Raw genomic sequence first — 59,494 nt, 5'->3', positions numbered from 1 at the left:
AGCAGACACATCGATGGCTCTGAACGAACTTTATTTAACTCTCTGCAAACTGGAAACAATTTATCCGGAGGCTGCATTCATTGTAGCTGGGGATTTTAACAAGGCTAATCTGAAAACAAGACTCCCCAAATTTTATCAGCATATCGATTGCGCAACCAGGGGAGGAAAGACCTTGGACCATTGTTACTCTAACTTCCGCGACGCATATAAGGCCCTGCCCCGCCCCCCTTTCGGAAAAGCTGACCACGACTCCATTTTGTTGATCCCTGCCTACAGACAGAAACTAAAACAAGAGGCTCCCACGCTGAGGTCTGTCCAACGCTGGTCCGACCAAGCTGACTCCACACTCCAAGACTGCTTCCATCACGTGGACTGGGAGATGTTTCGTATTGCGTCAGATAACAACATTGACGAATACGCTGATTCGGTGTGCGAGTTCATTAGAACGTGCGTTGAAGATGTCGTTCCCATAGCAACGATTAAAACATTCCCTAACCAGAAACCGTGGATTGATGGCAGCATTCGTGTGAAACTGAAAGCGCGAACCACTGCTTTTAATCAGGGCAAGGTGTCTGGTAACATGACCGAATACAAACAGTGCAGCTATTCCCTCCGCAAGGCTATCAAACAAGCTAAGCGCCAGTACAGAGACAAAGTAGAATCTCAATTCAACGGCTCAGACACAAGAGGCATGTGGCAGGGTCTACAGTCAATCACGGACTACAGGAAGAAACCCAGCCCAGTCACGGACCAGGATGTCTTGCTCCCAGGCAGACTAAATAACTTTTTTGCCCGCTTTGAGGACAATACAGTGCCACTGACACGGCCTGCAACGAAAACATGCGGTCTCTCCTTCACTGCAGCCGAGGTGAGTAAGACATTTAAACGTGTTAACCCTCGCAAGGCTGCAGGCCCAGATGGCATCCCCAGCCGCGCCCTCAGAGCATGCGCAGACCAGCTGGCCGGTGTGTTTACGGACATATTCAATCAATCCCTATACCAGTCTGCTGTTCCCACATGCTTCAAGAGGGCCACCATTGTTCCTGTTCCCAAGAAAGCTAAGGTAACTGAGCTAAATGACTACCGCCCCGTAGCACTCACATCCGTCATCATGAAGTGCTTTGAGAGACTAGTCAAGGACCATATCACCTCCACCCTACCTGACACCCTAGACCCACTCCAATTTGCTTACCGCCCAAATAGGTCCACAGACGATGCAATCTCAACCACACTGCACACTGCCCTAACCCATCTGGACAAGAGGAATACCTATGTGAGAATGCTGTTCATCGACTACAGCTCGGCATTCAACACCATAGTACCCTCCAAGCTCGTCATCAAGCTCGAGACCCTGGGTCTCGACCCCGCCCTGTGCAACTGGGTACTGGACTTCCTGACGGGCCGCCCCCAGGTGGTGAGGGTAGGCAACAACATCTCCTCCCCGCTGATCCTCAACACTGGGGCCCCACAAGGTTGCGTTCTGAGCCCTCTCCTGTACTCCCTGTTCACCCACGACTGCGTGGCCACGCACGCCTCCAACTCAATCATCAAGTTTGCGGACGACACAACAGTGGTAGGCTTGATTACCAACAACGATGAGACGGCCTACAGGGAGGAGGTGAGGGCCCTCGGAGTGTGGTGTCAGGAAAATAACCTCACACTCAACGTCAACAAAACTAAGGAGATGATTGTGGACTTCAGGAAACAGCAGAGGGAACACCCCCCTATCCACATCGATGGAACAGTAGTGGAGAGGGTAGCAAGTTTTAAGTTCCTCGGCATACACATCACAGACAAACTGAATTGGTCCACTCACACAGACAGCATCGTGAAGAAGGCGCAGCAGCGCCTCTTCAACCTCAGGAGGCTGAAGAAATTCGGCTTGTCACCAAAAGCACTCACAAACTTCTACAGATGCACAATCGAGAGCATCCTGGCGGGCTGTATCACCGCCTGGTATGGCAACTGCACCGCCCTCAACCGTAAGGCTCTCCAGAGGGTAGTGAGGTCTGCACAACGCATCACCGGGGGCAAACTACCTGCCCTCCAGGACACCTACACCACCCGATGCCACAGGAAGGCCATAAAGATCATCAAGGACATCAACCACCCGAGCCACTGCCTGTTCACCCCGCTATCATCCAGAAGGCGAGGTCAGTACAGGTGCATCAAAGCTGGGACCGAGAGACTGAAAAACAGCTTCTATCTCAAGGCCATCAGACTGTTAAACAGCCACCACTAACACTGAGTGGCTGCTGCCAACACACTGACACTGACTCAACTCCAGCCACTTTAATAATGGGAATTGATGGGAAATGATGTAAATATATCACTAGCCACTTTAAACAATGCTACCTTATATAAATGTTACTTACCCTACATTATTCATCTCATACGCATACGTATATACTGTACTCTATATCATCGACGGTATCCTTATGTAATACATGTATCACTAGCCACTTTATACTATACTATGCCACTTTGTTTACATACTCATCTCATTTGTACATACTGTACCCGATACCATCTACTGTATCTTGCCTATGCTGCTCTGTACCATCACTCATTCATATATCCTTATGTACATATTCTTTATCCCCTTACACTGTGTACAAGACAGTAGTTTTGGAATTGTTAGTTAGATTACTTGTTATTACTGCATTGTCGGAACTAGAAGCACAAGCATTTCGCTACACTCGCATTAACATCTGCTAACCATGTGTATGTGACAAATAAAATTTGATTTGATTTGATTTGATTTGATTTGATTTTTGATTTGGATTTGCAGCACTCCACCAATCAGGCCTTTATGGTAGATGGAAGCCACTCCTCAGTAAAAGGCAGCTCGCTTGGATTTTGACAAAAGACACCTAAAGGATTATCAGACCATGAGAAACAAGATTCTCTGGTCTGTTGGAAACCTGGCACCATGAAGCATGCTGGTGGAAGCATCATGCTGTGGGGATTCTTTTCAGAGGCAGGGACTGGGAGACTAGTCAGTATCGAGGGACAGTTGAATGGAGAAAAGTACAGAGATCCTTGATGAAAATCTGCTCAGGACCTCAGACTGGAGTGAAAGTTCACAGGACAGCGACCCTAAGCGCACAACCAAGACAACGCAGGAGTGACTTCGGGACAAGTCTCTGAATGTCCTTGAGTGGCCCATCCAGAGCCTGGACTTGAACCCAATCGAACATCTCTGTAGAGACCTGAAAATAGCTGTGCAGCGGCGCTCCCCATCCAACCTGACAGAGCTTGAGAGAATCAGGAGAGAAGAATGGGAGAAACTCCCCAAATACATGTGTGCCAAGCTTGAAGCATTATACTTGCCAAAGGTACATTAATTTTTTATTTTTTATTTTTACCCCCTTTTTCTCCCCAATTTCGTAGTATCCAATTGTTGTAGTAGCTACTATCTTGTCTCATCGCTACAACTCCCGTACGGGCTCGGGAGAGAAGAAGGTTGAAAGTCATGCGTCCTCCGATACACAACCAACCAAGCCGCTGCTTCTTTAACACAGCGCACATCCAACCCGGAAGCCAGCCGCACCAATGCGCCGGAGGAAACACCGTGCACCTGGCCACCTTGGCTAACGTACACTGCGCCCAGCCCGCCACAGGAGTCGCTGGTGCGCGATGAGACAAGGACACCCCTACCGACCAAGCCTTCCCTAACCCGGGCGACGCTAGGCCAATTGTGCGTCGCCCCACGGACCTCCCGGTCGCGGCCGGTTACGACAGAGCCTGGGCGCGAACCCAGGACTCTGATGGCACAGCTGGCGCTGCAGTACAGCGCCCTTAACCACTGCGCCACCCGGGAGGCCCCAAAGGTACATTAATTAACAAAGTACTGAGTAAATGGTCTGAATACTTATGGAAATCAGTTTTTTATTTTTATACATTTGCTAACATTTCTAAGAACCTTTTTTTTGCTTTGTCATTATGGGGTATTGTGATGTCATTACGGGGTATTGTGATGTCATTAGGGGGTATTTTGTAGATTGAGGGGAAAAAACAATGTAATCAATTTTAGGATAAGGCTGTAACGTAACAAAATGGGGAAAAAGTCCAGGGGTCTGATTACTTTCTGAATGGACTGTACATACAAGAAAGAATACACAGCAAAATACCGGGATAAATTACAGTACTTAACTTTAAAAAATGTCTTCCCCTACAACCTTAATATATACATCCTTCGGGAGTATTATCAGACAGGACAGAACAGAGCAGAGCAGGATAGGATAGAGCAAGACAGGACAGAACAGAGCAGGCTCCTAGAGAGCTTTTCAAGTGCAGTGTATTGTATAGAGGATTACGAATATTTCTGCATTACTCCACTACATTAAACTACAGAGTCTGCAGCAGCACTCACAAAGACATACCACATATACTGTACCAATGTTTTGACACAGTCAACTCAGGAGGATAGGATACAACCACCAAGCATAATGTACACTCCTGTGTTTCCCACTTACGCTCTCTTAAAGCTCAGGACAACTTTTCCCTCAACGTGAGCAAGACAAAGGAGCTGATCGTGGACTTCAGGAAAAGGAGGGCCAAACACGCCCCCATTCACATCGACGGGGCTGTAGTGGAGCGGGTTGAGAGTTTGAAGATCATTGGTGTCCACATCACCAACAAACTATCATGGTCCAAACACACCGAGACAGTTGTGAAGAGGCCACGACAACACCTTTTCCCCCTTAGGAGATCTACAGCTGCACCGCCTGGTATGGCAACTGCTCGGCATCCAACCAGAAGGTGTTACAGAGGGTATTGTGTACGGCCCAGTACATCACTGGGGACAAGCTTCCTGTCATCCAGGATCTATATACCAAGCGGTGTGAGAGGATGGGGCAAAAATTGTCAAAGACTCTAGTCACCCAAGTCATAGACTGTTCTCTCTGCTACCGCATGGCAAGCGGTACTGGAGCACCAAGTCTAGGTCCTAAAGGCTCCTTAAGAGCTCTACCCCCAAGCCATAAGACTGCTGAACAGCTTCTACCTCCAAGCCATAACACTGCTGAACAGCTTCTACCCCCAAGCCATAAGACTGCTGAACAGCTTCTACCCCCAAGCCATAAGACTGCTGAACAGCTTCTACCCCAAAACCATAAGACTGCTGAACAGCTTCTACCCCCAAGCCATTAGACTGCTGAACAGCTTCTACCCCCAAGCCATAACACTGCTGAACAGCTTCTACCCCCAAGCCATAAGACTGCTGAACAGCTTCTACCCCCAAGCCATAAGACTGCTGAACAGCTTCTACCCCCAAGCCATAAGACTGCTGAACAGCTTCTACCCCCAAGCCATAAGACTGCTGAACAGCTTCTACCCCCAAGCCATCAGACTGCTGAACAATTCATCAAATGGCCACTCAGACTATTTACACTGACAGCCTTGGAGGATTTGGTTTTCAAAGATTTTCAGTCAGTCAGAAATATGATCATTTTACTCCAAAAACATAGATTTAAGTGATAATGCCTGAGAAGCTGGTGTTTGGAGGATATATTGACACGGATGTTGTAGGCCCGATGGCCGACAAACCGTGCCAATATATCCCTCCAAACACCGGCTTCTCAGGCATTATCACTTTCATATCAGGGGTTACCAACATATTCAAGTAATGATTTGCATATTTTCATAAAAAAAAAATGAATTTATTCAAACTAATTCATCCTTCCACAAGATATAGTCCCAACAGAAATCTAGGGTTGCTACTCAAGCCGGCTGGTCGTTCGTTCTATAGGTTCGTTTGCCAGAGACCCGACCCAGTCGTTCAGTCTTTTCATTCTGTATCTATGGACGCGACCCAGTCGTTTAGTCTGTTTGTTCTGTATCTATGGACGCGACCCAGTCGTTCAGTATTTTCGTTCTGTATCTATGGACGCGACCCAGTCGTTTAGTCTGTTTGTTCTGTATCTATGGACCCAGGTTTATACAAATCTCCGCTGTTGAAAACTAAAAGAAATGTGAGATAATGTCTAGATGCTTTTTATAGTGGAGATCAAATGTATAAATTGCCTGGCTGGGCTGATGAGACAGTGGATTGCGTAGTCACACGGAACGGAGTAAAAAGGCATTTTAACGTCATAGATTTAGCCTGTGGTAACTTGTGGAATAGACACTGACTGGAATGCGGATTTAACCAATCGGCATTCAGGATTAGACCCACCCGTTGTATAACTGGATAATAAAGTGTAATAAAACACTATGTGCAACACCTGTTCTCTCCTTGTGGTCCTTTGTAGATCAATTGGGTAGAGCATGGCGCTTGTAACACCAGCGTAGTGGGTTCAAATCCCGGGACCACCCTTATGTAAAATGTATGCACGCATGACTAAGTTGCTTTATATTATACAGTATTACTCTCTGCCCGAAAAAAACCCCAGACTTAGGCATTGTCCAATGGATAGTGAAACGAGGAGCTCTATTCAGTCGGCTAAACTGAAGCGTTAGAGATCCCGCACTAGAAAATGAAAGGTAATTTCCGATTGAGCCGACATATGCAGCGTTTGCAATGAACGCAGTCTCTACTAAAGCAGGAACATCACCTTTAAATTTCAATCATTGAATAGAGGCCTAGATTAACAAGCCAACAACTTGGTCTGCAGCTGAATGCAGAGCGGTGTATGCCAATGTACACAGTGAGTAAGTCAACAAACCTTGGTCTGCAGCTGAATGCAGAGCGGTGTATGCCAATGTACACAGTGAGTAAGCCAACAACTTGGTCTGCAGCTGAATGCAGAGCGGTGTATGCCAATGTACACAGTGAGTAAGCCAGCAAACCTTGTTTGACTACTTCCATTTTCAGATGGATTTAGGCTAAGTGCCCTCCCTATCTGTTGGAATTACACCTGATCTCATGGGTCATTTGGCATCGATTGCAGAAGTATTGTGGAGATCTTCTCATGCTTTTTCTGCAACAGGATCTGCCATCAGGTGAGCAGGTTTCAGGAACAAAGCCTTGTTTTAGTCCTGTTATAGTAGTGGTGGTATGTGCTCCTTGTTAGTTGACCTCTCATACAGTAGAGCAGTAAAAAAAAAAAAAATTGGGACTTATAGTAGTAACTAGGGAAACGTACTGTTTAGTCAGAACACAGAGTTTACATACTCTACAGTCTGTACAAGACAGGAAGTTATGTAACCTACTCTACAGTCTGTACAGGACAGGATAGTTATGTAACCTACTCTACAGTCTGTACAGGACAGGAAGTTATGTAACCTACTCTACAGTCTGTACAGGACAGGATAGTTATGTAACCTACTCTACAGTCTGTACAGGACAGGAAGTTATGTAACCTACTCTACAGTCTGTACAGGACAGGATAGTTATGTAACCTACTCTACAGTCTGTACAGGACAGGATAGTTATGTAACCTACTCTACAGTCTGTACAGGACAGGAAGTTATGTAACCTACTCTACAGTCTGTACAGGACAGGAAGTTATGTAACCTACTCTACAGTCTGTACAGGACAGGATAGTTATGTAACCTACTCTACAGTCTGTACAGGACAGGAAGTTATGTAACCTACTCTACAGTCTGTACAGGACAGGAAGTTATGTAACCTAACCTACTCTACAGTCTGTACAGGACAGGAAGTTATGTAACCTACTCTACAGTCTGTACAGGACAGGATAGTTATGTAACCTACTAGTGAGATATTATCAGGCTGTAGCAGTCGTGCTTGTGAAGAGTGAGATATTATCAGGCTGTAGCAGTCGTGCTTGTGAAGAGTGAGATATCAGGCTGTAGCAGTCGTGCTTGTGAAGAGTGAGATATTATCAGGCTGTAGCAGTCGTGCTTGTGAAGAGTGAGATATTATCAGGCTGTAGCAGTCGTGCTTGTGAAGAGTGCTGAAGAAGGTTCTAGACCAAGCTCCTTATGAAATTCATTCTTAATCTTTAAAGGTGATGACTGCAACTTGCTAATTGTCCAGACTGGTGTGGTGATACTTTTGACTTGTCACCACAGATGGTTTGTTTACGTAGCAGGTTAGGATAATTAACGTAGCAGGTTAGGATAATTAACGTAGCAGGTTAGGATAATTAACGTAGCAGGTTAGGATAATTAACGTAGCAGGTTAGGATAATTAACGTAGCAGGTTAGGATAATTAACGTAGCAGGTTAGGATAATTAACGTAGCAGGTTAGGATAATTAACGTAGCAGGTTAGGATAATTAACGTAGCAGGTTAGGATAATTAACGTAGCAGGTTAGGATAATTAACGTAGCAGGTTAGGATAATTAACGTGGCAGGTTAGGATAATTAACGTGGCAGGTTAGGATAATTAACGTAGCAGGTTAGGATAATTAACGTAGCAGGTTAGGATAATTAACGTAGCAGGTTAGGATAATTAACGTAGCAGGTTAGGATAATTAACGTAGCAGGTTAGGATAATTAACGTAGCAGGTTAGGATAATTAACGTAGCAGGTTAGGATAATTAACGTAGCAGGTTAGGATAATTAACGTAGCAGGTTAGGATAATTAACGTGGCAGGTTAGGATAATTAACGTGGCAGGTTAGGATAATTAACGTAGCAGGTTAGGATAATTAACGTAGCAGGTTAGGATAATTAACGTAGCAGGTTAGGATAATTAACGTAGCAGGTTAGGATAATTAACGTAGCAGGTTAGGATAATTAACGTAGCAGGTTAGGATAATTAACGTAGCAGGTTAGGATAATTAACGTAGCAGGTTAGGATAATTAACGTAGCAGGTTAGGATAATTAACGTAGCAGGTTAGGATAATTAACGTAGCAGGTTAGGAAAAGGGTTAGGGTTAGCTACAATGCTACAGTTGTCATCCCCCACGCGACCACTAGATAGAGCTGTAGGCGACAATCAGTATCACAACACCTGATCAGAAGGTGTAGGTGGATTTTGCTAAGGATGATTTAGTGAAACGTGACCGATTTTAATTAGCCAAGACACAATTTGTTACCGGATATAATTATCTGCTCAGCTGGCTGAGTGGCTAACGTTAGCTAGGCTAGGGGTTCGGGTTAAGAGTTAGGTTAAAGGTTTAAGGTTAGGGAATGGATTAGCTAACATGCTAAGTAGTTGCAAATCAGCTGAAATGCTAAAGTTTTCCATGATGAGATTCGAACACACAACCTTTGAGTTGCTAGACGTTCGTGTTATACTCCCAAACAACCAACCACCCTACTTTCTTTTTTGCTTTAAGTAAACTTCTGTCTCATGTAACCATACCAAACATATACTGTACTAATTTGAGTGTCCCGGATGTATGTTTACTATGTTACATCTTGTCTCTGAGACCAGGCTGGAGATGGTCAGCATCGTCTTTCAACAAGTTTCTTTGTGTTGCCCAGAAGTGACATCATCACACCACCACAGGCCTCTTAGACCACGAGCAGGGAAACACAGTGTTTTCCAAACGGTTGCCTATTGAGAGGAGAGCGAGCTGCAGTTCTTCTCCACAAGCCAGAGAAGATAAAAGAATAGCAGAAGGACCGGATGTCCTGCAGGGACTTAACGACACAACCACAACACCTGAAAAACTGCCTTTTGTCTGCAACAGCACGACAAACGAGGAAGAGCAAACATTCTGCCAACAGGTTTCCCACTGTTCTCTTCTGGTTTTTCCATTTAGCCAATAATATCATAGAATGCCATGACAGCCACTCGTAAGTCTAGATCAGGTGTCAAACTCTTTCCAAGCGTTGATTATTTGAATCAGCTGTATAGCGTTAAGGCAACAAAAAACAAACTACATTTTGTTCCCCTTGGGGTCGTGAGGACTGAGTTTGGGGAAACGCTGCACTAGGCCCTCCATGGAACGAGTTTGGGGAAACGCTGCACTAGGCCCTCCATGGAACGAGTTTGGGGAAACGCTGCACTAGGCCCTCCATGGGAACGAGTTTGGGGAAACGCTGCACTAGGCCCTCCATGGGAACGAGTTTGGGGAAACGCTGCACTAGGCCCTCCATGGAACGAGTTTGACACCCCTGGTCTAGACCATGTATTTTCACGGAATATTTAATGAATGTAGTGGCCATTACAATAAACAAAACGTGGCCCTACTGCAAATGTTAAAACTTCCAGGATATTTAGGAAACGAGTAAAAAAATAAATAAAAACATATCCTTTGAAATAACACACAAAATTAAAAATGTACAAATCACATTAACCGACAACCAGTTAACTTTCAACCGGGAAGGTAACTAGCTAAGTTAATCATGCTGGGAAATATGAGATGATAAATGGTTGTGTTCATGCGAGCCCAGTAATCCATACGTAATAAACACTTAAAAATCCCTAGCAAATAAAACAAACCCACAACACTTAGTTTGAAAAACATTTATTCCTAAAAAAGCTGATTTCTCTAAGGCAGCAGTTTCATGCGTCTCTTAGGTCTCTACATCCGACGGTCAACAAACTACAACGGCACAATAAAATCATCCTTGCTGTGTGCTGCTACAAAAAAGACTAAATAAAGACGGAAAGCGATAGATAAAAGTTAGAACCAACCTCACATTACTAAGCATTATTATTATTATTATTATTAAGGACATTCATTTCCCCTTCAAGTATGCTACTATCCAAAGTGACTCGTGGTAATTGGCAGTACACAACATGATCTTGGTTCTTTATAAATTCTGGATCATCATACTTGTATCTGTAGAAACACACAAGCAAGGAAATAAAACAACTTCTAGAAACCTTTCAGTTAGGCAATATTGTTAACATTGACGGGGGTTTTCTCTCTCTCTCGCACGCACGCACACAATCACACGCACACACACACATACACACATACACACACACACGGCTCTCTTGTTTGAGTAAGACTCAAACTCAGATTCCAGTAGAGCTAGAGGAAATGTAAGACTTTAGAAATGGTCACATCTTTAAAAACATGAACCTCAGATGAATCATCTCTCAGACCAGTGACATCTCTCACATCTTTAAAAACATGAACCTCAGATGAATCATCTCTCAGACCAGTGACATCACATCTTTTAAAAACATGGACCTCAGATGAATCATCTCTCAGACCAGTGACATCACATCTTTAAAAACATGGACCTCGGATGAATCATCTCTCAGACCAGTGACATCTCTCACATCTTTAAAAACATGGACCTCGGATGAATCATCTCTCAGACCAGTGACATCTCTCACATCTTTAAAAACATGGACCTCGGATGAATCATCTCTTAGACCAGTGACATCACATCTTTAAAAACATGGACCTCAGATGAATCATCATCTCTCAGACCAGTGACATCACATATTTTAAAAAACATGGACCTCGGATGAATCTTCAAATCAAGCAATGATTCTTCGTCGCGTCATCTCCAAAAAATAACCTTTTCATATCAGTTTCAATAAGACACCATAAAGCATTAGGTCAAATATGAAAATGTCTTTGGTTAACCAGGTGAAATGAAATGTAAAATAAATGAGTCGCCAACTACTGCTACACAACGTCGGTGTTATAACGGCAAAACAATGATTAGAGTACCAGTTCTTTACAGAACAAAAATATAACATGCAACATGTAAAGTGTTTGGTCCCACGTTTCATGAGCTGAAATAAAAGATGCCAGAATTGTTCCATACGCACGCACAAAAAGCTTATTTCTCTCAAATGTGTTTACGTCCCAGTTTGAGAGCCCTTCTCCTTTGCCAAGATAATCCATCCACCGGACTGGTGTAGCATGTCAGGAAGCTGATTAAAACGGCATGATCATTACACAGGTGCACCTTGTGCTGGGGACAATAAAAATGACACTAAAATGTGCGGTTTTGTCACACAACACAATGCCACAGATGTCTCAAGTTTTGAGGGAGCGCGCAATTGGCATGCTGACTGCAGGAATGTCCGCCAAAGCTGTTGCCAGATAATTAAATGTTCATTTCTCTACTATAAGTCTCCAACATCATTTTAGCGAATTTGTCAGTACGTCCAACTGGCCTCACATCCACAGACCACGTGTAATCACACCAGCCCAGGACCTCCACATCTGGCTTCTTCACCTGCGGGATCATCAGAGACCAGCCACCCGGACAGCTGTTGAAAGGAGTATTTCTGTCTGTTATAAAGCCCTTTTGTCGTAAAAACTCATTCTGATTGGCTGGGCCTGGCACCCACCCATGGTTGCACCCCTGCCCAGTCATGTGAAATCCATGTGAAAATGGTATTTCAATGTACTGATTTCCTTATTTGAACTGTAACTCAGTAAAATCGATGAAAATGTTACATGTTGCGTTTATATTTTTATTTAGTATAAAATAAGAGCCAACTTTGCCTTCATCGTTTCCAAAAAACACAGGTTAAGAGATAAAACATCTGTACCACAAAACTGAATTATAGCTTACTCTTTTCTTGTGGAGTTATGAAATGTCACCGGAATCAGAATTAGGCCGGTGGTCCAATAGCTTTACATGTTGCTAACTCAGAGCACCAGGACTATCCATCGCCACCCTCATGTATACTCAATGGCTGTCCATGCAGAGAATATACAGGTACCTGCCCAAATAAAGAGGTCCTGTTCTGTGAGATTGTGTGGCCTACCACTTCGCGGCTGAGCCGTTGTTGCTCCTAGACGTTTCCACTTCACAATAACAGCACTTACAGTTGACTGGGGCAGCTCATAAACTTGACAAACTGACTTGTTGGAAAGGTGGCATCCTATGGCGGGTGTCACGTTGAAAGTCAGAGGTTTTCAGTAAGGGCATTCTACTGACAATGTTTGTCTATGGAGATTGCATGGCAGTGTGCAATTTTTTTTAATACATCCGTCAGCATGGGTGTGGCTAAAATTGATGAAAATCCAACTATTTTAACATACTTTTGTATATATAGTGTACTTAGTATCCCTCATTTACTCAAGATGTCCTTTGTTTCGGCAGTTACCTGTATATCAGAAACACAGGGTCCAAAACAGAATGCACTTGAACAAGACTTGTTCCGAAAGGTCCGGCTAACAAGTGATCACAATGATCATGTACCACTCAACCTGTCAGGGAATGCTTTGCCTTCCCTATTAGAGACATGTATTCCACCACACACACACACACACACGCCCAGCTATACAGACACAGAGGTAACTAAATAGTTTTGTAAAGAAACAGGGGAAAACAAGACACTCCTGCATGAGGCCCACTGCATTCTTCAGACTAATGACCAGGCTGAAGGACATGTGTGGAAACCACGTTGTGATTCAGGACCTGCTGCAATTGCAAAATCACACCAAACTTAATCAATAAAAACTGAATGATACATCTTACATTTGTAAGATACTGGCTTGTTTAAACATTACTTAAATGGTTTACAGCTTTACAGTATAATCAAGCTATGAAATCCTTCAGTGTCCGCACTACTGCTTATCTAACCATTCTGTGACACCCCCCCCTTCCATATTCTCATTATGTATGAAATGGTCCGTGTGCCTAGACAGAAATTAGGAAGGGGATGCCATGAGAGTGGCCCTCGCCCTGGGACCCAGGCAGTGCTAGGGAGACGTCTAAACCAGTGTCACAGCATCCCTAAGTCATTGTTGGTTATACAGAATGGCTTCATGTTCAAATAATCTTCGCTACACAACAAGGTTGGTTGTATTTACACACGCTGAATACAATTACAATGGAAGCGTTTAAAAAAGCCGTCGATTCAAAATCTGGTATGAATTATAATGATGACGTTCTAAATAAGATAACTCGTCTATGGCTAGCGGTATTTAAAGTCAATTCTCTAAAATCAAATCAAACATTCTGTTTACAGTTAGATTAAAATGAAAATAAAATGTTATTTTAAATAAGCCCGTCTGTCCCAACAGTGGACCGAACCAAGACATCTTCAACAAAAGGAGCCAATATCAATTACAACAACTGCACAACAACTGTTCAGTCTTTTCGAGAAACACATGATTAAGGGAAGAAAAAAACAACAACACTGAAATAAAATTAACCCTTCATAGTTACAACTTAATTGATGGGTCCACCCAAAGTCCAAAGCATCACAGTAACGTCACGTCGGCCTGTAAAAGGAGTATTTGGACTGTGCAAAATAAAACAACACACAGGACATCGAGCGATGCCATCAGTCTGACGCTTCCTGTGGCTCCACTGCTTCCAAAAGGTGTACATTATGTCAGGAGACTCTCCCCCTCTCACTCCCCAATCCCTCTCCTCCTCTCTCTACCCAATCCCTCTCCTTCTCTCTCTACCCAATCCCTCTCCTCCTCTCTCTACCCAATCCCTCTCCTCCTCTCTCTACCCAATCCCTCTCCTCCCCTCTCTACCCAATCCCTCTCCTCCCCTCTCTACCCAATCCCTCTCCTCCCCAATCGCTCTCCAATCGCGCTCTCCAATCGCGCTCTCCAATCGCGCTCTCCAAACTCGCTCTCCAAACTCGCTCTCCAAACTCGCTCCCCAAACTCGCTCCCCAAACTCGCTCTCCAACCCCCCCCCCTCTCCTTTCTGGATTTGTCCAGAACGTCACGTGACCCCTTCATGTTTAAAATAAACCTTCATATTAATCATAGTTGTCTTTCTTCATATTCAACAATCGGCGGTTCAATAAAACAAATGATTCAAAACAATTATTGGAATTAGTTTTAGGGAGACGTGATTATATAGATTCTTCTAAGAATGAACAGAGTTATCTTTTTTACATGTTTTAAATGACTCTTTTTTTTACGGCAACGTGTTGCGTCCCAGATCTGAACGGTTTCTAGAGATGTGACATCACAGGCCTCCCTTTGGTCCCTGACTGACGTGGGGGGGACGGGGGGCTCAGAAGAAGATTACATCCTCAGGGATCCTGCATGGAGGGGGCAGGCTGTGGCTGTGGACAGGGGCCTGTGCTGGAGGGGGGTTAGGGCTCTGGGTATGGAGGGGGTTAGGAGCCTGGGGCTGGGTGTGAATGTGCAGGGGGTTGGAGGCCTGGCTGGGGGGCTTCTGTAGGCCGGCGGGCTGGTTTTCTGGCCCCCTGTCTGGAAGGCTCGATGAAACTGTGGGGAAGAGAGCCAGAGAGATAGCACTCAGCCATTTGGTTTTAGATAGGGGTAGTGGTGTGTGTGTGAGTGAGTGAGAGTGAGAGAGAGCGAGAGTGTGTGTGTGAGTTTGCGAATGTGTGTGTTACCTGTCAAGTGCATGGACTGGGAGTGGACTAGGGTGTGAGGAAGCTGCTGGTTAGGGCTGATGGAGCGCTTGGCTTTCAGAGTGCCGTCCTCTTTGGCTGACAACTTCATAGGCAGCATTTGCTTCATATCCAGAGAGGCTGGGAGAGGGGGGGGGGGGGACAGAGATGAGGGGGTTGGTAGAAAAAGAGCGCAACAGCGAGAGGGTAAGAGAGAGAGAACAGATACAGAGAGAGAGGGGGGGACAGAGAGAGAGAGAGAGGGGGAGAGAGAGAGAGGGAGGGAGAGAGAGAGAGGGGGAGGGGGAGAGAGAGAGGGTGAGAGAGAGAGGGGAGAGAACAGAGAGAGAGAGAGGGGGGGACAGAGAGAGAGAGGGGGAGACAGAGAGAGGGGGGAGACAGAGAGAGGGGGGAGAACAGAGAGAGAGCGAGGGGAGGGAGAGAGAGAGGGGGGAGGGAGAGAGAGAGGGGGAGGGGGAGAGAGAGAGGGGGGAGGGAGAGAGAGAGGGGGGGGAGGGGGGAGAGAGAGGGGGGGGGAGGGGGAGAGAGAGGGGGGGGGAGGGGGAGAGAGGGAGGGGGAGGGGGAGAGAGAGAACAGAGAGAGAGAGAGGAGAGAGAACAGAGAGAGAGAGAGAGGAGAGAGAACAGAGAGAGAGAGAGAGAGAGGGGAGAGAACAAAGACAGAGAGAGAGGGGAGAGAACAGAGGACAGTCCCATTACATTCCATTCCATTCCAATTACTGTGTTATTGGCCAGTTCACAGCAGCTAATGTGATCATGATGGAGCACCACTAAGATCAGTAAGGCCAGAGACGTGTTTTCAGAAGCCAGGGTGTAGGTATCACACTGTTCGACCAGAGGCACCAGGCAGGCTTCGATTTGTACGGTCTTCTCACGTAGCAGAAAGTCCCACCTGATCCTGAAGTAAATAGCCTCACAGTGGTGTGTCTGCTTAGGACGCTTCAGGAGATAGGTGTGTTTGAGAGGCAGACTTTCACCTGCATAGTCAGCCTTTAACCTGCATAGTCAGCCTTTAACCTACATAGTCAGCCTTTAACCTACATAGTCAGCCTTTAACCTACATAGTCAGCCTTTAACCTACATAGTCAGCCTTTAACCTGCATAGTCAGCCTTTAACCTACATAGTCAGCCTTTAACCTGCATAGTCAGCCTTTAACCTACATAGTCAGCCTTTAACCTACATAGTCAGCCTTTAACCTACATAGTCAGCCTTTAACCTACATAGTCAGCCTTTAACCTGCATAGTCAGCCTTTAACCTACATAGTCAGCCTTTAACCTACATAGTCAGCCTTTAACCTACATAGTCAGCCTTTAACCTACATAGTCAGCCTTTAACCTACATAGTCAGCCATTAACCTACATAGTCAGCCTTTAACCTACATAGTCAGCCTTTAACCTACATAGTCAGCCTTTAACCTACATAGTCAGCCTTTAACCTACATAGTCAGCCTTTAACCTACATAGTCAGCCTTTAACCTACATAGTCAGCCTTTAACCTACATAGTCAGCCTTTAACCTACATAGTCAGCCTTTAACCTACATAGTCAGCCTTTAACCTGCATAGTCAGCCTTTAACCTGCATAGTCAGCCTTTAACCTGCATAGTCAGCCTTTAACCTGCATAGTCAGCCTTTAACCTACATAGTCAGCCTTTAACCTACATAGTCAGCCTTTAACCTACATAGTCAGCCTTTAACCTACATAGTCAGCCTTTAACCTACATAGTCAGCCTTTAACCTACATAGTCAGCCTTTAACCTACATAGTCAGCCTTTAACCTACATAGTCAGCCTTTAACCTACATAGTCAGCCTTTAACCTACATAGTCAGCCTTTAACCTACATAGTCAGCCTTTAACCTACATAGTCAGCCTTTAACCTACATAGTCAGCCTTTAACCTACATAGTCAGCCTTTAACCTACATAGTCAGCCTTTAACCTACATAGTCAGCCTTTAACCTACATAGTCAGCTTTTACTAGTGCAGGGTGTGGCTACCGTTTAATTTTATTTACATTTCCTGAGCTCAACAAAGAAAATACGTTTTTTTTTTATTTCCCCTTTATTTAACCAGGTAGGCCAGTTGAGAACACCTTTATTTAACCAGGTAGGCTAGTTGAGAACACCTTTATTTAACCAGGTAGGCTAGTTGAGAACACCTTTATTTAACCAGGTAGGCTAGTTGAGAACACCTTTATTTAACCAGGTAGGCTAGTTGAGAACACCTTTATTTAACCAGGTAGGCTAGTTGAGAACACCTTTATTTAACCAGGTAGGCTAGTTGAGAACACCTTTATTTAACCAGGTAGGCAAGTTGAGAACACCTTTATTTAACCAGGTTAGGCTAGTTGAGAACACCTTTATTTAACCAGGTAGGCTAGTTGAGAACACCTTTATTTAACCAGGTAGGCCAGTTGAGAACACCTTTATTTAACCAGGTAGGCTAGTTGAGAACACCTTTATTTAACCAGGTAGGCCAGTTGAAAACACCTTTATTTAACCAGGTAGGCTAGTTGAGAACACCTTTATTTAACCAGGTAGGCTAGTTGAGAACACCTTTATTTAACCAGGTAGGCCAGTTGAGAACACCTTTATTTAACCAGGTAGGCTAGTTGAGAACACCTTTATTTAACCAGGTAGGCCAGTTGAGAACACCTTTATTTAACCAGGTGGGCTAGTTGAGAACACCTTTATTTAACCAGGTAGGCCAGTTGAGAACACCTTTATTTAACCAGGTGGGCTAGTTGAGAACACCTTTATTTAACCAGGTGGGCCAGTTGAGAACACCTTTATTTAACCAGGTAGGCTAGTTGAGAACACCTTTATTTAACCAGGTGGGCTAGTTGAGAACACCTTTATTTAACCAGGTAGGCCAGTTGAGAACACCTTTATTTAACCAGGTGGGCTAGTTGAGAACACCTTTATTTAACCAGGTAGGCTAGTTGAGAACACCTTTATTTAACCAGGTGGGCTAGTTGAGAACACCTTTATTTAACCAGGTAGGCCAGTTGAGAACACCTTTATTTAACCAGGTAGGCCAGTTGAGAACACCTTTATTTAACCAGGTAGGCTAGTTGAGAACACCTTTATTTAACCAGGTAGGCTAGTTGAGAACACCTTTATTTAACCAGGTGGGCTAGTTGAGAACACCTTTATTTAACCAGGTGGGCTAGTTGAGAACACCTTTATTTAACCAGGTGGGCTAGTTGAGAACACCTTTATTTAACCAGGTAGGCCAGTTGAGAACACCTTTATTTAACCAGGTAGGCCCAGTTGAGAACACCTTTATTTAACCAGGTAGGCCAGTTGAGAACACCTTTATTTAACCAGGTAGGCCAGTTGAGAGTAAGTTCTCATTTGCAACCTGGCCAAGATAAAGCAAAGCAGTGCGACAAAAGCGGCGAACATGTAGCGAGGGCCAGCCAACGAGGGCGAACATGTAGCGAGGGCCAGCCAACGAGGGCGAACATGTAGCGAGGGCCAGCCAACGAGGGCGAACATGTAGCGAGGGCCAGCCAACGAGAGCATACAGGTCGCAGTGGTGGGTAGTATATGGGGCTTTGGTGACAAAATGGATGGCACTGTGATAGACTACATCCAGTTTGCTGAGTAGAGTGTTGGAGGCTATGTTGTAAATGACATCACCGAAGTCAAGGATCGGTAGGATGGTCAGTTTTACAAGGGTATGTTTGGCAGCATGCGTGAAGGACGCTTTGTTGCAATATAGGAAGCCGATTCTAGATTTAATTTTGGATTGGAGATGCTTACTGTGAGTCTGGAAGGAGAGTTTACAGTCTAACCAGACACAAACAGTTGAAGTCGGAAGTTTACATACACCTTAGCCAAATACATTTAAACTCAGTTTTTCACAACTCCTGACATTTAATCCTAGTAAAACTTCCCCATCTTAGGTCAGTTAGGATCACCACTTTATTTTAATTATGTGAAATGTCAGAAGTTTACATACACATTACATGCACCAGCGACTCCTGTGGCGGGCTGGGCGCAGTGTGCGCTAACCAAGGTGGCCAGGTGCACGGTGTTTCCTCCGGCGCATTGGTGCGGCTGGCTTCCGGGTTGGATGCGTGCTGTGTTAAGAAGCAGTGGTTGGTTGGGTTGTGTATCGGAGGACGCATGACTTTCAACCTTCGTCTCTCCCGAGCCCGTACGGGAGTTGTAGCGATGAGACAAGATAGTAGCTACTACAACAATTGGATACCACGAAATTGGGGAGAAAAAGGGGTAAAAATTCAACAAAAAAAATAATAATAATAATAAAAAATAAAAAAATAAAAAATAATAATAATTGTTTAACTTGGGTCAAACGTTTCGAGTAGCCACAAGCTTCCCACAATAAGTTGGGTGAATTTTGGCCCATTCCTCCTGACAAAGTGGTGTGACCGAGTCAGATTTGTAGGCCTCCTTGCTTGCACATGCTTTTTCAGTTCTGCCCACAAATATAGTATCAGGGCTTTGTGATGGCCACTCCACTCCACTTAAGCCATTTTGCCACAACTTTGGAAGTATGCTTGGTGTCATTGTCCATTTGGGATTTGCGACCAAGCTTTAACTTCCTGACTGATGTCTTGAGATGTTGCTTCAATATATCTACATATGATGCCATCTATTTTGTGAAGTGCACCAGTCCCTCCTGCAGCAAAGCACCCCCACAACATGATGCTGCCACCCCCGTGCTTCACGGTTGGGATGGTGTTCTTCGGCTTGCAAGCCTCCCCATTTTTCCTCCAAACATCATGGTCATTATGGCCAAACAGTTCTATTTTTGTTTCATCAGACCAGAGGACATTTCTCCAAAAATTACGATCTTTGTCCCCATGTGCAGATGCAATCAGTAGTCTGGCATTTTTATGGCAGGTTTGGAGCAGTGGCTTCTTCCTTGTTGAGCGGCCTTTCAGGTTGTCGATATAGGACTCATTTTACTGTGGATATAGATACTTTTATACCCGTTTTCTCCAGCATCTTCACAAGGTCCTTTGCTGTTGTTCTGGGATTGATTTGCACTTATCGCACCAAAGTATGTTCATCTCTTGGAGACAGAACGCGTCTCCTTCCTGAGCAGTATGACGGCTGCGTGGTCCCATGGTGTTTATACTTGGGTACTATTGTTTGTACAGATGACTGTGGTACCTTCAGGCGTTTGGAAATTTCTCCCAAGGATGAACCAGACTTGTGGAGGTATACACATTTTTTTTTTCCTGAGGTCTTGGCTGATTTCTTTTGATTTTCCCATGATGTCAAGCAAGGGCCTGGGTTAACCTCTACATCACCAGATGAACAGAGGAGGAGTATGATAAGAGTACGGGTAAAGGCTATAAGAACTGGTCGTCTAGTGTGTTCGGGAACAAAGTAAAAGGAGCAGATCTCTGGGTGCGGAAGAATATATTCAAGGCATAATGTACAGACAAGGGTGTGGTAGGAAGTGAGTCCAGTGGAGGTAAATCTAGGCACTGAGTGACGATGAGGGAGGTTTTGTCTCTAGAGGCACCAGTTAAGCCAGGTGAGATCACCGCATGTGTGGGGGGTGGAACAAAAGGGCATAAGGCATATTGGGCAGGGCTGGAGGCTCTACAGTGAAATAAGACAATCACTAACCAAAACAGCAATAGACAAGGCATATTGACATAAGGGAGAGGCGTGTGTAGCCGAGTGATCATTGGGTCCAGTGAGTAGCAATATATGAGTCAGGGAACCAATTCAGTAATCGCTACTATGCTAGGCGAGCTGGAGACACGACGATTCAGACAGCTAGCGGGCCGGGGCTAGCAGATGAGCCTCTGGGGACGTCGCAACAGAAGAGCCTGTTGAAACCACCTCGGACGGTTACGTCGGCAGACCGATCGTGATGGATCGGCGGGTCTCCGTGTCGGCAGTCCAGGCCAATTGGCAAAAGAGGTATTGTAGCCCAAGAATTGGCTGATGGACCTCTTCGGCTAGCCTGGAGATGGGTCTAGCTCGAGGTTAGCTCCAGGCTAACTGTTGCTTGCGTCGGGACAGAAACGTTAGCCAGGATTAGCCACTCCTAGCAGCTAGCTATCTGCGATGATCAGGTGTGAAGGTTCAGAGCTTGTGGTAGGAATCCGGAGATGTGGTAGAGACAAGGCAGTCCGATATGCTCTGGGTTGATATCGCGCTGTGCAGACTGGCTGATGTTCAACGGTGATGACCGCTAGGTAGTGGCTAACTGACCGCTAGGTAGTGGCTAACTGACCGCTAGGTAGTGGCTAACTGACCGCTAGGTAGTGGCTAACTGACCGCTAGGTAGTGGCTAACTGACTGCTAGGTAGTGGCTAACTGACTACTAGCTAGTTAGCTGGCTAGCTTCTGGTGGGGGTTGCAGATCCGTACCACATTGGGTGAGGAGGGTTGCAGGAGAGTATGTTCAGTCCATAGATGGAAATTGAACTTAAAAATATATACGAAGAAAACGATATATACACGGGACGGGACAAGACAAAAACAGAAGTCCGACTGCGGCGCCATCTTGGATTCAACATTAGATCATCATCATTACATCATAGACCAACATTACATCATAGATCAACATTAGATCAACATTACATCATAGATCAACAGTAGGGAGTGACCTGCTATCCTACTGTAGGGTGGTGATGTGTTGTGGCTGGTCTTACCTGTGCTGTCGGTGCGGTGGGTGGCCTTGGCACTCTTCGAACTCTTTGAGCTCAGGGCTGCCAGCTTGGTGGGGATCTGCTGCTGGACACCCACCTGCTTGTGCTGCTGGTTGGTGGTGCTGCACAGGTGGAGGGGCACCTCCTTCTTCAACGGCAGCGCCGTGGCGTTGGCGCTCTGACCCCGAGCCAGAACCTCAGGACGCTCCAGGTAGTCTGCGGGCGCCACAGAAGGGCTAGAACGAACCAGGGCCTTCTGGGGGAGGGAGAGGTCTGGTCCGACGCTGCAGCTACTGCCCACGCCCAGAAGGAGATCCCCATTTAGACTGCCAGAGAAGGGCATCACCTGGGAGGGGGAAAGGGAGAGCATTCATTCATTCATTCATTCAGCAAAGACCAAGCCATGAGGTCGAAGGAATTGTGTCGAGGCACAGATCTGGGGAAGGGTACCAAAAGAATGTCTGCAGCATTGAAGGTTCCCAGGAACACAGTGGCCTCCATCATTCTTAAATGGAAGAAGTTTGGAACCGCCAAGACTCTTCCTAGAGCTGGCCGCCCGGGAAACTGAGCGATCGGGGGAGAAGGGGCGTGGTCAGGGAGGTGCCCAGGAACCCGATGGTCACTCTGACAGCGCTCTAGTCCTTTCAGAGGAACAACCATCTCTGCAGCCAGAGCCCGGACTTGAACCCGATCTAACATCTCTGTAGAGACCTGAAAATAGTTGTGCAGCGACGCTCCCCATCCAACCAGACAGAGCTTGAGAGGATCAGGAGAGAAGAATGGGAGAAACTCCCCAAATACAGGTGTCCCAAGCTTGTAGCGTCATACCCAAGAAGACTGGAGGCTGTAAATCGCTGCCAAAAGGCTCTTCAACAAAGTACTGAGTAAAAGGTCTGAATACTTGTGTAAATGTGCAAAAATGTCTAAAAACCTGTTTTTGCTTTGTCATTATGATGTATTGTGATGTCATTGTGGGGTATTGTGATGTCATTGTGGGGTATTGTGATGTCATTATGGGGTATTGTGATGTCATTATGGGGTATTGGGATGTCATTATGGGGTATTGGGATGTCATTATGGGGTATTGGGATGTCATTATGGGGTATTGTGATGTCATTATGGGGTATTGTGATGTCATTATGGGGTATTGGGATGTCATTATGGGGTATTGGGATGTCATTATGGGGTATTGGGATGTCATTATGGGGTATTGGGATGTCATTATGGGGTATTGGGATGTCATTATGGGGTATTGGGATGTCATTATGGGGTATTGGGATGTCATTATGGGGTATTGGGATGTCATTATGGGGTATTGGGATGTCATTATGGGGTATTGGGATGTCATTATGGGGTATTGGGATGTCATTATGGGGTATTGGGATGTCATTATGGGGTATTGGGATGTCATTATGGGGTATTGTGATGTCATTATGGGGTATTGTGATGTCATTATGGGGTATTGTGATGTCATTATGGGGTATTGTGTGTAGATTGATGAGAAAAAATGAAATACATTTTAGAATAAGGCTGTAAAGTAATTTTTTGGGGGTGAAAAGTCAAGGGGTGCGACTACTTTCCGAATGCACTGTGCATACACACAATTAATAACATAAAAGTGGAGGATGAGAAGCCATTTTGAGTCACATGTGCAAGTAGTTTCAACAAGTTCAACTCAAGATATAGATATTTCAGTTTCAGTTGGACACCAAAAATGTGCAGGACAATTACATCGCTTTAGATTGAGGTCGTCATGGAACCTATGGTAACAACATAAAAGAGAATACTGTTGTCATGGAACCTATGGTAACAACATAAAAGAGAATACTGTTGTCATGGAACCTATGGTAACATAAAAGAGAATACTGTTGTCATGGAACCTATGGTAACAACATAAAAGAGAATACTGTTGTCATGAAACCTATGGTAACAACATAAAAGAGAATACTGTTGTCATGGAACCTATGGTAACAACATAAAAGAGAATACTGTTGTCATGGAACCTATGGTAACAACATAAAAGAGAATACTGTTGTCATGGAACCTATGGTAACAACATAAAAGAGAATACTGTTGTCATGAAACCTATGGTAACAACATAAAATAGAATACTGTTGTCATGGAACCTATGGTAACAACATAAAAGAGAATACTGTTGTCATGGAACCTATGGTAACAACATAAAAGAGAATACTGTTGTCATGGAACCTAATGGTAACAACATAAAAGAGAATACTGTTGTCATGGAACCTATGGTAACAACATAAAAGAGAATACTGTTGTCATGGAACCTATGGTAACAACATAAAAGAGAATACTGTTGTCATGGAACCTATGGTAACAACATAAAAGAGAATACTGTTGTCATGGAACATATGAATACTGTTGTCATAACAACATAAAAGAGAATACTGTTGTCATGGAACCTATGGTAACAACATTAGAGAGAATACTGTTGTCATGGAACCTATGGTAACAACATTAAAGAGAATACTGTTGTCATGGAACCTATGGTAACAACATTAGAGAGAATACTGTTGTCATGGAACCTATGGTAACAACATGTACTGTCATGGAACCTATGGTAACAACATTAGAGAGAATAATGTTGTCATGGAACCTATGGTAACAACATAAAATAGAATACTGTTGTCATGGAACCTATGGTAACAACATAAAAGAGAATACTGTTGTCATGGAACCTATGGTAACAACATAAAAGAGAATACTGTTGTCATGGAACCTATGGTAACAACATTAGAGAGAATAATGTTGTCATGGAACCTATGGTAACAACATAAAAGAGAATACTGTTGTCATGGAACATATGGTAACAACATAAAAGAGAATACTGTTGTCATGGAACCTATGGTAACAACATAAAAGAGAATACTGTTGTCATGAAACCTATGGTAACAACATAAAAGAGAATACTGTTGTCATGGAACCTATGGTAACAACATAAAAGAGAATACTGTTGTCATGGAACCTATGGTAACAACATAAAAGAGAATACTGTTGTCATGGAACCTATGGTAACAACATAAAAGAGAATACTGTTGTCATGGAACCTATGGTAACAACATAAAAGAGAATACTGTTGTCATGGAACCTATGGTAACAACATAAAAGAGAATACTGTTGTCATGGAACCTATGGTACAAACATAAAAGAGAATACTGTTGTCATGGAACCTATGGTACAAACATAAAAGAGAATACTGTTGTCATGGAACCTATGGTAACAACATAAAAGAGAATACTGTTGTCATGGAACATATGGTAACAACATAAAAGAGAATACTGTTGTCATGGAACCTAATGGTAACAACATAAAAGAGAATACTGTTGTCATGGAACCTATGGTAACAACATAAAAGAGAATACTGTTGTCATGGAACCTATGGTAACAACATTAGAGAGAATAATGTTGTCATGGAACCTAATGGTAACAACATAAAAGAGAATACTGTTGTCATGGAACATATGGTAACAACATAAAAGAGAATACTGTTGTCATGGAACCTAATGGTAACAACATAAAATAGAATACTGTTGTCATGGAACCTATGGTAACAACATAAAAGAGAATACTGTTGTCATGGAACCTATGGTAACAACATAAAAGAGAATACTGTTGTCATGGAACCTAATGGTAACAACATTAGAGAGAATACTGTTGTCATGGAACCTATGGTAACAACATAAAAGAGAATACTGTTGTCATGGAACCTATGGTAACAACATAAAAGAGAATACTGTTGTCATGGAACCTATGGTAACAACATAAAAGAGAATACTGTTGTCATGGAACCTATGGTAACAACATAAAAGAGAATACTGTTGTCATGAAACCTATGGTAACAACATAAAAGAGAATACTGTTGTCATGGAACCTATGGTAACAACATAAAAGAGAATACTGTTGTCATGAAACCTATGGTAACAACATAAAAGAGAATACTGTTGTCATGGAACATATGGTAACAACATAAAAGAGAATACTGTTGTCATGGAACCTAATGGTAACAACATAAAATAGAATACTGTTGTCATGGAACCTAATGGTAACAACATAAAAGAGAATACTGTTGTCATGGAACCTATGGTAACAACATAAAAGAGAATACTGTTGTCATGGAACCTATGGTAACAACATAAAAGAGAATACTGTTGTCATGGAACCTATGGTAACAACATAAAAGAGAATACTGTTGTCATGGAACATATGGTAACAACATAAAATAGAATACTGTTGTCATGGAACCTATGGTAACAACATAAAAGAGAATACTGTTGTCATGGAACCTATGGTAACAACATTAGAGAGAATACTGTTGTCATGGAACCTATGGTAACAACATTAGAGAGAATAATGTTGTCATGGAACCTATGGTAACAACATAAAATAGAATACTGTTGTCATGGAACCTATGGTAACAACATAAAAGAGAATACTGTTGTCATGGAACCTATGGTAACAACATAAAAGAGAATACTGTTGTCATGGAACCTATGGTAACAACATTAGAGAGAATAATGTTGTCATGGAACCTATGGTAACAACATAAAAGAGAATACTGTTGTCATGGAACATATGGTAACAACATAAAAGAGAATACTGTTGTCATGGAACCTATGGTAACAACATAAAAGAGAATACTGTTGTCATGAAACCTATGGTAACAACATAAAAGAGAATACTGTTGTCATGGAACCTATGGTAACAACATAAAAGAGAATACTGTTGTCATGGAACCTATGGTAACAACATAAAAGAGAATACTGTTGTCATGGAACCTATGGTAACAACATAAAAGAGAATACTGTTGTCATAGAACCCATGGTAACAACATAAAAGAGAATACTGTTGTCATGGAACCTATGGTAACAACATAAAAGAGAATACTGTTGTCATGGAACCTATGGTAACAACATAAAAGAGAATACTGTTGTCATGGAACCTATGGTAACAACATAAAAGAGAATACTGTTGTCATGGAACCTATGGTAACAACATAAAAGAGAATACTGTTGTCATGGAACCTATGGTAACAACATAAAAGAGAATACTGTTGTCATGGAACCTATGGTAACAACATAAAAGAGAATACTGTTGTCATGAAACCTATGGTAACAACATAAAAGAGAATACTGTTGTCATGGAACCTATGGTAACAACATAAAAGAGAATACTGTTGTCATGAAACCTATGGTAACAACATAAAAGAGAATACTGTTGTCATGGAACCTATGGTAACAACATAAAAGAGAATACTGTTGTCATGGAACCTAATGGTAACAACATAAAAGAGAATACTGTTGTCATGGAACCTATGGTAACAACATAAAATAGAATACTGTTGTCATGAAACCTATGGTAACAACATAAAAGAGAATACTGTTGTCATGGAACCTAATGGTAACAACATAAAAGAGAATACTGTTGTCATGGAACCTATGGTAACAACATAAAAGAGAATACTGTTGTCATGGAACCTATGGTAACAACATAAAAGAGAATACTGTTGTCATGGAACCTAATGGTAACAACATAAAAGAGAATACTGTTGTCATGGAACCTATGGTAACAACATAAAAGAGAATACTGTTGTCATGGAACCTATGGTAACAACATTAGAGAGAATACTGTTGTCATGGAACCTATGGTAACAACATAAAAGAGAATACTGTTGTCATGGAACCTATGGTAACAACATAAAAGAGAATACTGTTGTCATGGAACCCATGGTAACAACATAAAAGAGAATACTGTTGTCATAGAACCCATGGTAACAACATAATATAATAGTTTGTTGATCTCTGTTCTATGGCTTTGAGCGAACTTGGTTTGCCATGTAAATTGGAACCCTCTTTCTTTGGAATTTTATGTTTGTGCACGGCAGCCGCGGTTTGCAGTGCACGGCAGCGAGAGAGAGAGAGCACTGCTTGTTATGTTTAAATGAGTGTTGAGGTATCTTTGAACCATGCTTCTAAAGGGCCAGCCCGGCACCCGGCGCCGTGCGACAGCAGCGTCTTAACTCAGCACAGAGCCGCTGTACCATTAAAGGAAACACAATCTGTTGAAGAGCAATCAGAAACACATGCTGCTCTTTCTGCTGAGCAGGCATTTTGGCTTTTACAACACAATCCCAAAGCAACAAAAATAAAACTCTAAACACTGTCTGCATTGTCACACTAATAACCACCTTCGAAGAAAGTTGAGTGAAGCAGCAAAGTGTAGGAGGTCGATCTCCAAAAAAAATGTATTAAGTCAAGAAACCACATCAGTTTATTGTCCTGCTGGCATATATCTGACACCCTGTGCAGTGACAGACAGTCCAGCTCCAGTATGATTGATGAGTGTGGAGAAGGAGATGGGATGCCAGGGAGGGTCTGGGTCCCAGAGGGCTGGGAGGGTCGGGGTCCCAGGTGGCTGGGAGGGTCTGGGTCCCAGAGGGCTGGGAGGGTCTGGGTCCCAGAGGGCTGGGAGGGTCTGGGTTCCCAGAGGGCTGGGAGGGTCTGGGTTCCCAGAGGGCTGGGAGGGTCGGGGTCCCAGAGGGCTGGGAGGGTCGGGGTCCCAGGGGGCTGGGAGGGCCTGGGTCCCAGGGGGCTGGTTCCAGAGCGAGTGGGTAGGCCAGGCAGAGCGAGTGCGTAGGCCAGGCAGAGCGAGTGCGTAGGCCAGGCAGAGCGAGTGAGTAGGCCAGGCTGAGCGAGTGAGTAGGCCAGGCTGAGCGAGTGGGTAGGCCAGGCTGAGCGAGTGGGTAGGCCAGGCTGAGCGAGTGGGTAGGCCAGGCTGAGTGAGTGGGTAGGCCAGGCTGAGCGAGTGGGTAGGCCAGGCTGAGCGAGTGGGTAGGCCAGGCTGAGCGAGTGGGTAGGCCAGGCTGAGCGAGTGGGTAGGCCAGGCTGAGCGAGTGGGTAGGCCAGGCTGAGCAAGTGGGTAGGCCAGGCTGAGGGAGTGGGTAGGCCAGGCTGAGGGAGTGGGTAGGCCAGGCTGAGGGAGTGGGTAGGCCAGGCGGAGCGAGTGGTATGCATGTCTGTTTGTGAAAGGTAACACTGAGGCCTCTTCTGAGGCTGCAGCCCGCTCAGCTCTGGAGGATAGAAGTGCCCCGAGGTGATTACTCAGTTATGCAGTGGGGTTCTGTGCTGGCTAGCGCTCTCCCCTCTCTCAACACTCGCACACAGACGTTCCATTGTTTCCTCCCCAAGGTGCCCATGGTAAAGACATGGTAAATACAGGGAGCACAAAGACTTGACTGACAGCACATAAACAATTAGGCCTGACTGGGCTCTAGCAGCTCTATTAATGAGAGGGTGATGGGTTGCCTGCCGAATGGCTAATTATACATGGTGGCTTTTTCTCATCATCAGGCTCCTTGGATACTCATCACCAGCTGAGACAGGTGGGTTTCCTGTTTCCTGTTTACACAATGCCTTGGGAAGGGGGCTGCGAACCCATAACCCAAATAGCTAACAGGGCTCATTCCTGTTCAAGCAGGTGGGCCTAACTTGTCTGCTCTAAGAAAAGAAAACAGAAAAGCTTGTGGTACTAGCACCTCCACTCCAGCCAAAAACAAAACTTTATTTTTAAAAAAAGACACAAAATGCCTCAGAAATCATCCTCTTTTCAGTCTCAACGTAAGCTAGGGTCAGAGCACTGCACTGCACACTAACATGGGATTGCTAATACTCAAGACAACAGAATGTGTGCCCTGAGGATAGCAGGTCTGGTGTGAGTGAGTACAGGTTTACAGGCCTGATGTGAGGAACATAAGTTATTACCTGGAGGAGAGGAAGTGACTAAGAGCCCTGGCTGACCCCAGAGGCCTTGACCCCAGAGGCCTTGACAGAGTTAGCCGTAAAACCACTCCGACTGTCTGACAGACCACGACAACACTGCCAGAAAGCTGTATTATATCACAGAGGGCGACCAGGAAGTGCAATGGATTTCAATCCCAGCGTCCACCCTTCCAACTGTTTCTCCCACCTCCAATTTCCTCACTGTCTGGATAAATGTCAATATGCCAAAAACCAAAATATATAGAAAAAGCAGGATCAGGAGACAGACAGGCAGAAAGATGTGGAGTTGATGAATGGCTTGAAAATGGAGTGGATATTGTGATTGAAACATTGTCTAAGTCCTTTTACATAGTAAGAAGAGTGGACTCATTGCAAAGGAGTAGGTGGTGAAGCACTCTGACCCACCTGAGTGATGCCACAGCAGTGTTTGTATGCCAGCAAGCTCATCACACATCACCTAGCTACTGTGTTATAGTGGGAAGGGTGAGAAGGAATGAATTATTCCATTTACAAAACATCATACAGTGACACTGAATGACTAGGATACAGTGAGACGTCAGACACGTGACCAAGACCAAGGGGGGGGGGTGTTTCTACGTTAGAGTGCAGAGCAAAGTGTGCAGTGATGCAGAAATACTGGTAACCTTTACAGCAGTGGAGGAACGGGACGACAGAAGAATTTTCATAGTAAATAAATACATAACCTATTTAAAAAAAAGTTAAGCCTTTTTTGTTTGTTTGTTTAAACACTAAATATATTCACGTCACCAAATAACAGATTAAAACCCACTGTTCGACAGCAGCTGGCTTGCTTCTGAAGCTAAGCAGGGTAGGTCCTGGTCAGTCCCTGGATGGGAGACCAGATGCTGCTGGAAGTGGTGTTGGAGGGCCAATAGGAGGCACATTTAGCTTTGGTCTAAAAAAAAAAAAAAAAAAATGATCCCAATCCCCCAGGGCAATGATTGGGGACACAAGATTCACAACTGCTTGGACTAATGCTTACAGCCCAGATCAGCTAGATGCAGGCTAGGCCGTATCGAATGTGTCACCCACCTTGATTACTCCAATTGGTCTCATTGACCTGTGCACCTGTGTCAAACTTCCATTCGTAGGCTAGGTTGTAGCAACCTCATGATGTATATAGGGCAAATTAGAGTATCATGTAGTATCCTAAACCTATCGCTGTTACACTGAACTGGGTGAATGGAATATGAATGACAGTCATCCAATATGCTGTAATAGAAATAAGGCCACGCTCATTTAAATGAAGAAAAAAAAAAAGATTCCCCCCTCATCTTAAACGGCACTGACCTCCACTGTTTCACAGGTTCTCAAGCCATACATGGCCTTATTAAATAACTTATTATTATTAGAATGTGGCAATATTTGTATTTTAGATAAGTTTTTCCTTTAAAAATGTTTTTTTTTTTTTTTTTTTATCATTGGAAACGATTCCCATTCAGACCTGTGGTTTTACAACGGCATCAGCAGCCTTCACTGCAGAGTTCAGAGTTCAGAGTTCAGACCCAAGGCCTTTTCGTGTTCCAAAAAAAGCACATGGTCCTGATAGTGGAGTGGGCGGAATGATAATTAACATATGCATTCCTTCTGGAGAGGTAACACTTCCCCCATTTTATCCAACGAACATTGTGAAGGGCCTATGGGCCCAAACCTGCCGGCTGCTGCTGTGGGTGATGGGATAGCTAGCTAGCTGGGACATCCCTACCTTAAATCCTAACCCTTAACCCCAACTCTGAACCAGAATCTGGGTTCACACAATATGTTCTCAGGAAGCAGCCGTTCAAACTTCCCGTTCACCAGCTTTTCAAGCTTAATAATGTAAAATTAAATTTGGTGCTCATGAAAAGAACGGAGTGTTGCTGAGCAACGATCATCATTACTGCAATCCTGACTGTATGTACTTCCAAAAAAGACCTCAATAAAAAGTTACACACAGCTGGAAAAAATGCCTCGTCTGGAAATAATCTTAGTATAAAGCAAGAAGGAGACTTGCTTAGCAAGAAGGAGACTTGCTTGGGCCAAGAAACACGAGCACTGGACATTAGACCGGTGGAAATCTGATTTCCACCAGTCTAATGTCCATTGCTCGTGTTTCTTGGCCCAAGCAAGTCTCTTCTTCTTATTGGTGTCCTTTCATTAGTGGTTACCTTGCAGCAATTTGACCATGAAGGACTGATTCACGCAGTCTCCTCTGAACAGTTGATGTTGAGATGTGCGTTACTTGAACTCTGTGAAGCATTTATTTGGGCTGCAACCTGAGGTGGAGTTAACTAATGAACGTATCCTCTGCAGCAGAGGGAACTCTGGGTATTCCTTCCCTGTGGCGGTCCTCATGAGAACCAGTTTCATCATAGCGCTTGATAGTTTCTTCAAGTGTGGTCGCAGAAACATTCAAAGTTCTTTACATATTCCGGACTGACTGACCTGTACTTTAAGTAACGGAGAGTCATTTCTCTTTGCTTATTTGCATAATTCCTTGCCATAATATGGACTTGGTCTTTTACCAAATAGGGCCATCTTCTGTATACCACCCCTACCTTGTCACAACACAACTGATTGGCTCAAACACATTGAGGAAAGGAATCCACAAATTAACTTTTAACAAGGTACACCTGTTAATTGAAATGCATTCCAGGTGACTACCTCATGAAGCTGGTTGAGAGAATGCCAAGAGTGTGCCAAGCTGTCATCAAGGCAAAGGTTGGCTACTTTGACAAATCTCAAATACAAAATATATTTAGATTTGTTTAACAATTATTTAGTTACTACATGATTCCATATGTGTTATTTGTTAGTTTTGATAGTTAGCTAGCTGGGTGCTGTGTATTGTGATAGTTAGCTAGCTGGGTATTGTGATAGTTAGCTAGCTGGGTATTGTGATCGTTAACTAGCTGGGTATTGTGATTGTTAACTAGCTGGGTGCTGTGTATTGTGATAGTTAGCTAGCTGGGTGCTGTGTATTGTGATAGTTAGCTAGCTGGGTGCTGGGTATTGTGATAGTTAGCTAGCTGGGTATTGTGATAGTTAACTAGCTGGGTATTGTGATAGTTAACTAGCTGGGTGCTGTGTATTGTGATAGTTAGCTAGCTGGGTGCTGTGTATTGTGATAGTTAGCTAGCTGGGTGCTGGGTATTGTGATAGTTAGCTAGCTGGGTGCTGGGTATTGTGATAGTTAGCTAGCTGGGTGCTGGGTATTGTGATAGTTAGCTAGCTGGGTGCTGGGTATTGTGATAGTTAGCTAGCTGGGTATTGTGATAGTTAACTAGCTGGGTGCTGTGTATTGTGATAGTTAGCTAGCTGGGTGCTGGGTATTGTGATAGTTAGCTAGCTGGGTGCTGGGTATTGTGATAGTTAGCTAGCTGGGTATTGTGATAGTTAACTAGCTGGGTGCTGGGTATTGTGATAGTTAGCTAGCTGGGTATTGTGATAGTTAACTAGCTGGGTGCTGGGTATTGTGATAGTTAACTAGCTGGGTGCTGTGTATTGTGATAGCACCGCCTAAGTGTGATCAGTTGAGATTAGATTTTAGACCTTTGAAGAGCAGACAACAGTTGAAATAAATACACATTTGAGTATCAAAATATGACAATATGGCCTCCCAGGTTGCGCAGTGGTCTAAGGCACTGCATCACAGTGCTAGCTGTGCCACCAGAGATTCTGGGTTTGCTCCAGGCTCTGTCGCAGCCGTCCGCGACCGGGAGGCCCATGGGGCAGCGCACAATTGGCCCAGCGTCATCCGGGTTAGGCCGGCAGGGATATCCTTGTCTCATTGAGCACTAGCAACTTCTGCCGGGCGCAGTGCACATTGACCAGGGTGATAGGTGTATAGTGTTTCCTCCGACACATTGGTGCGGCTGGCTTCCGGGTTGGATGTGCATTGTGTCAAGAAGCAGTGTGGCTTGGTTGGGTTGTGTTTCGGAGGACGCATGGCTCTCGACCTTCGTCTCTCCCGAGTAAGTACGGGAGTTGCAGCGATGAGACAAGACTGTAACTACTACCAATTGGGGAGAAAAAAGGGGTAAAAATAAATAAATAATAATAATAGATAAAAAGACAATATATCCTAAAGAAGTTTTCTTCATGAGGGCTAAAGGATAGCTGAAGAGCAGTGATGTTATCAGCTTGACTCAGAGGCCAGCCTAGAGCAGAGTCTGTGTGTCACTGATTTTCAAAAGGCTGTTGTGTTTAACGTCATCTGCCTGGGAGAAAACAAGCTCTTACTCAGAGCTGAAAAACATCACACACACAGTACATACCAGTAGACACACAACCAGTAGGTCACATGTAAGTACATACACACAACCAGTAGGTCACATGGAGGAGGCGTGCGTGAGGCGTTGCTTTATTAGTTTATTGAAAACAGGTTTGCTGTTCTCTTGTGATACATAAGATTGAAAGGGAGTTCCACTCACTCACGGCTCTGTATAATACTGTACATTTCCTTGAATTTGTTCTAGACCTGGAGACTGTGAAAAGACCCCTGGTGGCATGTCTTGAGGTGTGTGTGTGTGTCAGTGCTGTGTGTAAATTGACTACGCAAACAATTTGGAATTTTCAACATTAATGTTTCTATATAAAAACAAGAAGTACAGTCAGCCAGTCTCTCCTCAGCTCTTAACCAGGAGAGACTGGCAGCATAGTATTTATATCAGCCCTCTGATTACAATGAAGAACAAGACGAGCCGCTCTGTTCTGGACCAGCTGCAGCTTAACTAGGTCTTGCAGCACTTGACCACATGGCTGGACAATAATCAAGATACGATCAAACTAGAGCCTGGAGGACTTGACCACATGGCTGGACAATAATCAAGATCAGATCAAACTAGAGCCTGCAGGACCTGCTTTGTGGAGTGTGGTGTCAGTCGAGCATCTCTTTATTACGAACAGACCTCTCTCCATCTTTATAACCATTGAATTGATATGTTTTGACCATGACAGTTAACAATCTAAGGTAACACCAAGTCATTTAGTCTCCTCCACTTGTTCCACAGCCACACCATTCATTACCAGATTCAGTTGATGTCTAGCACTTAAGGAATGATTTGCACCAAATACAATAATGCTCTCATCACTTCACTCACTAACAACAAATTGTGTAACTCTGTCACTCTCTGCATTACACCACCACAGAGAGACCTGTTTCTAGCCACGGACATTGCCAAAGATCCTTATCATTAGGGACTCAAGGGAGATTCCCTCCACTTCCTGTGGAGTTGGCCAGGTCTTGATCTGACAAGTAGCCAGCCAGAGATGCCATGTCATACCTGAACAACGTCGTGGTTGTGGTAGTCAACTCCTCACTTCAGATGGCTAACCCAGTCAATTCAAGTCAAACCAAATAATACCCACAAGGCAGCTCTGGCTATCAGGGGCACCCGTCTGTCTGCAGAATGTTCCGGGTGAAACACAGTCCCGCCTGCCGGCGTGAAAGACATACATTTACATTTAGATACATTTAATGATATTTGGCTGTAATGTAGCAGGTAATTCACGTCAGCTGCATGCTAGTACTGTTCTGTGCTCAATGGCATGCTAGCTGTTCCTATAGACTTCCACTAGTTGAACAAACTCACACAATTCAAGTTTTTGTTGAAGAGTAAAAAGAGATGGAAAGAGAATATTTCCCTGTGTAGGTGGCTTCCTGGTTGACTAGTTAGAACTGTATTCAGATATGTGGGTGTTTCCCCCATTACTGTGCTACTGCTGTGGTTATCACACGGCCCATCAGTAAACAGTCTAAGGGAAGTGGCAGGTGTGTGTGTGTGTGCAAGTGTGTGGGCTGCTATAGGAATCCAGACAGACAAGGGGGGAGGAAGGATGGATGAAGGGAACAAAGGAGGGAGGGAACAAAGGAGGGAGGGGAGGGAACAAGGGAGGGAGGGAGTATCTTCAGTATTTGTGTGTCTGTTCTCCTGTTGGCATAGGGACAGAGCATAGGTAACACTGAAACACAGCAGAGGTGTTTGCTATGCTGGATGGGGAAGGATATGAGGGGGAAACAGAACATGATAGAGGCCTGTAGTGGACAAAAGGCAGTGTTGGCACAGGCAGCGCCATTAAGGGCTTCCGCCATTTTAATGTTGTCAACTGGGGGCGTCCAACTTACATTGGCTGATCCCTCCTGGTGACCCTGTTGGGAGTCATGTCCAACCGGGTCATCAGGAGGGATCAGCCAATCCCGAAGAAGAAAATTAACTACTTCAAAATTGAAGTACTAGTTACCACAGCCACAAAGTCATAAACACTGCCTATTTCCACAATTGATCATCTAAAAAAAATTGATTTTAAAACTAACCTTAACCCTAGCCACAATGCTAACCTTAAAAGAATACCAAAAATATCAAAGAAAATCAAGTTTAGGATATAGCCCATTTTTACTTTGAGTTTGTGCCATCGAGTGGAATCTCTCATTCTTGGGTCTTGGCTTGATACTGGGACATGGCTTGGTGAAATGGGTTGGTAGGTCACCAGATAACTTCAAAGCTTTAGTTGTTAACCACCAATGAGGTGTTGGGTTGGGGCAAGTCGTGTTTTAGCCATATGCGACTGGTGCTGGTACGGATAGCAGAGCGATACCAATGGACACCGGGTGTAAGTGTAATGTGTGTGTGTGACAGAGAGAGAGACATCATCCCCACCTCAATGGTCTTCCTCTTGATCTTCCTCTGCTGCTCCAGGCGTTCCTTCTCCTTCTCCACTGTGCGGGTCGACTCCCTCAGTCTCTCCAGATCCTGTTGGTACGTCTCTCTCTGTCTCTCCAGGTCCTCCCTCTCTTCCGCCAGCTTCTCCTCCAGCCTCCTGCAGTCGTCCTCTCTCTGCCTCAGCATCCCTTCTGTGACCTCGGCCTGCAGCCGGTGGCGCTCCCGCTCCCTCTCCCAGCGAGCCTGGGGACAAACACAAGGTTCATCCCTACTTCATGCAGACTGGTATAATACAGTTGTTCTTCGAAGTGGCTGCGGTTCAGGATTTTCGGGAACCCAAAAGTTCAGTGGCTAAATATTTCTTTGCATGTGTGTGTGTGTGTGTGTGTGTGTATATATATATATATACAGTGCCTTGCGAAAGTATTCGGCCCCCTTGAACTTTGCGACCTTTTGCCACATTTCAGGCTTCAAACATAAAGATATAAAACTGTATTTTTTTGTGAAGAATCAACAACAAGTGGGACACAATCATGAAGTGGAACGACATTTACTGGATATTTCAAACTTTTTTAACAAATCAAAAACTGAAAAAATGGGCGTGCAAAATTATTCAGCCCCCTTAAGTTAATACTTTGTAGCGCCACCTTTTGCTGCGATTACAGCTGTAAGTCGCTTGGGGTATGTCTCTATCAGTTTTGCACATCGAGAGACTGAAATGTTTTCCCATTCCTCCTTGCAAAACAGCTCGAGCTCAGTGAGGTTGGATGGAAAGCATTTGTGAACAGCAGTTTTCAGTTCTTTCCACAGATTCTCGATTGGATTCAGGTCTGGACTTTGACTTGGCCATTCTAACACCTGGATATGTTTATTTTTGAACCATTCCATTGTAGATTTTGCTTTATGTTTTGGATCATTGTCTTGTTGGAAGACAAATCTCCATCCCAGTCTCAGGTCTTTTGCAGACTCCATCAGGGTTTCTTCCAGAATGGTCCTGTATTTGGCTCCATCCATCTTCCCATCAATTTTAACCATCTTCCCTGTCCCTGCTGAAGAAAAGCAGGCCCAAACCATGATGCTGCCACCACCATGTTTGACAGTGGGGATGGTGTGTTCAGCTGTGTTGCTTTTACGCCAAACATAACGTTTTGCATTGTTGCCAAAAAGTTCAATTTTGGTTTCATCTGACCAGAGCACCTTCTTCCACATGTTTGGTGTGTCTCCCAGGTGGCTTGTGGCAAACTTTAAACAACACTTTTTATGGATATCTTTAAGAAATGGCTTTCTTCTTGCCACTCTTCCATAAAGGCCAGATTTGTGCAATATACGACTGATTGTTGTCCTATGGACAGAGTCTCCCACCTCAGCTGTAGATCTCTGCAGTTCATCCAGAGTGATCATGGGCCTCTTGGCTGCATCTCTGATCAGTCTTCTCCTTGTATGAGCTGAAAGTTTAGAGGGACGGCCAGGTCTTGGTAGATTTGCAGTGGTCTGATACTCCTTCCATTTCAATATTATCGCTTGCACAGTGCTCCTTGGGATGTTTAAAGCTTGGGAAATCTTTTTGTATCCAAATCCGGCTTTAAACTTCTTCACAACAGTATCTCGGACCTGCCTGGTGTGTTCCTTGTTCTTCATGATGCTCTCTGTGCTTTTAACGGACCTCTGAGACTATCACAGTGCAGGTGCATTTATACGGAGACTTGATTACACACAGGTGGATTGTATTTATCATCATTAGTCATTTAGGTCAACATTGGATCATTCAGAGATCCTCACTGAACTTCTGGAGAGAGTTTGCTGCACTGAAAGTAAAGGGGCTGAATAATTTTGCACGCCCAATTTTTCCGTTTTTGATTTGTTAAAAAAGTTTGAAATATCCAATAAATGTCGTTCCACTTCATGATTGTGTCCCACTTGTTGTTGATTCTTCACAAAAAAATACAGTTTTATATATTTATGTTTGAAGCCTGAAATGTGGCAAAAGGTCGCAAAGTTCAAGGGGGCCGAATACTTTCGCAAGGCACTGTATCTATATATATATATATATATATATATATTTTAAAGACAGCAAATTGTTTACTAAAAGTCCCCAAATGATCCAATGATGATCTTGTAATCCATTTTGAAGGAATAGCCCAGCCTATTTCAGCACCGTTTCACCCTGCTTTTAGACAAGCGTGGGGAAGGGGGCTCGTCTTTAATAAATCAATAAATTTTATTTTCACTAAAATCTCCGTTTAGATATTGGTTAGGCTACAATACAATTAGGTTGTGGAAATGCTAAGTTGATGTGAGTGCTGCTCATAATCACCTTGTCTAGGTGGCTCAATTATCAGCACTGATCAGAACATTTCGCCAGAAATATTTTGTAGTTTAACAAGTGGATTATTTTGCTCTTGATTTGTAATTGCTTAGTAACCTAGGCCTACTCTTGACCAAAAGCCTGAAACTAGTCTTAAATCAACCATTGTGATTTTGTTTAACTGAATCTCTGTCTGTATATTTGGTAAATTTAAGGCTACATACCCAGAGCTCTAACCACTAGGCTACATGCCCAGAGCTCTAACCACTAGGCTACATGCTCAGAGCTCTAACCACTAGGCTACCTGCCCAACGCTCTAACCACTAGGCTACATGCCCAGAGCTCTAACCACTAGGCTACCTGCCCAACGCTCTAACCACTAGGCTACCTGCCCAACACTCTAACCACTAGGCTACCTGCCCAACGCTCTAACCACTAGGCTACCTGGACCAACACTCCAACCACTAGGCTACCTGGCCCAACGCTCTAACCACTAGGCTACCTGCCCAACGCTCTAACCACTAGGCTACCTGCCCAACGCTCTAACCACTAGGCTACCTGCCCATCGCTCTAACCACTAGGCTACCTGCCCATCGCTCTAACCACTAGGCTACCTGCCCAACGCTCTAACCACGAGGCTACCTGTCCAAAGCTCTAACCACTAGGCTACCTGCCCAACGCTCTAACCACTAGGCTACCTGCCAAACGCTCTAACCACGAGGCTACCTGTCCAAAGCTCTAACCACTAGGCTACCTGCCCAACGCTCTAACCACGAGGCTACCTGTCCAAAGCTCTAACCACTAGGCAACCTGCTGTATAGCTCATCTATTCGTTTACTCATCTATTACTGAACAGAAGCATTTAGCTTGCGATAATGAAGCCTAAATCAAGTGTAGGTCTATTTTGCTTGATCTCGTAAAAGGCAACTCCAAAATCCCGCGGAGGTTGTGAAATATGAACACGAGACTCACACATCACGACGAATCACCCTTTAATTTAAAGACCCTACGACTGTTCCCTAACAAAGCAGAGTTAGGGTAGGAATCTAGATGAAACGGAAATCAAAAGCATGGCCTCGTCTTGGGCTCAGTTTCAAAACATCATCATTTATTTGTTAAACGACAGCGGTTCCACACGTTGCCATGAAATATTTATATTTGATTCCGTTATATTTCATTATATTCTCAGCCTACTATAAAAATATACTATACTATATACTATAAAATATGTACGCGACTGATCAGGGCAGACTAAAGGTTTCTTGTCAGTTGAACTATTGATTTCATTGGCTCAGCCATCTGACCTATCGGCTGCACACACCAATAACATCAACTCAAAACATGACTTTCTCTCTCTTTCTTATGGTGCATATTGAATGGATTTATTAAAATAGACATCCACCCTCATAAATGCATGTAGTTCTGTCCTTGAGCTGTTCTTGTCTATTGATGTTCTGTATTGTGTTTTGTGTGGACTACAGGAAGAGTAGCTGGCCCGACCAACCAGTGCTCCCGCACATTGGCTAACCCGGGCTATCTGCATCGTGTCCCACCAACCCCTCTTTTTACGCTACTGCTACTCTCTGTTCATCATATATGCATAGTCACTTTAACCGGGTCTGTATGTAGCCTCGCTACTTTTATAGCCTCACTACTGTATATAGCCTCGCTACTGTATATAGCCTGTCTTTTACTGTTGTTTACTGTTGTTTTTATTTCTTTACTTACCTTCAGCATTTCACTGTAAGGTCTACTACACCTGTTGTATTCAGCATTTCACTGTGGGGTCTACTACACCTGTTGTATTCAGCATTTCACTGTAAGGTCTACTACACCTGTTGTATTCAGCATTTCACTGTGGGGTCTACTACACCTGTTGTATTCATCATTTCACTGTAAGGTCTACTACACCTGTTGTATTCAGCATTTCACTGTAAGGTCTACCTACACCTGTTGTATTCAGCATTTCACTGTAAAGTCTACTACACCTGTTGTATTCAGCATTTCACTGTAAGGTCTACTACACCTGTTGTATTCAGCATTTCACTGTAAGGTCTACTACACCTGTTGTATTCAGCATTTTACTGTAAGGTGTACTACACCTGTTGTATTCAGCATTTCACTGTAAGGTCTACTACACCTGTTGTATTCAGCATTTCACTGTAAGGTCTACTACACCTGTTGTATTCGGCATTTCACTGTAAGGTCTACTACACCTGTTGTATTCGGCATTTCACTGTAAGGTCTACTACACCTGTTGTATTCGGCATTTCACTGTAAGGTCTACTACACCTGTTGTATTCAGCATTTCACTGTAAGGTCTACCTACACCTGTTGTATTCAGCATTTCACTGTAAGGTCTACCTACACCTGTTGTATTCAGCATTTCACTGTAAGGTCTACTACACCTGTTGTATTCAGCATTTCACTGTAAAGACTACTACACCTGTTGTATTCAGCATTTCACTGTAAAGTCTACTACACCTGTTGTATTCAGCATTTCACTGTAAAGTCTACTACACCTGTTGTATTCAGCATTTCACTGTAAAGTCTACTACACCTGTTGTATTCAGCATTTCACTGTAAGGTCTACTACACCTGTTGTATTCAGCATTTCACTGTAAGGTCTACCTACACCTGTTGTATTCAGCATTTCACTGTAAGGTCTACTACACCTGTTGTATTCAGCATTTCACTGTAAAGTCTACTACACCTGTTGTATTCAGCATTTCACTGTAAAGTCTACTACACCTGTTGTATTCAGCATTTCACTGTAAAGTCTACTACACCTGTTGTATTCAGCATTTCACTGTAAGGTCTACTACACCTGTTGTATTCAGCATTTCACTGTAAGGTCTACTACACCTGTTGTATTCAGCATTTCACTGTAAGGTCTACTACACCTGTTGTATTCAGCATTTCACTGTGAGGTCTACTACACCTGTTGTATTCAGCATTTTACTGTAAGGTCTACTACACCTGTTGTATTCAGCATTTCACTGTGAGGTCTACTACACCTGTTGTATTCAGCATTTCACTGTAAGGTCTACTACACCTGTTGTATTCAGCATTTCACTGTAAGGTCTACTACACCTGTTGTATTCAGCATTTCACTGTAAGGTCTACTACACCTGTTGTATTCAGCATTTCACTGTAAGGTCTACTACACCTGTTGTATTCAGCATTTCACTGTGAGGTCTACTACACCTGTTGTATTCAGCATTTCACTGTAAGGTCTACCTACACCTGTTGTATTCAGCATTTCACTGTAAGGTCTACTACACCTGTTGTATTCAGCATTTCACTGTAAGGTCTACTACACCTGTTGTATTCAGCATTTCACTGTAAAGTCTACTACACCTGTTGTATTCAGCATTTCACTGTAAGGTCTACTACACCTGTTGTATTCAGCATTTCACTGTAAGGTCTACCTACACCTGTTGTATTCAGCATTTCACTGTAAAGTCTACTACACCTGTTGTATTCAGCATTTCACTGTAAGGTCTACTACACCTGTTTTATTCAGCATTTCACTGTGAGGTCTACTACACCTGTTGTATTCAGCATTTTACTGTAAGGTCTACTACACCTGTTGTATTCAGCATTTCACTGTGAGGTCTACTACACCTGTTGTATTCAGCATTTCACTGTAAGGTCTACTACACCTGTTGTATTCAGCATTTCACTGTAAGGTCTACTACACCTGTTGTATTCAGCATTTCACTGTAAGGTCTACTACACCTGTTGTATTCAGCATTTCACTGTAAGGTCTACTACACCTGTTGTATTCAGCATTTCACTGTGAGGTCTACTACACCTGTTGTATTCAGCATTTCACTGTAAGGTCTACCTACACCTGTTGTATTCAGCATTTCACTGTAAGGTCTACTACACCTGTTGTATTCGGCGCACGTGACAAATAAACTTAAGATTTGATTTGATCCTAATAAAATAGCAAAAACACCAAATCCATGTTTTACTCCTCAACTTGCCCGACATGGGAGATATAACCAAAGGCTCATCCCAGCAAGAACGTGCTAAAAATGGGGATTCTGAATTGGGTTCTAAAAGAGAACACTGACAGATCTTTTTTTCTATTTTAAATAAGCAAAACACAGTAAAGTCTGTCTGTAAAGGGTACGCCATTCACCCTCTGTGTAGAGCTACGTGCTGCTCTGTTCTGGACCAACTGCAATTGAACTAGGTCTTCTATGCCACAACCGACCTCTGTGTTCGGCTGCTGCTGGCGGCTCCCCTGACGCTTCCTCCCTCTACTCGATCGCCCATGAATGTTGTACACAAAATACATGGTAGACATGCTCAAACTACTATAGATCGTGCCTACCAAAACACGCCATTATTATTGCTCTCTATTGACGGGGGAAATAGCAACCTGTGATTGGTTAAAACATTTTATTTTGCCCCAATGCTAAATTCAAGTGGGGAGTTCCATGCAGCTATCTAGACAGCATATCAAACACAAGCAAGAGGCAAACAGCTGTATTACAGATGTAGTCATCACTCTAAATGTTGGCTATAGCAGGAGGCAGACAGCCAGTCTAATTAGAGATGTAATCCTCATTGTAAACGTTGACTATAGCAGGAGGCAGACAGCCAGTCTAATTAGAGATGTGATCATCATTGTAAACGTTGACTATAGCAGGAGGCAGACAGCCAGTCTAATTAGAGATGTAATCCTCATTGTAAACGTTGACTATAGCAGGAGGCAGACAGGCAGTCTAATTAGAGATGTGATCATCATTGTAAACGTTGACTATAGCAGGAGGCAGACAGCCAGTCTAATTAGAGATGTAATCCTCATTGTAAATGTTGACTATAGCAGGAGGCAGACAGCCAGTCTAATTAGAGATGTGATCATCATTGTAAACGTTGACTATAGCAGGAGGCAGACAGCCAGTCTAATTAGAGATGTGATCATCATTGTAAACATTGACTATAGCAAGAGGCAGACAGCCAGTCTAATTAGAGATGTAATCCTCATTGTAAATGTTGACTATAGCAGGAGGCAGACAGCCAGTCTAATTAGAGATGTGATCATCATTGTAAACGTTGACTATAGCAGGAGGCAGACAGCCAGTCTAATTAGAGATGTGATCATCATTGTAAACATTGACTATAGCAGGAGGCAGACAGCCAGTCTAATTAGAGATGTGATCATCATTGTAAACATTGGCTATAGCAGGAGGCAGACAGCCAGTCTAATTAGAGATGTGATCATCATTGTAAACGTTGACTATAGCAGGAGGCAGACAGCCAGTCTAATTAGAGATGTAATCCTCATTGTAAACCTGGCTATAGTAGGAGGCAGACAGCCAGTCTAATTAGAGATGTAATCATCATTGTAAACCTGGCTATAGTAGGAGGCAGACAGCCAGTCTAATTAGAGATGTGATCATCATTGTAAACGTTGACTATAGCAGGAGGCAGACAGCCAGTCTAATTAGAAATGTAATCCTCATTGTAAACCTGGCTATAGTAGGAGGCAGACAGCCAGTCTAATTAGAGATGTAATCCTCATTGTAAACCTGGCTATAGTAGGAGGCAGACAGCCAGTCTAATTAGAGATGTGATCATCATTGTAAACGTTGACTATAGCAGGAGGCAGACAGCCAGTCTAATTAGAGATGTGATCATCATTGTAAACATTGACTATAGCAGGAGGCAGACAGCCAGTCTAATTAGAGATGTGATCATCATTGTAAACATTGGCTATAGCAGGAGGCAGACAGCCAGTCTAATTAGAGATGTGATCATCATTGTAAACGTTGACTATAGCAGGAGGCAGACAGCCAGTCTAATTAGAGATGTAATCCACATTGTAAACCTGGCTATAGTAGGAGGCAGACAGCCAGTCTAATTAGAGATGTAATCATCATTGTAAATGTGGAGGGGGGGGGGGAGTAAAGAGAGAGAAACGTGGAGGGAGGGGGGAGTAGAGAGAGAAACGTGGAGGGAGGGGGGGGAGTAGAGAGAGAAACGTGGAGGGAGGGGGGAGTAGAGAGAGAAACGTGGAGGGAGGGGGGGAGTAGAGAGAGAAACGTGGAGGGAGGGGGGAGTAGAGAGAGAAACGTGGAGGGAGGGGGGAGTAGAGAGAGAAACGTGGAGGGAGGGGGGAGTAGAGAGAGAAACATGGAGGGAGGGGGGGGAGTAGAGAGAGAAACGTGGAGGGAGGGGGGGGAGTAGAGAGAGAAACGTGGAGGGAGGGGGGGAGTAGAGAGAGAAACGTGGAGGGAGGGGGGAGTAGAGAGAGAAACGTGGAGGGAGGGGGGGGAGTAGAGAGAGAAACGTGGAAGGAGGGGGGGGAGTAGAGAGAAACGTGGAGGGAGGGGGGGGGAGTAGAGAGAGAAACGTGGAGGGGGGGGGGAGCAGCTACATAGAAAACATTGTGTGTGTAAAATAACGCAGAACGTCCTTAGCATTGAGAAAGAGGTTTGGGGGGGGCACAGCTTTTTGTTTGTGCAGAATGAATCATGATGCTCATACTCTCTCCGAGCACTGTGACGTTTAATCACCTGCACGTGGAGTTGGAATGAAGACAACCCGGGAAGGCTAGGATAAATCACATGAAGAACCATTTCCACTGAGTCCCACCTGCTCCTGACGGTGCTGTGACTGCAGCTTGTGGAAGCTGGCCAGCTCCTCCCTCTGCAGGGCCAGCGTCCTCTGTTTTTCCTGCTCCAGGAGAACGTTGCCGCGGTGACGGCCAGGGAAGGAGGCGCGCTCGGTGAGGGAGGCGCGTTGTAGCTCGATGTGGCTGTCCTGCTTGGCGATGATGGCCTGAAGGGAGGGGAGCATGGGATGGGAAGGGAGGGGAGCACAGGAGGGGAGACAGGAAGGGAGGGGAGCACGGGAGGGGATGGGAGGGGAGCACGGGAGGGAAGACGGGAGGGGGGGAGCACGGGAGGGGAGACGGGAGGGGGGGAGCACGGGAGGGGAGACAGGAAGGGAGGGGAGCACGGGAGGGGAGACAGGAAGGGAGGGGAGCACGGGAGGGGAGACAGGAAGGGAGGGGAGCACGGGAGGGGAGACAGGTAGGGAGGTGAGCACGGGAGGGGAGACAGGAAGGGAGGGGAGCACGGGAGGGGAGACAGGAAGGGAGGGGAGCACGGGAGGGGAGACAGGGAGCACGGGAGGGGAGACAGGAAGGGAGGGGAGACAGGAAGGGAGGGGAGACAGGAAGGGAGGGGAGCACGGGAGGGGGAGGGAGGGAGGGGCGAAGGGAGGGGGGCACGGGAGGGGAAGGGAGGAGAGATGTGGGTCAACCTTTTGAAAGGATAAGGCTTGTGGTCACAGACCATAACCAATCAAAAGGTGAGTCTAGCAGTCTCCATGTGATGTCATTTTAAAATGTTTTGTTCACATGCAAACAGACTAGTATTTGGGGTCTAGCCCTGGTAAGAAGACTGCAGTCCTGTTGACTGTTCATGGCCCAGTCACACACACAGACAGGACAGGACTGGACAGGAGGAGAGCTACATGTCATGTGGAGTATGTTGAGAGGGTACCTAGGAAAACGTGAGTGTTTACCTGCAGGCTGTAGAGTCTCTGGGACAGCATCAGCACCCGGTCAAAGAACTAGTTGAGGCAGAAACAGGAACGTTAGGAAAGAGCAGGTCAACAGACAACTGTAGGTTAGCGCCATAGATACCGACTGTTTTATACCGATGGTTTGGACACTCTGAGCACACCTTATAGAGGCCATAATAACGCATAAGGATTGAAGAAGCTTAACAGAGGTTAAAATACCAACTGAAATGAGCACATCTCCTACCTCAGCCTCAGGGAAGGTGTTAGACCAGATGGGGCTCCAGGTGGCTGGAGAGGCCTCTTCCTCATCATCATCAGCCTGTACATCACACATTATACACACCACGCCCACATTACACACACACACACACAACCCCCATTACACATATACCCCCCCATAACACACCCACCCCCCCATCACACACACACACACACATATCCCCCATTACACACACCATTACACACCCACACCCCATTACACACACACAACCCCATTACACACACACAACCCCATTACACACACACAACCCCATTACACACACACACAACCCCATTACACACACACACACAACCCCATTACACACACACAACCCCATTACACACACACACACACCCCCCATTACACACACCCTACACAACACACTGTTGTGTAGGGTGTGTGTTTGTATATTTGACCCACCTGTGGCTGCTCCAAGGTCTGACTAGCCTGGATCTTCGTAAGCTGGGGGTCAGAGCAGCCTTTCTGGGTCTCGTCTCTGGCCCTGTCCCCTCCACTGTGATTCTTCTTCTTCACAATGCCTTCTAACGCACACAAACACAGAGTCAAACACCTTTTAGATCATAATACATGATTCTATGGACAGAGTTTAGATCAGCATTCGTACTCTAAGATGCTTTGTGGATACGGGGCTCAGAACAGGCAGACGGAGTGGACTCACTCTTGTTGAGGATGATGGGCCTGCTGTCATAGCCCCCGAAGGTGTCTGCTCTCCTGGGCAGAGCCCCGGATCCTGAACCCTCCTCTAGACGTGAAGCTGGCTCTCTCACACCAGACAGCAACAGGTTCTGAAGACTCTCCACTGTGGAGAGGGAGGCGGGGGGAGAGGAGAGAGAGAGAGATTAACAATGTTTCAAGGCTGTTTTTATGATAGGACAAGATTTGCGAGGAGCCGACCCTCCTGTAGTAACAGATGGGTGCAGCGAGGAGCCGACCCTCCTGTGGTAACAGATGGGTGCAGCGAGGAGCCGACCCTCCTGTGGTAACAGACGGGTGCAGGGAGGAGCTGACCCTCCTGTGGTAACAGACGGGTGCAGGGAGGAGCTGACCCTCCTGTGGTAACAGACGGGTGCAGGGAGGAGCTGACCCTCCTGTGGTAACAGACGGGTGCAGGGAGGAGCCGACCCTCCTGTGGTAACAGGCGGGTGCAGGGAGGAGCCGACCCTCCTGTGGTAACAGGCGGGTGCAGGGAGGAGCAGACCCTCCTGTGGTAACAGATGGGTGCAGCGAGGAGCCGACACTCCTACGGTAACAGACGGGTGTAGCGAGGAGCCGACACTCCTACGGTAACAGACGGGTGTAGCGAGGAGCCGACCCTCCTGTGGTAACAGATGCGTGTAGTGAGAAGCCGACCCTCCTACGGTAACAGATCTAACACACCTGATTAAACTAATCGAGGTACTGTTCAGTTATATATATATATATATATATTTTTGATATATAAACCCTTGGCACTGTTATTATTAGAAAGCAACGCATTGATTTTCACCATCACAGAGACGATACACAACTTAAAATCATCTGGTGACACAGTAAACGTTATCTCCACGGATAAATAAAAACTGCATTAAGTGATTTAAATATTTAAATGGCTCACAACTTCCTCCAGCTGAATAAAAATTTTTAAAAAAAGTTTCTTATTGCTGGAGTCAAAGTACAGAGAGAGAATCTGGCAGCACATTTTAATTCATGGGAAATAAAGATAAAACACCAGGTAAAAAAAACAAACCTAGGCCTTATTTTAGATTCTGAACTAAATTTCAAATCACACATTAGGAATGTGATCAAAATAGCTTTTACCACCTGAGGAACATTGCCACGGTGTGGCCATTTCTCCCCCAGGCTGATTTTATTTATTTATTTTATTTATTTCACCTTTATTTAACCAGGTAGGCAAGTTGAGAACAAGTTCTCATTTACAACTGCGACCTGGCCAAGATAAAGCAAAGCAGTTCGACACATACAACGACACAGAGTTACACATGGAGTAAAACAAACATACAGATACAGAGAGACTCATCCATGCTTCTATTACAAGCAGGCTTGACTACTGTAACGCTCCTCCTGTCTGGTCTACCCATGAAAGCCATCAGCTGCAAAACATACAGATTGCTGCAGCACAGATACAGACCAAGACCAGACGGAGAGCACATATTACACTGGTTTTAAACACTGACTGCCTGTGAGTTTTACAATACATTTTAATATTCTTCTATTGGGTTTTTAAATCAATCCATGATTGTGCACCACAATACATGTCAGACATGCTTTTATGTTATGTACCCAGTAGGTCCTTCAGGTCCTCTGGCCTTTTAACGATCCTGAAGTCTAGGAACAAGAGGCATGGAGAGACATCCTTTTAACGATCCCAAAGCCTCAGACCAAGAGGCATGGAGAGACAGCCTTTTAACTATCCCAAAGCCTCGGACCAAGAGGCATGGAGAGACAGCCTTTTAACTATCCCAAAGCCTTGGACCAAGAGGCATGGAGAGACAGCCTTTTAACTATCCCAAAGCCTCGGACCAAGAGGCATGGAGAGACAGCCTTTTAACGATCCCAAAGCCTCAGACCAAGAGGCATGGAGAGAGCAGCCTTTTAACAATCCCAAAGCCTTGGACCAAGAGGCATGGAGAGACAGCCTTTTAACTATCCCAAAGCCTCGGACCAAGAGGCATGGAGAGACAGCCTTTTAACTATCCCAAAGCCTTGGACCAAGAGGCATGGAGAGACAGCCTTTTAACTATCCCAAAGCCTCGGACCAAGAGGCATGGAGAGAAAGCCTTTTAACTATCCCAAAGCCTGGGACCAAGAGGCATGGAGAGACAGCCTTTTAACTATCCCAAAGCCCAGGACCAAGAGGCATGGAGAGACAGCCTTATAACTATCCCAAAGCCCAGGACCAAGAGACATGGAGAGGCAGCCTTTTAACGATCCCAAAGCCTAGGACCAGGAGCCATGGAGAGACAGCCTTATAACTATCCCAAAGCCCAGGACCAAGAGGCATGGAGAGACAGCCTAGGACCAAGAGGCATGGAGAGACAGCCTTTTAACTATCCCAAAGCCTAGGACCAGGAGGCATGGAGAGACAGCCTAGGAACAAGAGGCATGGAGAGACAGCCTAGGAACAAGAGGCATGGAGAGACAGCCTAGGAACAAGAGGCATGGAGAGACAGCCTTTTAACAATCCCAAAGCCTTGGACCAAGAGGCATGGAGAGACAGCCTTTTAACAATCCCAAAGCCTTGGACCAAGAGGCATGGAGAGACAGCCTTTTAACTATCCCAAAGCCTCGGACCAAGAGACATGGAGAGACAGCCTTTTAACTATCCCAAAGCCTAGGACCAAGAGACATGGAGAGGCAGCCTTTTACCTATCCCAAAGCCTTGGACAAAGAGGCATGGAGAGACAGCCTTTTAACTATCCCAAAGCCTCGGACCAAGAGACATGGAGAGGCAGCCTTTTACCTATCCCAAAGCCTTGGACAAAGAGGCATGGAGAGACAGCCTTTTAACTATCCCAAAGCCTTGGACAAAGAGGCATGGAGAGACAGCCTTTTAACAATCCCAAAGCTTTGGACCAAGAGGCATGGAGAGACAGCCTTTTAACTATCCCAAAGCCTAGGACCAAGAGGCATGGAGAGACAGCCTTTTAACTATCCCAAAGCCTTGGACCAGGAGGCATGGAGAGACATCCTTTAGTTACTGAATAGCCTGCCAGAGGGGGGCTGAAACTGTGGACGTAGGGGATTGGGCAGACTTGATACAACATTTTGAACAGTAATGTATTGTTGTCTCTACCTTCTTGCCCTTTGTGCTGTTGTCTGTGCCCGACAATGTTTGTACCCTGTTTTGTGCTGCTACCATGTTGTTGTCATGTTATGTTGCTACCATGTTGTTGTTATGTTGTGTTGCTACCATGTTGTTGTCATGTTATGTTGCTACCATGTTGTTGTCATGTTGTGTTGCTACCATGTTGTCGTCATGTTGTGTTGCTACCATGTTGTCGTCATGTTATGTTGCTACCATGTTGTCGTCATGTTATGTTGCTACCATGTTGTCGTCATGTTGTGTTGCTACCATGTTGTCGTCATGTTGTGTTGCTACCATGTTGTCGTCATGTTGTGTTGCTACCATGTTGTCGTCATGTTGTGTTGCTACCATGTTGTCGTCATGTTGTGTTGCTACCATGTTGTCGTCATGTTGTGTTGCTACCATGTTGTTGTCATGTTGTGTTGCTACCATGCCGTTGTCGTCGTCTTAGGTCTCTCTTTATGTAGTGTTGTCTCTCGTCGTGTGTTTTGTCCTATATTTTTATTGAATTTATTTTTAATCCCAGCAGGAGGCCCAGCATGAGGCCCAGCATGAGGCCCAGCATGAGGCCCAGCAGGAGGCCCAGCAGGAGGCCCAGCATGAGGCCCAGCAGGAGGCCCAGCATGAAGCCCAGCAGGAGGCCCAGCATGAAGCCCAGCATGAAGCCCAGCATGAAGCCCAGCATGAAGCCCAGCAGGAGGCCTTTTGGTAGGCCATCTGGTAGGCCATCATTGTAAATAAGAAGTTGTTCTTAACTGACTAGTTAAACAGATTTAAAAAAAATATTGAATTGGATCAGTCTGAAACGTTGCACATACACTGCTGCAACCTAGTGGCCAACATTTAAATTGCGCCTAGACTCCTAAGTGATATAATGGCCCATCTGTTGCATTTCAAAGATGGAACAAAAGAAATAGAAAACGCATGTTTTTCTCTTTCTATTATCTATTACCAGATCTAATGTGTTATATTCTCCTACATTCATTTCACATTTCCACAAACTTCAAAGTGTTTCCTTTTAAATGGTACCAGGAATATGCATATCCTTACTTCAGGTCCTGAGCTGCAGCCAGATAGATTAGGGTGTCATTTTAGGCGAAACGTACCTACCAGCCTAGTGTGACTCGCTTCCCCATTTATTTATTTGTAGGCTATAGCCGTTAAATAATACAGCCTAAATAATTACATTTTCTTTCTTAAGCTCCCTGTCTGACACCTGACCTATTTAGACTGTTAATTATATATAGATATTTTTTTGTTGTTGTTTGTTTTTCCTTTTTTAAATTTGTTTTATTAGATTTTTTATTAATATTACATTTACACAAGTATTCAGACCCTTTACTCAGTACTTTGTTGAAGCACCTTTGACAGCGATTACAGCCTCAAGTCATCTTGGGTATGAAGCTACAAGCTTGGGACACCTGTATTTGGGGAGACATTTAGAGACTTGTCCTGAAGCCACTCCTGCATTTAATGTTTTCATTTCACCTTTATTTAACGAGGAAAGTCAGTTAAGAACAAATTCTTATCTACCAAAAGGCAAAACGGATTCCTGCGGGGACAGGGGCCTGGGATTAAATAATATATGATATATTGGACAAAACACACATCACGACAAGGGAGACAACACAACACTACATAAAGAGAGACTGAAGACAACAGAGCAAGGCAACAACACATGACAACACAACATGGTAGCAACACAACATGACAACATGGTAGCAACACAACATGACAACAACACAACATGACAACATGGTAGCAACACAACATGACAACACAACATGACAACATGGTAGCAACACGGTAGCAACACAACATGACAACAACACAACATGACAACAACATGGTAGCAACACAACATGACAACAACACAACATGACAACAACATGGTAGCAACACAACATGACAACAACATGGTAGCAACACGGTAGCAACACAACATGACAACAACACAACATGACAACAACATGGTAGCAACACGGTAGCAACACAACATGACAACAACACAACATGACAACAACATGGTAGCAACACAACATGACAACAACATGGTAGCAACACAACATGACAACAACACAACATGACAACAACATGGTAGCAACACAACATGACAACAACATGGTAGCAACACGGTAGCAACACAACATGACAACAACACAACATGACAACAACATGGTAGCAACACGGTAGCAACACAACATGACAACAACACAACATGACAACAACATGGTAGCAACACAACATGACAACAACATGGTAGCAACACGGTAGCAACACAACATGACAACAACACGGTAGCAACACAACATGACAACAACAGGGTAGCAACACAACATGGTAGCAGTACAAAACAGAGTATAAACACTCTTAGGCACAGACAACAGCACAAAGATCAAGAAGGTAGAGACAACAATACATCACACAAAGCAGCCACAACTGTCAGTAAGAGTGTCCATGATTTGAGTCTTTGAATTAAGAGACTGAGATAAAACTGTTCAGTTTGAGTGTTTGTTGCAGCTCGTTCCACTCGCTAGCTGCAGCGAACTGAAAAGACGCTTCGACCTGTTTAATATGACACACAGCCTATTTGAAATGAGAGCTTCCTTTACATGTTGTTTACTCAAATACTTTCATTCAAATCACATGTTTTTCCTTTCAATAACACATGACAGTGTGTGTGTGTGTTACCTTGTGTTTGTGTAAGTGTGTGTGTTACCTTGTGTTTGTGGTACCTTGTGTTTGTGTAAGTGTGTGTTTTACCTTGTGTTTGTGTAAGTGTGTGTGTTACCTTGTGTTTGTGTAAGTGTGTGTGTTACCTTGTGTTTGTGTAAGTGAGTGTGTTACCTTGTGTTTGTGTAAGTGTGTGTTTTACCTTGTGTTTGTGTAAGTGTGTGTGTTACCTTGTGTTTGTGTAAGTGTGTGTGTTACCTTGTGTTTGTGTAAGTGTGTGTGTTACCTTGTGTTTGTGTAAGTGTGTGTGTTACCTTGTGTTTGTGTAAGTGTGTGTGGTACCTTGTGTTTGTGTAAGTGTGTGTGGTACCTTGTGTTTGTGTAAGTGCGTATGTGTGTGTGTTGTACCATCAGTGATGGTCCCCTTGAGCAGTGTTTCCCCCTGGTGGAGGTCTGAGGCGTCACCTCGCAGCATTAGGCGGGAGCGAAAGGTCGTATCCTCGTGACCAGACACCAGACACATGTCTGAAAACAGCTGCAGCTTCTCTGTCAGCAACGTCACGATCTGGGAGTCCTTCTGGCTCAGACGCTCTGGGAAAGGAGAACGGGGACAGAAAGAATTAACAGTCAGGAACAGAAGCGTTAAAAGGTGAATGTTGACTGGTGCATGACCGCCACCTAGTGGTCTAGCATCAACATGACACTATTACAAAGACGAGGCCATTGGTCCTGTCGTCCGTCGTAAGTTACCTTGGAACTCGTTGAATCTGGCGGCTCGAGCCTCCTCCTGCTCACTGAAGAGTCTCTCCTCAGTGTGTGGACAACTATCGAGAGAAACAGAGAGAGAGGCGAGTTAGCTAGGACTCGAAGCCTTGGGTTTAGATACAAAGCAGAGTTTCAACTCCAGTACTGGGGACCCAACTGTGTATCGAGGTTCTCTTTTTAACTACTTAGTCCCATTGAGGAGCAGTATTAAACCACCTGATGTTTTACAATATGTTCAGCTGGAGTGAAAGATAGTGTGGCGCCGTGCTTAACAACCGTAGTTGACAGGCTGTGTGGTGGTGCTGGGAGAGGAAGACCAGAACTCCATTAATTAGAAAAGTCCTTTACACAAGACAAACACTGCCAGAGTTGTTGAGTCTGTAACCGGGTCTGTAGAAGGTCATGGAAAATGAAAAATGAGAACGAAATGTGGACATTAAAACGACACAGGTCAGGCTGAAGAAATTCGGCTTGTCACCAAAAGCACTCACAAACTTCTACAGATGCACAATCGAGAGCATCCTGGCGGGCTGTATCACCGCCTGGTATGGCAACTGCACCGCCCTCAACCGTAAGGCTCTCCAGAGGGTAGTGAGGTCTGCACAACGCATCACCGGGGGCAAACTACCTGCCCTCCAGGACACCTACACCACCCGATGTCACAGGAAGGCCATAAAGATCATCAAGGACATCAACCACCCGAGCCACTGCCTGTTCACCCCGCTATCATCCAGAAGGCGAGGTCAGTACAGGTGCATCAAAGCTGGGACCGAGAGACTGAAAAACAGCTTCTATCTCAAGGCCATCAGACTGTTAAACAGCCACCACTAACACTGAGTGGTTGCTGCCAACACACTGACACTGACTCAACTCCAGCCACTTTAATCATGGGAATTGATGGGAAATGATGTAAATGTATCACTGGCCACTTTAAACAATGCTACCTTATATAAATGTTGCTTACCCTACATTATTCATCTCATACGCATACGTATATACTGTACTCTATATCATCGACGGTATCCTTATGTAATACATGTATCACTAGCCACTTTATACTATACTATGCCACTTTGTTTACATACTCATCTCATTTGTACATACTGTACCCGATACCATCTACTGTATCTTGCCTATGCTGCTCTGTACCATCACTCATTCATATATCCTTATGTACATATTCTTTATCCCCTTACACTGTGTACAAGACAGTAGTTTTGGAATTGTTAGTTAGATTACTTGTTATTACTGCATTGTCGGAACTAGAAGCACAAGCATTTCGCTACACTCGCATTAACATCTGCTAACCATGTGTATGTGACAAATAAAATTTGATTTGATTTGATTTGATTTGAGTAATGTGTTTTAATGAGCTGGGCCACGTACCCACAAAAGCATTTCAGAGTATGAGTGCTGATCTAGGATCAGTTGATTTTACGATCTTAGTAAGTAAGATAAATGGACAGATCTTAGATCGGCACTCCTACTTTGAGGGGCTTTGTGGATACGGGCCCTGGAGTGAAACACAGCATACACAAAATGGGTCCCCAGTGCTGCAGCAATACCTGTAAACGAGCTGTACGGCCGAGAGGAGGCGTACGGCCGAAAAAAGTAAGAGCGTTTATGTCCGCTTCCTCTGGACTTTTCTCTTCTGCTGTGACTGTACACCTTCCCATTTACTCTCTCACGCCAAGCCCCTCCCCTCCCCACACACGCCAAGCCCCTCCCCTCCCCACGCCAAGCCCCTCCCCACGCACGCCAAGCCCCTCCCCAAGCACACATTAAACGTTTCATTCAATTTTGGTTCTATCAGGGCAGCCCAACCCTCTTCCTGGAGATCTACTGCCCTGTGGGTTCAGTCCAAACTTCTTCCTGGAGATTTACCGTCCTGTGGGTTCAGTCCAACCCTCTTCCAGGAGATCTACCGTCCTGTGGGTTCAGTCCAACCCTCTTCCAGGAGATCTACCGTCCTGTGGGTTCAGTCCAACCTTCTTCCTGGAGATCTACTGCCCTGTGGGTTCAGTCCAACCTTCTTCCTGGAGATCTACCGTCCTGTGGGCACAGTCCAACCCTCTTCCAGGAGATCTACCGTCCTGTGGGTTCAGTCCAACCCTCTTCCTGGAGATCTACTGCCCTGTGGGTTCAGTCCAACCCTCTTCCAGGAGATCTACCGTCCTGTGGGTTTTCAGTCCAACCCTCTTCCTGGAGATCTACCGTCCTGTGGGTTCAGTCCAACCTTCTTCCTGGAGATCTACCGTCCTGTGGGTTCAGTCCAACCTTCTTCCTGGAGATCTACCGTCCTGTGGGTTCAGTCCAACCTTCTTCCTGGAGATCTACCGTCCTGTGGGTTTTCAGTCCAACCCTCATTTAACACAGCTGATTCTACTTATTAGCTGCTCAACAAGACCTGAACTAACTTAAATCAGATATGCTAAATTAGAGTTGGACAGTATCTAAGGACAGTATCTCTCCATGAAGAGGGTTGGGCAGTCCTATAGGCCTGGCATATTCAAAGGTTCAAGGACCTTGATTGGGTTATTTGGCCTAAAAACCGTTAGGTCTACCTCTAGAAGAAAAAAGAACGCCGCATCTCTTCCCAGCCTGGCCAAAACAGTGTTTAGCATCCCCAGTGGCTCTGCAAGCGAGAGGAGAGGATATTCTCCAGAAACCATCGCATGAGACTGTAGCCACAAACTACCCAAACTCGCGTTTCCAGAAATGAATTCAAAGTCATTTTTAGCTTAATTTGTATTTACTTCTAAGTAACTCAAAGCCTAAATGCATAACTTATAGACTGTAATGATTTAATACAACAAAATGCTATTTAAATGCGGAGGACTTTATGTTCCTTCCAGCCTATTGTCGCAAATGCTTCACAATGTATTTCTTTGTAGGCTATAGCCTTGAAATAATTCATTTTCCTTCTTAGACTCCCTGTCTGGCTCCTGACCTATTTACAGTGTTTATATGCTGTTTAATATGACATGTAGCCTATTTGAAATGATAAGCACTTCCTACAGTCACCTTTTCATGTTGTTTATTAAAATACTTTTCATTACAATCCACATGGTTTGGTTTCAGTACTTCAAAACCAAATGGCAGATCTCGGTAGTCACAACAATAGATGGGTGTTGGTTAAATGGTAGGTCCCGGTAGTCACAACAATAGATGGGTGTTGGTTAAATGGTAGATCTCGGTAGTCACGACAATAGATGGGTGTTGGTTAAATGGTAGGTCCCGGTAGTCACAACAATAGATGGGTGTTGGTTAAATGGTAGGTCCCAGTAGTCACAACAATAGATGGGTGTTGGTTAAATGGTAGGTCCCGGTAGTCACAACAATAGATGGGTGTTGGTTAAATGGTAGGTCCCGGTAGTCACAACAATAGATGGGTGTTGGTTAAATGGTAGGTCCCGGTAGTCACAACAATAGATGGGTGTTGGTTAAATGGTAGGTCCCGGTAGTCACAACAATAGATGGGTGTTGGTTAAATAGTAGGTCCCGGTAGTCACAACAATAGATGGGTGTTGGTTAAATGGTAGGTACCGGTAGTCACAACAATAGATGGGTGTTGGTTAAATGGTAGGTCCCAGTAGTCACAACAATAGATGGGTGTTGGTTAAATGGTAGGTCTCGGTAGTCACAACAATAGATGGGTGTTGGTTAAATGGTAGGTCCCGGTAGTCACAACAATAGATGGGTGTTGGTTAAATGGTAGGTCCCGGTAGTCACAACAATAGATGGGTGTTGGTTAAATGGTAGGTCCCGGTAGTCACAACAATAGATGGGTGTTGGTTAAATGGTAGGTCTCGGTAGTCACAACAATAGATGGGTGTTGGTTAAATGGTAGGTCCCAGTAGTCACAACAATAGATGGGTGTTGGTTAAATGGTAGGTCCCAGTAGTCACAACAATAGATGGGTGTTGGTTAAATGGTAGGTCCCAGTAGTCACAACAATAGATGGGTGTTGGTTGAATAGTAGGTCCCGGTAGTCACAACAATAGATGGGTGTTGGTTAAATGGTAGGTCTCGGTAGTCACAACAATAGATGAGTGTTGGTTAAATGGTAGGTCTCGGTAGTCACAACAATAGATGGGTGTTGGTTAAATGGTAGGTCCCAGTAGTCACAACAATAGATGGGTGTTGGTTAAATGGTAGGTCCCAGTAGTCACAACAATAGATGGGTGTTGGTTAAATGGTAGGTCCCAGTAGTCACAACAATAGATGGGTGTTGGTTGAATAGTAGGTCCCGGTAGTCACAACAATAGATGGGTGTTGGTTAAATGGTAGGTCTCGGTAGTCACAACAATAGATGAGTGTTGGTTAAATGGTAGATCTCGGTAGTCACAACAATAGATGGGTGTTGGTTAAATGGTAGATCTCGGTAGTCACAACAATAGATGGGTGTTGGTTAAATGGTAGATCTCGGTAGTCACAACAATAGATGGGTGTTGGTTAAATGGTAGGTCCCGGTAGTCACAACAATAGATGGGTGTTGGTTAAATGGTAGGTCTCGGTAGTCACAACAATAGATGAGTGTTGGTTAAATGGTAGATCTCGGTAGTCACAACAATAGATGGGTGTTGGTTAAATGGTAGGTCCCGGTAGTCACAACAATAGATGGGTGTTGGTTAAATGGTAGGTCTCGGGAGTCACAACAATAGATGGGTGTTGGTTAAATGGTAGGTCCCAGTAGTCACAACAATAGATGGGTGTTGGTTAAATGGTAGGTCCCAGTAGTCACAACAATAGATGGGTGTTGGTTAAATGGTAGGTCCCAGTAGTCACAACAATAGATGGGTGTTGGTTAAATGGTAGGTCCCAGTAGTCACAACAATAGATGGGTGTTGGTTGAATAGTAGGTCCCGGTAGTCACAACAATAGATGGGTGTTGGTTAAATGGTAGGTCTCGGTAGTCACAACAATAGATGGGTGTTGGTTAAATGGTAGGTCCCAGTAGTCACAACAATAGATGGGTGTTGGTTAAATGGTAGGTCCCAGTAGTCACAACAATAGATGGGTGTTGGTTAAATGGTAGGTCCCAGTAGTCACAACAATAGATGGGTGTTGGTTAAATGGTAGGTCCCAGTAGTCACAACAATAGATGGGTGTTGGTTGAATAGTAGGTCCCGGTAGTCACAACAATAGATGGGTGTTGGTTAAATGGTAGGTCTCGGTAGTCACAACAATAGATGAGTGTTGGTTAAATGGTAGATCTCGGTAGTCACAACAATAGATGGGTGTTGGTTAAATGGTAGGTCCCGGTAGTCACAACAATAGATGGGTGTTGGTTAAATGGTAGGTCTCGGTAGTCACAACAATAGATGGGTGTTGGTTAAATGGTAGGTCCCAGTAGTCACAACAATAGATGGGTGTTGGTTGAATAGTAGGTCCCGGTAGTCACAACAATAGATGGGTGTTGGTTAAATGGTAGGTCTCGGTAGTCACAACAATAGATGAGTGTTGGTTAAATGGTAGATCTCGGTAGTCACAACAATAGATGGGTGTTGGTTAAATGGTAGATCTCGGTAGTCACAACAATAGATGGGTGTTGGTTAAATGGTAGATCTCGGTAGTCACAACAATAGATGGGTGTTGGTTAAATGGTAGATCTCGGTAGTCACAACAATAGATGGGTGTTGGTTAAATGGTAGATCTCGGTAGTCACAACAATAGATGGGTGTTGGTTAAATGGTAGGTCCCGGTAGTCACAACAATAGATGGGTGTTGGTTAAATGGTAGATCTCGGTAGTCACAACAATAGATGGGTGTTGGTTAAATGGTAGGTCCCGGTAGTCACAACAATAGATGGGTGTTGGTTAAATTGTCATTTGAAATGAATGGAGCGAATTTCAAGTTTTTTTGTTTGTTTTT

At 44.5% G+C, this 59,494-nt stretch overlaps 1 protein-coding gene across 1 annotated transcript; it reads right to left on the bottom strand.

Moving 5' to 3' along the window:
• Nucleotides 1–14,150: 14,150 nt before the first annotated feature.
• Nucleotides 14,151–53,679, bottom strand: LOC139398194 (rho guanine nucleotide exchange factor 18-like; the record flags this gene model as incomplete). Its single annotated transcript, XM_071144314.1, has 11 exons — nucleotides 14,151–14,990; nucleotides 15,122–15,259; nucleotides 21,787–22,129; nucleotides 36,242–36,487; nucleotides 45,162–45,347; nucleotides 46,098–46,145; nucleotides 46,342–46,416; nucleotides 46,777–46,895; nucleotides 47,036–47,176; nucleotides 53,264–53,446; nucleotides 53,606–53,679. Coding segments are annotated over 11 exons (1,771 nt in total), but the record flags the coding sequence as incomplete, so codon positions are not given.
• Nucleotides 53,680–59,494: the final 5,815 nt, after the last annotated feature.

The sequence above is a fragment of the Oncorhynchus clarkii genome, unplaced genomic scaffold (assembly GCF_045791955.1).
Source record: "Oncorhynchus clarkii lewisi isolate Uvic-CL-2024 unplaced genomic scaffold, UVic_Ocla_1.0 unplaced_contig_11023_pilon_pilon, whole genome shotgun sequence".
In the NCBI taxonomy this organism is placed as follows: domain Eukaryota; kingdom Metazoa; phylum Chordata; class Actinopteri; order Salmoniformes; family Salmonidae; genus Oncorhynchus; species Oncorhynchus clarkii.
The sequence above is the reverse complement of the archived record's forward strand: the minus strand, read 5'-3'. Positions and strand labels throughout refer to the sequence as shown.